Below are 72,089 nucleotides of genomic sequence, written 5' to 3' on the forward strand. Positions count from 1 at the left end.
ATTGCAACCAGGTATTCCGTCACCTAACATGTTACCAGCAGGATGGCATATATTGATTGTAGACTTGAAGGACTGTTTTTTCACCATATCTTTACATCCTCAGGACACCATGAGGTTTGCCTTTTCTGTTCCTGTTATCAACAAAGCGGAAACAGCTCAGAGGTATGAATGGGTAGTTCTACCGCAGGGCATGAAAAATTCACCTACGTTATGTCAGCTTTATGTGGCATGGGCACTGAAACCATTGCGCCAGCTATGGCCACAGACTATCATCTATCATTATATGGATGATATTTTGTTATGTCAGACCGATCCTTTTTCAGAAGAAAGTCTCCACAAACTAACAACAACGTTGGCGGAGAAAGGTCTCGTGATTGCACCAGAAAAGATTCAACAAACTGATCCCTGGAAATACTTAGGATGGACAATTTCAGATGCTCAAATCCGGCCTCAAAAGGTGGAGCTACATACAGATTTGAAGAACCTGAAGGATGTACAAACACTTCTTGGAGATATTCAGTGGGTCCGTAACTGTGTCGGTATCTCGAACACCGAGATTGCCCCCCTCACCGAACTGCTGCGACGATCACACCCTGCTGACACCATACAACTGTCTGAGACTCAACAAAGCGCGTTGCGGTCAATCATCGCCAAATTACAAACTGCATGGTCATCACGACGCATTCGTGAACTACCTGTGTCTCTGCTTGTAATTAACAGTGAAAATATGGTTTTTGGTGTCATTTGTCAGTGGCAAAACAAAAAGGGGGAACTCCCCCAGGGCTATAACCAATGCCACTACAAATGCCACAATAAAGATGAAGCTTTTTGGGTGTTGGAATAACAGAAAATGAGGTAAAATCTATTGTTCAAGCATGTCCGAGGTGTGGGGCTCAGGGACCAGGCATTGGTATTGGTGTAAACCTGAAGGGTTTGGCAGCACTTGAGCTATGGCAGATGGATGTAACACATATTCCAGAGTTTGGGAGACAAAAATATGTACATGTCACAGTAGATACTTTCTCGAGGTTAATCTGGGCATCTGCAATGTCCGGAGAAAAGGCGCAACAAGTTTGTAAACATTTGTTGGCGTGTTTTGCCGTTATGGGGGTGCCAGAACAGATCAAAACAGATAATGGGCCAGCATATACCAGCCAAAAGTTTCGTGTATTTTTAACACGCTGGGGAGTGAAACATGTTACTGGTATACCACACTCCCCAACAGGTCAAGGGATCATCGAACGCACCCATAGAACCATAAAGGAATATTTAAGGAGACAGAAGGAGGTAGATACTGATCCAACATCGCAGTCGCATAAAGTGTTGTTTACTTTGAATTTTCTGTGTTTAACAGGGGACCGAGAAGAACCACCGGTTGTTGTACATCACCAGCAGTTGAAATTTAATAACAACACCATTATACCTCAGTTACAGGTGATTTATCAGGAACCTGCTACAGGGGAGTGGAAAGGACCGGTGCCAGTGATCCTTAGTGGCCGGGGATATATGTGCGTGGCCACCGACCAGGGACCACTTTGGGTGCCGAGCCGATCAGTAAAACCACACCTCCCCGAGAAATCGGATGGGTGATGGAACTGGTAAAAATGGTTCTTACAGGAGTTCTTGTGATTGCAGTTATATTGTTAATGTTACCATGTTTATTTTCTTGTTTGCAGAAAGCGTTAATGAAACTTGTGAATCAGGCGTGGCTTGCTCACAAACAAGAAGGGGGAATTGTAGAGGTTTGGTTGAGTAAGAAGGGGCACGATCCTGTGTCAGTCACTGAGCAGTCTGAGCAACCCAGGCTTTGAGCAAGGGTTAAGCCCAGAGCTAGTGACCTTGCACTCCCCTTGCACGGCGCAGAACAAAGAACCTCGTGGTGCCTGCTTCGCGGGAAGCAAAACTACGTCCGGGAGGGGGGGGGCGGTCACGGCTCTGAATATGTAAACCTATGGACCAATCACAAGTGCGATCGGGGAGCGTGATTAACATATGCATAGTCTATATAACCACTGCTTTCTTTGTTAATAAACGAGAAGCTTCCATACTCACATTGAGATCGCGTAGCTTATTCCAGACCGTCCCCCAGCACCCGCGAGCGCGCCTCCCCCGGTTTTCCCCGTACTACATCATAAGGGTATCATGATCTGCACACTCCAGCACCCATTTCCTAATAGATTCTTTTCCCCTTAGCACAGCTAAGTATGTGGTTTTTCAGTTTGTTCAGCTAAGCCCCTTCTGCTAACTACGTCACCCACTCCCTTCTGAGTGACTGTGTCTCCTTGCCTTTACCTGCAGCTGCTGGTGCCTGGAGACCCATCCAAAAGATGCCATGCCTCCCAACAAAGCTGCAGCCAGATATTTTATTGAGCTGTGAGCTAGAAAATTTTAGCTCCAGAAATGCCTGGTAAGGGCATGATAGTCATTAATAAAAAAGCACACAAGCTTGACAGGGGTCCATTAGTACGTCCTCGGCAAATATTTGCAGAAAATGGTATCTCTTTTTTGCACGCTACACACAACTGTGTCATGATAGAAGTTTTATCTGTCAATTGAATTTAAACAAGCCTATTACAAATCTTGTAATGCAGGGCCTAGTAAAACAAACACAGTTTTCCCTATACCACATTAAACAATTAAAAGACAAATATCATCTTTAGCTATGAATCCATACTGATCCCTCCAATATTGCTCAAAGTAAGACTTTGTCTGAGGTCTTTCCAGAGCTCAGCGGCTAATCAGATTCTCAAAGCCTCTGAAACACACACTTATATACTCTATGAATGCCAAATAATACTGCACTACCACTTTTAGGTGAGAATTTTAACGCAACCGAGAGCTATGAGTTGAGTGTTCGTTCCACACAGCTACTAACGTAACCCAGGAACAGTCAGAGTTTATTCTAGGTACCTTTTGCTTATATTCTAGTATGATTGTTGCATTGACAGATTGATTTTGTTGTTGTTTTTCTTTTGAACTCAAACTATTAATTTCTGCAGGCTCTTTTAATTAGTGTAATGCCTTTGAAAATAATAGAAAAATTTAGTCTCACCATGTTTGTCCATTTTTAATGGAGACCTTAAATTTCAAAAGGCCTTTCTTAACAGAACTACAGAACTGATCTAACCAGATTACGACAAGACGACATTTATTTCAGGAATAACTGAAATGTTTGACCTAGACAGACATTGTGGTACTGACAGTCTTTCCTTCTTCTTCTTTAATTCCCAGAGGAATTAATATATTATTTGCAAGATAACATAAGCTGCCAAAGTTAAGTTAAAGGAGAGTTTATATACTTTAAGGGAAAGTCTGATATTCTTAATCTAGCTAAAACTACTCTATGTTTGAATAAAGATCAAGAATTCACCTCTGAGGCAAGCTTGCTGCTGACCTTGGGGATATCCTGAACTTCCAGGGTGTAATATTCTGCAGGTTTAGAGTGAAATCAGAATGATTCAGTAACTGGCCAGCAAAGTCAAGAACAACAGTAACTCCATTTTTTTTTTTAAATAAAGCCTCCCATATACTATCCCCCCCACTCACAACCCAATATCAAATGATGTATTCCCGATTTAATTTAAAGACTATTAACTTGCAAAAAGCCCCTGGAAGTCATTTGTAACTGCATCTCCTATTCTCAGCTATCCCTTCTGTGGTGTGAAACTAATCTTAATTCTGACCAAGCAATAAATAACATGTTTATTATGTTGAAATCTGTTCAGTGATGATGATGTAAAGCTAAAAAGGAATGTGGAGCTTAAATTTCCCGTTTACAGTAACTACTTGCTAGATACAGAAACAGTTATGCTGATGACCACATGTCTTTTAATATGTTCCCAAAGGTTGTTGGAAAGAGTTATTTAAAAGGCTTCCAACTGTATCAAATTGTGCTGAGCTAGTTTCAGCATGTTACCTTAACTTCCTCTTAAAGGCAAAAAGAATAACTCTGAGAACTCCCAAATGTGTCATGAGACTCAGGAATCCTGCACTACTAACCTGTAAGTTTCTGCTGGAGGGTCCTCACAGCCAAATGCCAAGTTCAGACTGGAGCTTAAGGTTTTTTTTTTTGTGAGAATGATCTGCAGAAAAACTTAGTGAAAGATTCTCTGAGAAAAAAAATCAGGAGTGGTGAGCCTGACAGGCTCACCCTTGTGCACCTTCTTAAGCAGTTTGGTGGTAATATATCTGTGATCCGAGAGCTGCTTCCCACAGATTAGTACAAGATTAACCATGATGCTGTGCTCCCTGCTCTGGAGCTCCTCTATTCTCACACATGATGTGTCACATCAGAAAGTCCTCAACACACTGAGACCTCACGTACTGATCTGGCCAGGCTACGTAGCATGCCTGTTGACGTCCATGGAAGACTCACTGTGGGAAGATCATGTACGTAGATAGAGAGAACCAGAGCTAATCTCTCCTCCAAACAGCAGTACCACATGGCTTTGGCTTTCAGAGGCAACACGACATCTCTGTTTCACCTTCCTTGACTTCTTTTTAACTGAGCAGACAGCAATAGCTAAGCAACTATCCACATCAGAGCTTGGGTTAATGCTCTCCAAACTCAGCACATCTGGGATAGTGTAAAAAGCATTGCTTACCAGCACGTCATCAATGGACTGCCAGGTAGATATTCTGGAGCTTGGGAAAGGTCAGAGCCAGCCCTGTAGGAGTTTGTAACCTCAGTTTTGGGAAAAAGTCATCATTTGGCATAGTCAGTGTAGGTTCCTCAGAGTATACTGCCTGCTGAAATCTTAAATTGTCTCCAACTCAGTTCAAATTGCAATTTTAAAAACCTTATAAATTGGCTAACCTTTGATGATTTTCCACAGGGATAACAAAATGTGTACACCTGACCCCAAACCACCTTCAAATCTTGTTTTCAAAAAGTCATGAGGGGACATGAAAGTACCTACACTTTAAGACAGGTAGAAGACTGAATTAACATAGTTAATCCCTCTCTTGAAACAACTAAAGCATTTAAGCAAAATTCTCACCAAGTAGGGAAAAATGCTCTGATCTTGTGGCAGACTAAGCATAAGAAATGTTAACCCAAACAAGTAAAATTTGTAAACCTATGACCAACTGAAAATGCTCATATTATAAAATACTTGGCAACTTTAATAATAGGTGGTGTTATCAGCCCTACCTGCAGTAATGTATATTATATGCAAGTACAAAAGGTATATTTACATACCCTAGTGAAAACAGGAAGGTTTTTTTAATACCTTCCATTACCATAACAAATTATTTTCTCAAAACTGTCAGTTCATTAGAGAAAGTAGTAGGAGACAATTTAAAGATTACTGTAATAGCACCCACTATAATATTACTTACTGGCACCATACAATAGATTATACATTATTCAAATCTACTCTAACTCTGTTCTCCATCTGGACATGATCTGTATATGCTGCAAGCATTGTACTCATGCAGTACTGGTAGGAAGACTGTAATACCATAGGAAGTGACCCAAAAAGGATGACAAGTCTATTAACAAGATCTTTCATTCTGTTGTAATCATGGTCTGTACCTTTTCCAGTTGCTGTTTTGATTGTGGAAACGTGTCAACAATGTTACTTAATGAAAGATTCTCTCAGAGAAAACTTTTGGAGTGATGAGCCCTGCTGGCTGCTTACTGGAATTCGCAAAGAGCACCCTGAGACCTCTCCAAACTGAAAATGCTTTTTTAAATATGAACTAGGATAATGAGACATAACAAGACTGACTATCTTAGTACAAATCAGGAGAAAAAGAGGCATAAAAGATGCATCAATTTCAGAAGTTAAAAATAATTCAGAAGATTCTGTTGGAGATTGCAGCTTTGTGGCAAACTGTGGATGAGGTAGCCATGTCTTTGTAAATTATGGGCATTGCATGCAAACAATGGCTTCATTTATTGGTCTGCTGTATGTGTGCTTACAGTGCTTGTAATTGAGGATGATTATGGTTAATGATTGTAGTAATGTGTACTTTCAAACCAGCAGGACAATGTAATTTGTGTCAAACCTATTCAGTATCTCTTCAGGCATTTTGCCTAGTTTAATCTTAACTCAGCACTTGCTGTAGAGGAAACCTCTGGAAGCTTCACAGCTGGCTCAAATATGAGATTTCATGGTACTTTCACACTGCACTCAAAAGAAATGAAATCTTCCACAGCCTTCATGTCATCTGGACAGCTCTTAGCCTGTCATACTTTAATATGACAAGGCCAAGATCTCTAGTAGAGGAAACAGTTGTATGTACGAGGTAGAAAGAAAGCAGAACATCTGTCTGTGAACAGTTGACAGCATATTCACATGCAAAATTAAGTTCCCGGAGAACGGATTAAGTTTCTAATATTTCTGGAATAACGAAACAAGGCCCATAGACAAGTATTCTTTTCAAGAGGCAGGACTAACCTGTCAGGGCACTTTATTTCATGTCTTTAAGCAAAAGAATTTCCTCAGCTTACGCTTTTAATAAGGGCACAGCATATGGGCAATTCTAGAAGCTCTTAACTCTGGGTTACAGATGAAGAACTGAGAAATTAGAGGTCTAAGAACACAAAAACAAGCAAAGCTGAAAAAGGACTTGAACTTAGCTGAGGTCATAACTGGGTTTCTTTGGAACTCCTTAAATATAGGATTATGCCTTTTTGTTTCCTGGATTTTTTTTCACTTATGTCTACTATTTTTTTACTTGGTGACGCCAGTCAATAATCTTCATGTACAATGAAGACAATTAATATGACTCTATCAGATTGCCCAATTTGATCCGACATACTATGTATTTTCATACAGACATGTATTTATTGAAATGTTGGCTTTTATTCTATAATGTTCTCTGAGTATTCTGCCAGACTTAACAAATTGCTTATTGATTTCGTAATTACCTGGTGTCTGTGACGGCTTCAGTTTTTTTGTCTTCTTTGTTATGCTTGGTCGGCATGACTTGTGCTCTTTTGTGCTGGCCTTGTGGGGTTGTCAAGAGTTTTAGGTACGAAAAAGCATGCATGAAACTATTTTTTAGCTTGTACCACTTTCATAAATCTTCCAGGGGCTCCAGGTTGCTGGGATCTCTAGATTGTAGAGTAGAATGGTGCATATTCACCTAATACTTTCTCTCTATATAAGAACTACAATTTCTATTCTTTTTTGGTGCCCACTGTGAGACTGTGTGGGGAGATTTCAGTAAATGACTCTCCTTCTCATGTCAGCTGTACCTCACTTCTACCACTGAAACTACAATTCATTGTCTGCAATTGTCCTGCTGTCCCACCCCTAGGGGAAAAGGCAAAATGCTCCCAAAAGTCCATACTTCATATTTCAAATTTCAATGAGTAGAATATTCACAGGAACCTTTTCCTTCTATTGAAACTTCAAGATGACCGTAAAAGGAAAGAAAAACCTAAACCTTGAAATAAAATGATAAACCTATTACCATGGGAGTGCACAGCATAAACATAAGCATCTGATGTAGGTCTTTCACAAACAGCTTGCTGTCTTGTCAAAGGGAGATGAATGAAATCTCATTAAGACTCTAAACTCCTCATGCATTTTCATAGTTGCAGCTGAAGCTTTCAAGGGTTCCATTTCAAAAGGGAAACCAGTCAGAACTGCTTACATACAAAAATATACAATGATCCTACAGCCCAGGAGGAGCTCTGATTTTGAGCAGTGCTATTGTATTGCAATCCAATATCAGGAAATGCTTTTCATTCACTAGATTCTAATGTAAATAGCTGCATTTCTTATCTGGGAAAGAAACAGCATTTCTAGTCCAAATACAAAGTTATGCTGTTATTGAAAAATATTAGGAGGGTTTGAGGAGAAAGAGGAACATCTGCTTTTACAGGTCAGAGGCCATAAGTTGTGGGGACTATTAGTTGTAAGCTATCAGACTGGAACTAGAGGTGGAGTAAATTAATTTCTCTCCATTGATTTCAGCAAATCTAGGAAACTTCAATAAAGTTATGTTAATGCATTTTAGGTGTACTTTAGATGCCTATATTATAAAAGGAGATAGGTATTGAATTTATAAACTCACACTGGAATTCTCTCTTTTATGGAAATTCGCATTACAACAAGGAAACTGCAGAAAGATGATTGAGCAATTAGATAGAACTCAGGAAAATTTCAAAATGTTGAGCAAACCTCATGTTGCAAGATCAGAAAATAAACCTGACTGTGCCGGCATTTCTTCAAGAGCTGAAACGCACAAAGGTGTAATGCCATATGACTATGAATTCTGATCACCACTAAATTTAAGAGTGAAAATATACTGGATACCTCTTGGTTTCTTTTTCTTGGACAACTTTGCAACTTGTTGAATACAAGCAAACAAACCCACACAAATTTGCTAAACTAAAACCTGTTACTTTTTTTGGCTTGTCATTGTGGTTACACTTTGCCTCCCATAATGTGTCAAAACTTGTACTTTGAAAAAGAAGTGATGACTCATGAAAACTACTGACTGATTTGCATCATAAAAATTGAAATCCAGATGAAGAAACCAGTTTACTGGTCATTACATAACTAAACTGCAGCTCCGTCAGAACTTTTCCAAGTACAATCAAAATCAACATATTTCTGCTCTTAGATGAAACTTAAAACGCTTCATTTTCTGGCACTTGAACAAGAAAACCTGAATAAAGCAATATCCCAATATATTACAGGGAAAGCAGACAAGAAGATAAATAAATTGGTGTAATGTTTTCCATTGAAAACGATGTTTGTGAAAAATTTTAATACAGTACTAGCAAAAAAGATGATAAGATAATACATGCAAAGCATCCTAAAATGTCTTTTAATGATTCCAGCCACCTTCTTTCACTAAGTTTTGAGGCCACAAGTAATTTCAGTCATTCACTTTTATGACTGAGTAATTTCACAGAGCAACCATTTCAATCAACCTTCAAGTTATGAAAAGTATCTACTCAGCAACTGTTCGATTGTAAAGTGTTGACACACTGCTGGCAGTAGGTACATTTGCTGACTTTTTATTTTGTAAATATGATATGTGAGTATGTATAAACTTCTTTAAGAAACCAGGGTTGTGCTTACAACTTCTTACTGTTTCTGGAACTTCAGAAAAAAAAAGAAGACTGAAGGTTATGTTATTGTTTTCATAATTTTCCATGTATCAGCAGATGACATGTAATACAAAATCAGGTTACTTGATGCTCTATTCTGATTTTGTGTTCAAGTGGAGCAATATTTTGTGCATCGACATAAACAATCCTTGATTTACCTTCATACAGCAGCTTCTATTACTAAAATCAGTTGTAATAAATTGTGGTTCACAAAAAAGTGCATACTGCAAACCAAACTTCACACAGCTCTACAGATGAGCCATTTATAGCAAGAAAAATGGATGATTTATTTAGGTAGGTAGGATATTCAAAAATTTAGGCAATGTTTTTAGGAGCTACTGTTTATTAGGGTAGGTATTAGAACAGATATTATTTATTTAATGTAAAAGCTATTTTCCTTTCTCATTCATGACATTATCATCTGAAAGCAGATTATTGACTAGGTTTTATTTGTGCAAACTAGTATATACCTTCCCTTTGTGGCCTCCAACACACTGCTTCACTCTTGGAATTTAATTGAAATTTGCTTCTTTATGGGCCAGCCTTTTTCAGTTTTGTGCAGTGTTAGCAGAGTTAGGATTTTATAACTGCTTGAACCAGACTGACTATATGAAAAGCAATTTCAGGCCATTAGAGAAGATAATGATCTCAGTAAAGGGACTAAGAGCAAGCTGAGCCTTTGGGTTTTGCAGCTTTAAAAATGCAAGATCATCCACTTGTGCCTGTTTTGAATAGGATTTAATTTCTCATTTTACAAGTAGCAGTGTTTGAATTCCAAGGATATTCATCTAATGTGCTTCAGCTGTTGGCCTTTAACTAGGGTTTATCATGGCCATGTGTACAGCACAAGTACATTAGGGATCATGAAATAATTGAAGTAAGTCAGGGAACAAATCCAAGAACGAATTAAATAGAAATTGTGTGATTTAGAGGTCATCTGTAATTTCTACACATTTAAGAAAAAAAAAAAAACAAACAAAAATTTGGCATATTTCACATTTTTAACCATTCCTTTGGAACTACAAAACTTCAAAGTTTTGTTACTTGAGTTCCTTCTCTTCTCTCTTATTTCAGGGTGGTGTTTTTCCAGCACAATATAAAGATGGTATCGCACCACTGCAGAGTATCAAATTCTAAAGACTTTTAGCAGAATGACAGTGAAACTCTGAGGCAGTTGTGTTATTGTTACAGAGGGCACATGGTGTTTCATGTAGAGTCAGCATTTCCTCCTCTACAAAAGAAAAGTTCCTGGGAAGAAGATCTTCCTTAGGTATTCTCTGTTTTTACAAGCCTGAGATAGCATCTACATTACAATAATCTCATTAAATATAGAATAAGACTAAACAGCAGACACATTTCTCTATTAGCATATTTTTATCTTTTTTTTTTTCCCAAAGCCAGCTGGTAACCTTTCATTGCCTGACATCTACTACAGGGGCAAACTGTAGAGAGTTGCTCTCTAATTGACACTGAATCCAGATCTCTGTGTGTTCTTCATATTGTTTCAATAGGTAGGGATCAGAAGAGAAGACATTTTCCTGATACCACAAGCTGCTTTATGAAAGTGACTGTTAGTAGGGGTTCTGATTTTAATCTGTACTGGAGGCGGTCACGTCATAAATGCAAATTACAATAATTTCTGCACTTTTTTTTTCTTTCTCATATCCATAGCACTTTCTCTCAACCTAAGAACAACCTTTGTGGTTCTTTTTTAAGAACTTTACTTGACTGGAATTGCAGAGTAAATTTCTATTTTATGCAGGACTTGCCCCAGATGAAATGTGTAACATACTGTAAAATTATCTAAATGTATGTGTATGTGCATATGTGTCTATGCATGTATTCAGAAGTACCACAGTTTCCAGGGCTGTGGAGCATTTCAGGGGACTAGGTCTCCAGCCTTATATAAACTCTTTTTTTTTTGAACATTTGCAAAACACATAATAAGTGGAAAGAATAAATAAAGCCTGGAAGTAACCGATGTGCAAATAATTTGAAGTATTTATTGCTTCCATGCCTAGAATGGATTCTTTTTGTCCTTTTTGTCTGTTCTTTATTTGAGTAAAAAAATCATCAGAATACTGGGGAAATTCCTCTTACGTATAAAATATCTTTCCACATAACAAAAATGTTATAGCAACTGTTATTTTTTGGTATATATTGATATAGATTTCTTAAGCAGAAAATAACAGATGGATGATTGGGAGGTGTTTGGACTCTGGCAATCTACTACTGATGCAGAGGTCTTCTGATGTCACTTGATGATCCCCATGTCCTCACAAATCTCAAAAGCATCACCTACTATGTAGAAATTATTCAGTTTTGCTTCCACTTAAAAAGAGTTGGATAAAAGTCAATATTATTGTTCTTCTGCAGGTCTTTGAATACAAGTGTGGTGCAATTCCTTTGTAATATACTCTTAATAAACAATTTGACCGTTAGAAGACTTTGTCTGTCCATCTTCTGATGTGTCTGACTCCTTGTTACTACTTGAAAGCATAATGGCAATGTAACCTATGAAAACTTACCTGTGTGGAAAAAACAGGAGACATACCTACAATAATTTAATGGCCTGTTATAATATGTCTTTTTATGAATCACATATATGTATTCTTTCTGTTTCCCATTTAATCTTTTAATGTTATGTATTAATGATGTTATCAATTCCTTGAGATGAAGGCTGTATTTTGTTTTGTCTTTATACAGTCCTTAGCAAAACAGGCTATTTGTTTAAGGCCCCTAGACACAATAGTAGTGGTAAATAATTCTTGTCATTATCTGCTGTCTCTTTGAAGTATAAGAAAACTTATACATATGATTTTCTTTGTTTATTCCAAATAAAAAGTTCAATACTATAGTAAATGGTACATGCCTAGTAAAGAGCCTAAATTTATAATAATATTATTCATTACAACAAAATTATCAAGAGTTTTTGTCACTGATATTTAAAGATCATTGTTCAGAACCCGTAATGTAGAATGAGATGCAATGACCTGTATGGGTTGCAAATGCACCTGTATATGAATGTTTTATATCATCCATAGATATAGCTATTTGATGAGTGAGTACCTGCCATTAAAACTCAAATATATTTATGGACAGTGGTGTCTGCAGGTTTGTCATGTAGATTAGGCATTCTGCCAGTATTTTGTTAATACTTAATTGGGTTTTTTTTAGGTTTATGGATTTTCTTTTTGATTAATATAGTGTTATATGTTCAGGTATTCCAGACAAATGAGATTCATGTGAGTGTTTTTTTTTACTGTCAACAGTTCTTTCCAAAAATGAAAACTATAATGTCATATGCAAAACTTAAAAACTATGTTTTTCTGAGTAAAATTTTCTGTTTGTTTTTTAAAGAAAACCTGATATACTGTGCTTTTTATATGACCATTGTTTCAGTATAATCACTGGCACATATGTAAGTTTTTGCAAAATCCATATTTACAAAATTATGGATCGGTTTCACTTACAATTCATTGTTTAATTTCTAAAGATATTTCATCAAGCATAGCCATTAGTGCTTCATTGTGAAAACAGGAAATTGTGACCAATATCTCCAGAAAACAAATTTCTATTGGGAAATATGCACTTAAGAGATGAAAAATAAAACATAAAAATGAAGTTCATATAAGTGGATGTGTAGCTCACATGAATCAGCCAATCTTAACAGATTGAGTTTGATGCATAATATCACTCAATAGTTCATTAGTTTGCCCAGCTTTTGAGTTTAATATGAATACACAGTCTTAGGTCTATTCACCTTAAATTATTTTTCAGTATGTCTATAGTGTTTAGATTTATGTAAAAATACATTTTTACTTTGCATTTCTTTCTCCCCCAAATATTTTTTTGACAAGGTTGTCTTGAGATGCATTTCCTAGAAGAATTTTTTCCTCCAGCCAACTTTCTCTGAAGAGTTATTTCTCAAAAGATGTTTTTTATTCTTTGACTCAGTAGTAAGCTGAATGTCATCACAGGATTTTTTTTTCCCTGCTGCTACAGTCCTGTAACAATCCCCTGTTGATAAATCAATTCAACTACTAGCTCAGGGTCTTGTGGTGCAACTAGTACTTGCTTAACTAATACTAGAAGAAAGATGGGCTGTGCATATGTTGCAAGTGGATTTAACCTTCAGGAAAATAAAACTCAGTTTTTACTTGGCAAGGATCTTGTTCCAGATCTTCCTTTACTTAGTCCAAAAGTTAGTACCAGAAACCAGCTGCACATGTGAGGTACAAACCAAATGGTTGATTGAAGCTGCACCTTGTGTTTCATCCAGGAGATTTTTAGCAGCTTGACCTTTCTAGGAGTAAGAAATTACGTAGCTTTTGGTGGCTATCATGTTCTTCCCGAGTTCTCTGCCATACAGTCCTGATGTAAAGGGTTTTTTACCTTTGCAGGATGATTTTCATATGAATTTCTAGCATATGCTCATATATTGACACATTTTTTTACTTGATACAAATGTTAACTTTCACTGTATACAGGCCTGTTGTTTCTATTGAGAATTGGAAACATACACTCATGCTACCTTTGCAGTGTCTCTTCCAGGATTTTTCCCTCCAAGAGAAATATATATGAGCCAGGCAGAATGTACTGCCTTCTGCTGAACACCTGCTGGTTCCCACTGTGAAATCTCCCTGCGTCCCTCTGTAAATTATCAGGCTAGAGATCCTTGAAGGTGTTGTGGTACCTACACAGGAGACTGCAGCACCATGTGAGGGCTGTAACTCAGTCCCAAGAGCAGTATGGCTGCTGGCAGCAAGACAGGATGGCTGGGCATGTTGCTGCCACAAGTTTGTGCCACACATCTGCTACAGAGTGGCAAAAAACCCTCTCCTCTCTCTCTGTCTTTTTGCTCTTGAAATGCTTCTACCTTTCCTTGTCCCATACTCAAAACTTGCTCTTTCATCATACCCAAAACTTTGGGTGGATTCTTCTATCTACGTGACTGCAAAGCATATGACTACATCTGAACTCTTTATTCAGCCTCTCTTTGTAGTTGGGGAGAAAAGCAGACATTTCTAGAGAAGAAATTGTTTTACCCAAAGGTTAGTGTCTAGAATGGGTCAGATGAACCATGCTTACAAGAGTTTCTGTCTCTATTCATTATAAGCACGTTTGGACAGCATGCTCTAAGCAAAGATGTCTCCATTGACAATTTAGATGAACCTAAATTTCGACAAAATCAATTCCACTATATAACCCTAATTTTCTCTACTTAACTATGAAACGTATATTTCCTAATGTGCTGCTTTTTGTACTTTCCAGTCCCCATAAACACTACCCAAATAGTAAGAACATGCTCCCATTCTCACTTTATAAAAGCCTTTAAAAGTTGTCTTCGAGAAGGAGATATGTGATACCGAAAATAAAGACACAGTCCCTTCTCGCCTTGCACGTAGATCTTATGTTTAGTAGCAATTATTTGTCAGCTGTAGGAACAATAAACCTCAAAGGCAGAAAACTGATAGCTTCAGAGTAAGATCAGACTTCAGCTTGATTTGAATAAAGATTAGATTTCTTGTATCTGAAGTCTTTTGTTTGCACGTAAAGTATTTGTGTTGCAGAAGAAACGCCCGTTTTACTCAGCAATATACTTAGTCACTAATTCATAGCAAGACTTGACTCTTTAAATACTTACATTCTCTACTTTTTATACACTGTGTTTTCTGTTGTTAATGCCTCTTTATATTTATATTTCTGCCTATTAGTAAGTGTTCTCAGTTGTGTAGTGGTTGCACGTATTTTTTACTTTCCAAAATAGAACATCAGTGGAAATTACTATGGTTTGCATAATCTGAAAGGAAATTTCAATTTTAATAAAATAAATTATAAATAAGAGCCTTTAAATGAGTACTTAATTGTTTAGTGGAACCACCCGGTATTATGATCTGTCACAGTAGTGACAGTAGTGAACTTTCAGCTTTTGGTGGTGGAAGAAGTGTTAAAGCCAGGAGACAGTGGATGAATCAGCTACCAAAATACCAGTTTGACAGCCTTTCAAAACATTAAAAGAAGTGGTTTCTTCTCTAAGAAAAAAGAAACCATGACATTTTCCTGATCTTTGTTTCCCACCATTTTGTTTTGCATATATATTCAGTCACTGAATTCTTATGTGTTACTTAAGTGAGAAGCATTAGAGCAGACCCTAGGTTGAGTAAACAGAAAATATTAATTGCAGTATTGGGGGAATATAATTATTTAGTCTTCTGTACAAGCAGCCTTACTGGAAAACATTTCTCTCTTTGTGTATTCCACACAAGCAGATGACTCAGGGGTAGTATTTTTTTAAAAAATGTAGGTATTGTATAAAACTAGTCTGAATTTGTGGTATTTTGAAGTGCCAGATTATGGGTATTCTTGAAAAATGTCAAAGCCATTTCAAAGCAGATTGTAGATTCTTAGGCCTAGATTCTTAAGAGATAAGTGATACCTCTGTAGGTAAATTAGGTATCAAGAAATTATCAAAATTTCTAATTAGCTTCCTTCTGTCTCCATACAGGACCTACAGCTCTGTGGGCCAGCATAAATAATATTATGCAATGGCTCATACAGTTTGACGGGTAGCAAACTGTCATAACATTTGAGTAAAAATTTGTTTTCTTTTTTCTAGTGTCTTGTGTTTGCACAAAAATCATTGGTGTTTCAGAAGAAATATCCATTTTATTCTCTAATTCACTTTACTGCTATGCCTGTATATTGAGTGAGACCAGATATTTCTGAGGTGCTCTGAGTACAGTTGCCTCATGACTTGAGACATTCCAAAGCAATAGTGTATTTTGGAGGTAAGAAATAGGCTGATATCTACATTTTGTGTCACAAGCTGGAATCTACATCTCACCTAACGTCCAGAGTACCTGGTTATTCAGGTTTTTGTTAGTCCTAGTTCTGAGATTTTCTTTCTCTTCAAAACCATCATCCATGACTGTATCTGAGTCCTACTGAATAAGAAATTTATGTTTCAGTGAGATCCATCTTGTAAAACTCTGAACAAAATTACATAAACTGGAAACAATGTATTAATGGTGCAGGGAGGTTAGCTTCTAGGAGAAACTAGTTTAATGACCTACCATCCTACAAAGGTACATTGCTACCCTTTCATCCTCCATTTTTTTTCTTGTAACACACAGTTTTTATTGAAAATCTGATATTATACAGTGACCAAATAAAACTATTACAATAAAGAATGTATCTGTTGCTTCCAACTAGTTTTCCTTTTTAGAGGTTGATTCCATTGAAGTAAATTTAGCTTTTTAAAATATAATTGTCAAAGTGCATGTCAATCCTTCCTTCTGTCGGAAAGATGGAATAAATTTTTTTAAAAATTAATGTTTTTCTACTTGGAATGATTTTGCTTTATTTTGTAAATAATTTTGTACCCATTTTATCGTGCTGAAACAGTACCTCAGCTATGAGATACCCTAGTTACAATTTCATTTCTTGGACTGCAAAGCTTTCTTCACTGCTTTTAATGAAAAACTTGCAGCTTTAGTAGAAGTTGAGCTTAGCAGAATGTCAAGGCCAAACCATCCATTAGGATTTTTCAGCTGTCCATACTTTATCTTACTCTGACTTTTTTTTTTAATTTAATAAACTGTTCTAAGAACCAATATAAAGATAGTAAAAAAAGTAACTAAATTGGAATACATTCTAATTTTCTGATCATGTGATCGTAGGTACAACAGAAACTTATTGTGGAAGAAAAAGCAGTAAAATACAACAAAACCTTATTAATTTATACTAGCAGAGTCATCACATTATCAAGTGCATGACTAAACAACAAATAAGCAAGCTAAAGACTCACAGAAATGCTAAATGTTCTTGAAAAGCTAAAGTACCTTTATAGTGTGAGACCTCATAATTATATTCCGTGTGAAGTGGAGATAATATAGATTTTAGATACTTTTCTACTTATTTATAATGCACGTGCTGCCACAGAATACCTTATCCATGGAAAAATATTAAGTATATAAATCATATCAGCCTATTCCTTTCTGTCTCTCAGGCTCTCTGACAGCACTGGATTGAAGCACTGCTTGTTAGCTTGCTTGTTTGCTCTACTTTCTACCCCATTTTCTTCCTTTACTGTTTTTCTTCTGTTCTAGGAAACTTAGGCCAAATGTCTATTTTCACACAGCCTCCAGCTGAGAAGGATCTGCCTATTTTGGTGTTTGTTTTTTTTTTTTTTTGTAATTTATTCTGAACATCCTGTGTTTATTTTTTACTGGCAGTTTCACTCTCTCAGGAGACTGCAGATGTGATAAGAGGGTGTTGATTTAAAGGCATGAGAGTGTGTGAGTAAAAATCCCAGTGATTTTTTTTTGCCATTTCCAAGATAACCAAATTTTAAGTATGTGTCAGTATTCCATAAGAATTCCATTCCATAACACTCAGACTTGATGATGAATATATCATAAAATCATACTTCAGCAACCCCTCTTCTTAATATGCTCCCTCCTCTGGCAGGAGAATGAAAATTGCTCCATTATTACATTTGAGAAAGTTATCAAAGTTAAGAGCATCTGCCTAATACACAAGACCATCCATCATTCTAAGGAGAATACAAGGGCTAAAGTTTTCAGTCCATCCATAGGAAGAGGCAAGTTTTCCATATGTTACTGCACGGATATCCAGGAGCTGAGCAATCAAAAGCAGGATTGCAAGGCTACAGAAATTACAGTGCCAAGTGACCTCTATGCTAACTAGACAGTGAAGAAAAAATAGATTAAGGTGTCCTTACTACAATATATGACTCTTATTTAGCTTGAAATTCTGTTCAATGGTGAAAGAGTTAAGTCACAGATTTCTGAAAAGCAGTATTTCTGTTAGCTCAATTACTAGTTTGCAGTAAGTTCTGCCATCTAGTTTTGTAGTTTATGGAATGGTTGCTGCAGATATGAATATCCAGTAGGAAAATATTAGTATGTATTCACAATTATTACCTCACATAATGATTTTTAACACTACACAACTTCCCATTCATCATATGAATTAGGAGTTCATGTAGAATAAAAGAATATTATGAAAATTACTGTGTTTGTTCAAGGCTCATTTTTCAATTGTACTGTTTAGCTCACAGAAAGGATTGTCAGAAGCATTTTAAATGAAGGTTGCATACCTAAATAATTAATAGAAGATTAACAGAAATTGCTTCTATTCCTTATGAATTATTGATCTTTATTTATTTTGAAATATTTAAAATACAGTTATCCAGAAATCTAGGTGCTTTCAAAGGTCATTTTGCTAACAAAATTTATTTACAGGGTATCTTGTGTCATTTCCTACATCATCCTGAACAGAAACTTTTCTGATCTCCCTCTTATCACTGGAGTAAGTCCCTTTTCCCATTTCCTCCATTTCCATTTCCTTTCATTGGCACTTCATCCCATTGAAAGAAATGAGAAATCTGAATGGAAGGACACTAAAATCTGAACCTAGGAGAGCAAGTTCAAAGTGAAGAACTGAAAAAGGTTTCCTTCCATTTCTAAATTACCGCTAAACTTCAAAGACTCTTAGCCCATGTTTCTGCTGCTGTGTATTAAACTGAGAGAGAAAATGCCAAACTTATTGAAGATAACTTTATTATAGAGAGTATTATATGATGTATTACTTAAAGTATTACTTCTACAGTTGATTTATTTTATTTCCCATAATGGTGTTGGTGACCCAAGTTTTCTGTCCCTTACTCCACTCTACATTGACTACTGGAGAGGTCACCCTTGCTGAAAGAAGCAGATCTTGTGGTGTCCATGGAAGATACCCCCATATAGGCTATTCTACACACAGGGAATATGACACGTTCTCATGGGGCATCATAGGAGTGGACAGACTGTGAATTAATAGGAATTGACTTAGAAGGCATTTTTTTATTCATTAGTGTGATTTGTATGAGCTTCTTGGAAAAGGCTGAGAGACAAAGCCATGGAAACAAACAAAAATTCAGCATTTCCTCAGCTCCCAGGATTCTTTAAATTTTATCATGACCTCGTCAGATAAAGAGGTGATACATTCAGTGTCCTGGTTCTGGCCTGGAATACAGGGCAGTTGGGATTTTTTTCTTCCTCCGTCAATAACAACCACTCTTTGACCTTGGGCAAGTTGTTCTTTGGGTGTGTGCCTTCGTTGAGACCAACAGCATGAGGTTCAACAAGAACAAGTGCCGGGTCTTACACTTCGGCCACAACAACCCCATGCAGCTCTACAGGATGGGGGAAGAGTGGTTAGAAAGCGGCCCGGTGGAAAGAGACCTGGGGGTGCTGATTGACAGCCGGCTAAACATGAGCCAGCAGTGTGCCCAGGTGGCCAAGAAGGCCAATGGCATCCTGGCCTCTATTAAGAATAGTGTAGTCAGCCGGTCTAGGGAAGTGATCGTCCCTCTCTACTCGTCACTGGTGAGGCCGCATCTTGAGTACTGTGTTCAGTTCTGGGCCCCGCACTTCAAGAAAGATGTTGAGGTGTTGGAGCGAGTCCAGAGGAGGGCGACCAAGCTGGTGAAGGGTCTGGAGGGTCTGACCTGCGAGGAACGGCTGAGGGAGCTGGGGTTGTTTAGGCTGGAGAAGAGGAGGCTCAGAGGTGACCTTATTGCAGTCTACAACTACCTGAAGGGAGGTTGTAGTGAAGTGGGATTTGGCCTCTTCTCCCAGGCAACTAGCAATAGGACAAGAGGGCACAGCCTCAAGCTTCGCCAGGGGAGGTTCAGGCTGGACATCAGGAAGAATTTCTTTACAGAAAGGGTTATTAGACATTGGAATGGGCTGCCCAGGGAGGTGGTGGAGTCACCATCTCTGGATGTGTTTAAGAAAAGACTGGACATGGCACTTAGTGCCATGGTCTAGTTGACAGGGTGGTGTAAGGGCAACGGTTGGACTTGATGATCCCTGAGGTCTCTTCCAACCTGGTTGATTCTGTGATTCTGTGATTCTGTTTCACCTTCTACTCTGTGTGCGTTACACTCCTCTAGAGACCGTATATTATCTTAGAGATGTACAGTGCCTAACACAAGAGAAAAAATGAATAATGAAATGTCTGTAGAATGATACATTTCTGGCTTGTCTGATCTAGAATTAATAAACAGGAGCAGACTTTAAAAAACAAACAAAAAATCTCAGCCATTTTGATCCATTCAGAAGGACGTTGGATTGGGAGAAAATTTTAGGCATTAGAGGAATACAAGCAAACTTATGGCATTTTTGTCCAGTTAAAAGCTTTCTTTCCTGCCCTCTTTTGCACACACAAGAAAAATTGTACATGAACCCAAGATATAAAAATAGCCAGTTTCTGTCTTTGATTGAGGGAGAAAGACAGAAGCTAGATTTATTGGCTGTCTAGAGACCTTATGTTCAGTTTTCTCTTGTCACATTCACACCAATTAAATGTGAGAGTTTATATGTTGTCCTATCTGTAAAGATGACAGCCAGATCCTTGTCTGGCTCATTTAATTGTCTCTGTGGGAGAAGTTCCCCCGCTCTTGTATAGCAAACAGTATTTCGTATACCTACTGTAAAACCCTGCTTGCCTGAATATTTTCAAGACAAAAAAAATGTTCAGAAAAGGTGATATTTAAGAGAAGATTGTATTCCTTTCTCTCAAGCTAGCACAAGATTTTAAATGGAATTTAGAAACACGTTATTAAGTTGAAGGCGAAACACTATATATAATACCTGCTGTACCTATAAAGACATACATCACAAGTAGAGTGTTCAGGCCAGGTGTTGTTCCTAGCATGCACAATTAAGCTACTGTTGCTACCTGGAATGCTCAATCAGGAACTAAAGGTCCAGTGAAGTCATCATCCTCCACAATGAAGCGTAAAAAACCAGGCAAAATCTTCCAGGTGAAGTAGCTGATTCTCTCTCTTATTTTTTTTTTTCTCCCAGTATCATTGCCAGACTTCACTCTTCTGTTGCACCTTCTTTAAATATTTCTTTTATTCAGGTCTGGGGTATTAACCAACTACAACACAAAGCTCAGACAAGACAGATATTTAGTCCATTTCCATATACATGAAAGCCTACAGGGGCTTTTTGATCTTTTTTTTTTAACAGGATTTAGTCAATAATAAGAAAATCAGGTGATGAATTTTAAGCATGAACATTGTTAAGTAATTTGCCAGAATTTTTTTACCAGTAAAACCGATGAAACTCAGAAACTGTTCTTCGTTGTAAAACAGGATTCATAAGAATCAAGGGAATCTGAGAACTAGAAAACTCTCTAGAAGTTAGAGGGTAAATGTAAAAATATTTGGCAAATTATATAAAACAAGTGAACTTCACATGACAAATTTCCTAAACTATCTTAAAATTTTACCTGTCTACAGAATGTTAGATCAGTCTTTCTTAAATTAAAAAGTATCGTTGATTAAACTCAGTGTTGAACTTCAGGTGGTGTGTATTCTAATTTTTTGTAATGATTCCATCTTTGTTGCTGATTTTCTCTTTCATAATTGTAAATCCTTTGTTATTTTGTGACTCCAACTGTGAACAAAACTGACCTAACAACCTGTTACTTGGTTACAAGCTGTTATAAAATAAAAAGATTTATATTTGATAATATTTCAAATGGAAATTTTTAAGAAACACTGATGTCCTAATAGTGTTAATGAAATGAGAGTGTATTTCCAATATAATTGGAGTCATATACAGCAGCTGTTGAAAGGGATATATTTTCACTAGGATGTGTGTTCTATGAGACACATGATGATATCTTTACATACATTAACTGGAACTATATTCAATTACTGTTGCCACCAGCTTCATAAGTACTGTTGAAAATAGGTAAAGATATCAGAATCTATTCCAAAACAAAAGCATAATGTGACTATTTCATTATTGCTCTGTTAATGAGAAATTGCATTTCATCTTTTTTGTTGTTGTTTCAATGGAAGATGAGTGATATTCTGTGCTTTAAAATCACAACTTCTGTGTTTAAAAACATGTGGGGTTTTTTTTTTCAGCTTAACCAGCAATGTTTTATTGCAAGTTATTATTTTTAGCATTTCTTCTAGATTAAAACTTTCCCCACTACTTGTTTACATGTCTGATACATAGAATAAGGTCTACTTTTACTTTCCAAATCCTTTCTGCTTTATTGAAGCAGAGAAGGAGGACATCATCTCCAAATGCTGAGTCATCTTTTTGCCAGTTGCAGCCGTTGAGATCTGCTTGAAGTTAAAATGGATCTGTTCATTTTCTGACTGCCATTCAGTACAGTTCAGTGAACTGTCATGCTGAAAAACAAGTAGAGAGCTCCTGGAGCAATGCATTACATTTGCATCTTAGATTACTTTGAACATATTCATTTTAGCTCATTCTTTGAAGTAATTTTCCACCAAATCAGCATTCCTCCAGCAGGCAACTTACACCTTTCTGGCACTTCCCACTTGTGTCTATAAGGCAGGTTTTCGTTCAGATCATGAGCTAGTTCAGGAGGTAGACTTTACCTTACAGTTTTATCCCAGGTTTTATTGGCAGCTGTGATATAGCATAATGATACAATAAATATTATTTTTAACTGGAGGCATCCTGTTACCAGTAACTTCCCCCACTAACGGGCGGGATGAGTTAAGAAAAGACAGTATTCAATTTCTTGCTTTTTCAGTGGCTTCCCTAGTTTATAAAAATTCATACTTAGGTTCTCCGAAGGACCATGGTTCCATGGTAGGCTTCTGTTATTTCACTGACAGAATATAATTTAAAGAATAGTGGCTACAACAAAGCAGTGTGGGTTTTTAATGGTCATTAACTAGTAACATATGCTTATTTGAAAAAAGGAAAAAATGCCAAGTGACCTACATATCCCCTGGAATGACATTGCCTTTAGGTCCTGAAAACCCTCCTCTGAGTTTTGGGGGTATTACTTTTTTTTTCTGCACTAGAAATATACAGGGCTCTACCAGCAAGATACAATATGTTGCAATAACTATCTATGTTACTGACTGTATTGTCATAGTCAATGATGCATTCCTGATTTATTCCCTTACTGCAGTGAATAGTCATCTCCTTTTTGAAACTGGCAACTACAAATGTACAAAACTTTTTAATAAAACATAAAATTCAGGAGAAATTGACCAATTTTCAATTTCTAGGACCAAAGCAAAAGCTGTGTCTTATTCAATGTAAAATACTTTGAAAGTAAAGGGCTTGTCATAATTTCAGCTGTTTTAGGTCTATATTCTAAATTGCTCAAGGTAAAAAATTCAAATTCAGTCTTTCTTATCATGTTGTTTTTGAAAGACAAAAATTGTTGGACACCCTAAAACACTGACTTAATCTAACAGCTCATAGGTCCAGGGATAATCTGTACTGGCCAATATTGATAAATAAAAGGAAGAGAGGACCAGAAGACTGTGGACAAAATCAGTCAATCTAGAGTTTAGACTTTAATGATAAACAAAGTAATGTAGGAGACTGGACTATTCTTTAAACCCTTTGACAACCCACAATTTGACTGATTTGGAAAGAATTAATGCAGAAGAAGATGTGGGCTGTGCCCTGTGCCAGCTACATGACAGTTTCTTCCTCCCATTGTCTCCTCGCGTCACAACAGTTGTCCCCAACTATCATGAGCCTCCACCACCCCGATATTTAGAAATAAGGTGAAAGGGAACCAAGGGATTATAATACTTCTACTCGTCTTGGTTAAATCTGCAATGTTATTCTTTACAACATGACTGGAATTACTACTTGTTCTTTTTTGTTGTTTTTCTAATTTACACACATTCTAATTTCTCTTTTTCGTTCTCCATTCAGTTGTTCCTTTCCTATCTGTTTTCTGCTTTCTGTTTGAAAACAGCCTGACTTTACCAGCCAAGACAGATTTTTTCAGTACTGCTGTGAGCCTGTTACCAAAAAAGAAGTTGAAAGCTATGCCTTAAATGTTATGATATTGACACAAATTTGCCAGATCTTGGAGTAGCTGATAAAACTGCATGCTATGCCTGTTTTTTTTTCCTAGCAGAAACCATGTAGGTAAGAATCAAGAACAAAGATGAAGCTGTTCCTCCTTCCCCCCCAGCCCCTATTCCTTTTTTTTTCCCCACCCTTTTTCTCTTTTGTCCTTGGTTTCTTTGTTTGTTTTCGGGAAACAAGACTGAATTCCAATAAGAACAACTGCTCACGCCTTTCTCAATAAATTTCTCTTTCTTTCCAAGAAAGGATAGCAATTACTGACATTAACACTATCTATAAGACTGTCAAACAGAGTAAGGATTTTTTATAAAAATGTACCAGTGAATGGAAAAGGAGGGAGTGAAATCTCTGCTTAATACTTTACATTTCAGTGTAAATGGCTTTAATAATTTTTTTGTTGTATTCCTTATAAGTAGTTTAAAAATTTTTTTTTTTGTTGGGGTGAAGCAGACTGAGGTCTCTGTATAAAAAACATCAGAGTTAACTCCTTAGTATTGCACAGTGGCATTGTCATATTAAGAACCTTGTCTTTCTCAGACTACTTATTCCATGAGATTTTATCTGTTACAGTCCCAACTTGGATAAAGAATTTTGCTGATTTTGTTTTGACATTTAGATTTTTGAGTTTCAGGTTGTGATGTGAAAATCAGGTGAAATGAACACATGAGACCTGAAATAGGAGAGGAGGCTCATTTGAATCTCTCTAAACAAAAAAAATTGTGTTTCATTTCTCTGCACGAATGTTTTACCAAGGGTGTGAAAAAAACCTGAAATTACATTAAATCATTTTTACGTATGATTTTAAAGCTAGCTGGGTATAAATTCAACACAGGTCTCCAAATTAAATGATAATAGAATGAAACTAGAAGGCTGGACTTCCCTTCAGAATCCATATTAATACCTGCAAGCATTCAGAGTCATGACCAGGTTCAGTCTGTTATGAAAGACAAAACACGACTTCAGTGCATCCAATGAATGTGCTTTGTAAACACGCATTATTAAGCTGATGTGCAACCCAAAGTATAGGTATGACTTCAATAAAAAACACGAAGAAATAAAATAAAAATAATTCAGTGTCAGAAAAGATTCTCAATACAGATTCCTTTTTCCCAGGCATATATCAACTAGTGATTTTCATAATGAAGTATGTTTCCAAATATTTCATTGGACATTAAACAGAAATGGACACTAAACATTAAATTGAAACAATATCTGAGTTGCTGTCTTACTATATGATAAAGTTAGTGGAATAGATTTTCAAATATGATATAAGGTTGTTATTGCAATTCAGAGGTGGCTGTAGAAAAATCTAAAGATGACTGGCAGAGAGCTTTTTTCTGAACAAGTTTTCTGGCACAAGTTTTAGCATCCTGAAGGATATTAAAATTTATTTTCAGGCATCAAATGGAGTTAGAACAGAAGGATATGCTATCCATAATTCCTTACTCCTGCTTTTTGGGCAAAGATCAAGGAGGTGGTAAATATTGCTGTCACTAGAGAAGGTTGTTAGCCAGAATGGCATTTTATTAAGCAAATGGATAAGCTACTTCCAGTTCATACCTGGGCATTGTGTTTGAGCACAGTGGCTGACATGTACCAAATCTTTCTCAAGGGATTTTTCTAATGTTTTACCTGTATGATGATCACTTGCCCCTGCTTGTACTTGAACAGCCTGGCCCTGTCTGCTCTATTAGTATGAGTCTATCCAGACTGACAACAAAACTAAGTGACTTGTAATATGACCAAACAAGAAGCAAAACTAACTTTCATGTACTTTCAGACTGAAGATAAATGATTATTCGAATCAGGTACTGAAAAATAAAATTTACATTTATTAACAAAAGTTAGAAAAAGAATATAAAATGTTGACATTGTAAGAAGTAAAACATGAACGTTGAGGGCAGAAGCAACCATCTCACAACCTGAAGACTGTGCAGCCACTGAACAAGGCTCCTCTTCTGAAGGAAAACAATAGAAAAATCTGCCTCAGATAAGGATGTTGGCACAGATAACAGCTAGCATAGAGCTATTACTTATTCTCTCCTTTGTCTTTGACAGTAAAAATGCCACTAGGATTATACAGAGAATCTAACCTAGAAGAATGAATTTGTTCTGTCCCACAGACATTTTTCTGTTAAGAGGCCCATGATATTACCAGCCAACCCGCTATGACATTTAACTTATTTCAAGGGAGATGGGCGAACATTTACTGTATATGGCATTTCCTTGCCTATATGGCAATTTTTATTCTGAGGTTAAGTGAATACACCATTCTGTATCAACAAGAAAAAAACCCAGATTTTTAAATTAACAGCCATAATCCTTAAAATAAAATGCTGAAGCAATCACAAGAATAAAAAAAATGTAATTTCTCAGAAGCTTAGAATAGGAAACAAAAAATAAACATCTTGGATATAAAATGACATGGAAGTCATGTAAATTATTAGCCTGGATTTAATAGCTAATAATAGGAACTAAAGTAGGACTTTGTAAATTTTTTAGTAGGGCTTTCATGCCTAGTTTACCTTCTTTTTTAACAGAAGCTGAATAAGTTCCATGTATTTTTGTCAATGTTCTTTTATAATGTTCTTCCATAAAAGGATTATTTTTATAGATATATATGCTTTAGTTCCCCATGTAATCCTCACACTCTTCCTAATTCCTAAATAAAGTTTCTAATCTGTTCTAGGGACAATTATTGTGCTGCCAATGGAATTTTCTGGTGACAACAATAAGGGGGCTAATTAAGAAACTCTCTGAAAAAGCTGTGTTTTTTAGAAAATTATTTTTACATGGTGAATCATGTTTGATTTTGGTCTCTGGTGGCCTAAGAATAAAAGATATTTAATAAGCTTGATTATATGTTTATTGACAGGTCTCTACTATATTTAAACAATCAATGACTTGTCCTTTAAGAACTCTAGTGGGGATATTATTATTGTAATTGTGATTTGTATCCTGGTAGTATTTTTGTTCCTATAACTACGTACTCTAATAATATATATAGTAAAATGCAAATGCTATTCTCTTACGCTTGATAGATAAAATACGTAACGAAGAGAAGGATGTCATATAAGCAAAGCCACACAGAAGATACACAGAAAAAGAAGTAAAAGCATTGTTTTCCTAGAGGGAGGGTATTGTAGGCAAAGAAAGTTCTCAGGTGCTTGAGACAGGGCAAGTTTCATGCCTGTACAAACTTCAGCTGTGGATACAGAAAGGATTATTTCATCAGACTGTAGAGCGTAACTTACCTAGAGCTTGACAACAATTCTCTCAAAGTTTTGAGTGAGAGTTTACATTCTAAAACAGAAAAAACATCCCAAATACTTCTCACATTTCACTTCTAAAAGCAAAGGAAACAAAACACTCAAAGAGAAACACTTGGAATTGATAACGGAGCAATGTCAGAATCAAAGCAGGCAGTAGTCTTGCATCTTCTACATATCAGTTATTCCACGGGGATAAGCATTTGTTGAAATGTAGAAGTTGTGGTTAGAATTCAGAAATGCTTCTTAGATGTACAGGTGAGAGGCCAAACCTTGGTACAAATTTGAATATCATCAAAGAACTTCAGAATCTAGCAGCTCACTCCAGCGCAAGGGAAGGAACAAAGCAGAAATCTTACCTTTAGCTCCATTTTGCCATTTATGCTTTCTTTGCACTTGTTGGATAGGTGTTGCAAAAGTCATTTTAGCAACCAAATGTCTCTGAAGAAATCAGGCAGGATCAAAAGGGCAAGTCCTTTGAAAATTTTTGGAATAAAGGAATATGGGGATGAAGATATGATTTTCCTTGTCTTTCACGAAGTTTCCCTGTTGTCCTCAGGGAAGCTTTAAAAGGGAAAGTATACTCTCCAAGTGACTATATAGACAGGGTGTAGCCATACAGAAAGAGTTTTTGTCTCCTGCTCATATGTCATGTCAAAGTTACCGCTGCCATTTATGATCCCATCACCTATTTTTAGTCTCCCCTTACCTACTCCTCGAATACTTATTCTCAAATCAGCAATATATCTCATAAAAACTTTGTGAGGACACAGGGAATAAAATTCAGAACTAAGCAAAAACCCCTTACAGGTTTCTCCCCAGAGGGTATTTTCTGTGAGAATTGCATCAGATCATCTTGACTCAAGGGGCAAGAAATGATCACTTCCAAATGACACAAGGAAGACAAATGCAATATCACTTGCTCAACTTCAGAGGGCTTTACAGCAAGAGGCCAGTGCTCTACAACCCATTGCATTTACCATCCAAAGCTGACTCAGGTAACTACATTGTCCACCTGCACCACAAGCAGTACAAAGAAGAAAGTTGTCCCTGCTGAAGGTGTCATGCAGGTTCTCTTGTTTTGGATAGCTTGTGCCATGGCCGACACAGTTGGAGAGGGTTCCCTGAGACAAAGTAGGTTTGAGGTGTGTTTCTCTCAAGGTAGTGGATGTCCCAGGGACACACTGGGGTTAAAGTCAGGTCAATACACCCGCAATTACTCCAGGGCTATGAAAGCTCAGTCCATATAAAATGCAAACAGAGATTTAAAGGTATGTCAAATTCACACATCAGGCAGATGTGCGTAGAATCAATCTACCACAAGAGCTTTAGATCAGAAAATTTAAAGGAAAGGATGTAGAAAAGCTCCCTAGAAGCATTTTATCACCTATAATGCTAAATTGGTAATACGCAGCATGGGTTAAACGGGACTTTTTCTGTGTTTAATTGAATAAAAGTGAATATAGTAATTTAACACCTGTGGAAGAAAATCACACGTAATTTAAATGATTTTTTATGGCTGTGCATAGTGCATACATTAGTTAAGCCCTGAAAACTAGTGCAAGACAGGAACAAAACAGCCACCCAGACAACAGCACAGTAAGGCAAGGATTTGTGATAGGTGATTGAAATATGTGGTCCTACAGAAGTTAACAGAAAACTCATACCAGTTTCCAATGGACTAAATATTCACATAGACATAAAATGTAGCCATGTAACCAAATGGGTTAAATATTCATGTAGCCAAACAATTCCTACAACTCTTTCATATGGTATATTTGTAATATGTTCTCAGATTTTCAGATACGATACCTTACACTTCAGAGACAGACTAGATTAGCATCTGAATTTAGATTGATATTTGTTTTTGTAAAAAAAAATTAGTTCTTTTCATCAGGAAACATAAAAAATCATTGTCAGGATTTAACTTTTTATTTGCTTTTGGTTTCTATAAATATAACTAAAATTCTCCCCCTGTCCCTGTCCCAGCTCATGACCTTCTACAGACAGGGAAATCTGTTCTATAGGATTTTAGTCTCCAGTCTGAATTTTTAACTGAAGAATAATACTCTAGCTTATGCTAGCCAGCTAATAATGAAGATAGGGAATTTTTATTCATCTAAGAACATTTCCTTTCCAAATTTAAATGTGTTGGTTCAACTCATTCTAAAATGGAGAGATAAGACATTCAGAATTGGATTTATCTCCCAAAGCCATTCACAAAACAAGTGTCAAGAGATAAATGTCACATCTAAGATTTTGACTTTTGCCCACCTCCTGTTCCTCAAACATTTGCTCAGAAGAAATAGAATTCAGATTTTCATAATCCTTCAGGGACTTCTCAGCCTTATGGAAAGGGCAATATATTTTAAGCCACTTAGAAGTGTGTTGACAGTGAAATCAGATTGTACCAAGAAAGGTGCCTGCTTTGAAAATTCACACTTTCAAGAAGCTGTTTAAACACGTTCATTTCAATTTCTTTCTTTGGATATGTGGCATTCTCCTAATTCTCTATTCATTTTCAAAAAATCTCTATTGAACAATAGTTTTGGACAGTCTTGTCTCAGTATTCACTCTCCAGCAGCTTGTAAATTTGATATACACCAGAGGAGGATGATCATATTTCACTCTCTGCAGAAGGATAACTTCCAACACTCTTTTCCAGGATTTGTTATACCCTAACAGAACAGTATAAATAACTGAACCTATATTGTTTGGATTTTTTCTTTTCTTCTTTTATTCTCACAAATGCAAGGCAGTTTATGATTACAAAATGACAGCCAAACTGTTTTCTTTCTCAAGAATCCTTTCATTCATCTTTCTCTCATGAATGCAGTGTGCCCGTTTCTGGGGAAGGACAAATTTCTTATACAACAGAATCTGCATTTTTCTTTTAAGCCCACTTCATTGTGGTAATAACTGACTTATAATGAACTACAATCACCCTTTTATGGCAGGGAGTGCAAATACTTAACCACCATATATCCACAAGAGAATCTATATGATATATTTACAAATGCTGTTATCAGTGAAAGAAAGACATGCTCCCAAGCAGCTTTTCATCACCATTTGGTTTTATGCACAATACTGTCGAAAACGTGTGGTTATGCTTTTTCTTTCTTTCTTTTTTTTTCTTTTTTTTTTTTAAGATGAGAGATTTATTGGTCCAAATTTTTAGATAATACCTAATGCCAGATCTTCAGCTGTCTTCCATAAACTGGTGTATATGCTGGAGTCGCAGCTGTATTTCTACATAAAAAATACATACAGCTGCACTGTTCCTGGAAAGGGAAGAAGGGGAAGGTACTTTAGCTTATAATAGCAATTAGAAACTTCCTTTCTCAACCTTCAGTAAATTCCACACAGAAATACATGTGATTATTCTCTGCAGGAAGTTCTAAACCAGGTGACTGATAAACCAGCGGGATGTACCCGGGAGGGGATTACTCTGTTCTCACCTTATTCCTTCTATTGCTTCCCCAAGACCCTGCTAGTGTTCATGAATGAAAATTGCCTGCTGTGGAAGACAGAATATATGGCTGGGCTCAGTAAAAGTTCATACTGTATTAATATTTTCACATTAGATACAAATTTAGTTCTTAAATATGTGTATTTATATGTGTGAACCATATCAATATTGTTACTACTTTGTGTACTTCTTCCAATTATGTAAGTTAAATACAGCAGTAAATGATATTAAAGCGTTTTGCACTTATTTTGTTCCTCTCCTGTTCCTGTACAAATGCTTCAGAAATACATGATAATTAAGTCTTAAATGTAGTTAAGTATGAGTTTCATATTTGGGATTCAAAATACCATGAGAAATATAAATTTCCATCTGATCTAATGTACAATAGATGACCCATTAAAAAAGCTCTTCTACCAAGTTTCAATAGTACTTTCTTAAAAAAAAAGGAAAGATTCTATCACCTATTTCACGATACATGTTTGCCAAAGCAGCTGTGATTTTTAGATCATTTTACTTAACATTTATATCATCCATATAAACAAATGAGTTTAGAGAGTTCTGTAATAATAATAATGATTTCCCTCAGCAAATTATAACCCATTGCATGGGGATATGGGCAGTAACAGGGCCTTACTTCGCAAGCCTGGGAACCCCTTCTCAGCCTCACCTCACCTAAAGCACTAAGACTTCTTTCTCTGTAGCCTAACTAGTAACTTAAATTTTAAGATGTTATCTATATAATATTCCTCCTGCAACCATATCATGCCTGCATTGCATTTGGAGCATATGGGTTCGGAAATTATGCATCCAGTATAACTACAACAAAGAAAAGATTAAAAAAAAGTTGAAGTAAAGCAGTGACAGCAATCAGTTAAATAAAAAAAGCTCAGAGTATCCTACCTTTTTTTCTCCCATTGTTCTTATGTTTATGGATGGGTTTTTTTCACTCACGTCATTGTGGGTATTTTCTTTTCCCAAGAAGTACCTTTTATTTCACATAACTGTAATAAAGACACGTTTCAGTTTGTCTCACAGATATTCTGAGCGCACACATATTAAATACCTGTCCATGCAATGTTTCACCATTTTACATTTGCTTGCCAAGTGGTGATTTGATTTATAACTTTATTGATGCATCTATTCCTTGAACTGTAAAAGTCATTGTACCATTCTTTTAATTATCTTCTCAAGAATCAGCAGTACATTATTTGCAGCATTATTAGCTTCATCAAATGCTTACTTAGTGATGAAGGGCAAAAAAACTCATGCAGGAAACAAGAGATGATCTAATGTCTGTGACCTCTAAACCTAAGCACCTGGCATGAACTGATGGGAAAGTGAAAAGGAAAAAATAAAAGGTTATCAACTGCAGTCTTACAGTTCAGGTGCTTTTAACTGATTTACACCGTTTATGAGTACATCCACTGAAGTCATCCTGAAGTCAGTGAACTTGGAGTGTAAGCTCTGTTAAGAAATATTCAAGTTCTCTTTTGTGTTTGCAGGTGTTTCTGGGGCCTCAATAACAATCACTGTGAAAGCCTCATAATCTAGCATAATTAGCAACAAATGTGGACACATTTTCTTCAGTGTTACTACAACGCCTTCTTTTCATATCACTTTCGCACTTACAAGGACGTACAGCTGACAACTGAGCTTTGGAAACCATCTCCTAATTTAGAGAAAAAAAATCTACGACACAATCTATGTAAATGGGTGGTGTAACCTGGTTTACCTACACCAGGGATCAAGGATGTATCCAAGTAGCACAAATGGTTAAGACAGTCCTAGATTTCAAGATAAGATTGATGAGGACTTTATAGACAAAAATACTATGACTAAGCAGATTAAAGATACTACTCCATTTCAGGGTTGGGTCAAAAAATAGCAAGTTTCAGTGCTGTGAAGCACAGTAAGTTATTATTCTAACAGCACATGCTCTCTAGAACTGTAAACCAATTTCCTTTATCATTGCAGCAGATAGTAGTTTGTACTAGTACTAACTTCTTCAGTACTAGTAGACACCTTTTATGAATCTCTGAGTCTTCACAGAGCCCTCCAGTAACTAATCTCAGCTTCTATTTCACTATTACCTACCTGAGTGTACCTTTCCCATATCCTTCATTATCTTTCTTATACAAAAAAACCAACTCTATTACTCGGTTATACTACTTCCTGGATGCTCAGGTTTAAAGCTGAGGCTATTAGTCTTGACAAGACAAAGTTAACTGGAAATACACTGTAAACCTGTGAGCTTCCACATAAAAGAAAAAACACCCCAACAAACAGTTAGTCAATATTTTCCTAATCAATTATCACAGACATCTCCAGTCTCAATTACATGGAAAAGTGTAATGATTTGGGACATTGCTGAAAGATAACTGTGTGGCAAATGTTATCTTTTAAAGCCTATCACTCTGCCAGTTATTTTCTTTTAGGTTTGTAGAGGGAAAACATAGAATAAAACAACTGTGTACAGGGTTCAAATATGCGATTGCTGTCCACTGCCTAAAACCAAAATGGAAAAGTCAGTTGCAAGTGCTTCCAGCCCATCCAGGACGAACAAAAACAACAGTTTCATGTTCTTTCAAAGAGCTACGCTCGTGTGGAGGGTTACCTGACTTACACTGAGGCATCTTTCCAGTCTAAAACCTTTTAAAAAGCAGTTTATTTGTAGTTTGCCCATATTTCCTCTTTCACTGAAGCTGGAGGTTTCCTGACAGGTGGGTTTCATACTGTGATTCCTTGGAGCTGCTCAGGAGCCCCATGTCCATGAGTAGGGTTTCCTGCAGCTCAAAGCGCTGGCTGCCCACAGTTCTAGCAGACTGTGAAATCCAATTAATTACACTCTGCATCTCATATTGCAGTAGCACTTAGAGAGCGGCTGCTCTGGTGTGAGGCAGAACAGTTTGTGTCCTAAAAAAGACTATTTCTGGATTTCATAGTTTTTCAGGGTCTATAAGACAAGCATGTCTCCTATCTCTGATACGCTCCACAAATGGCAATGTTTTACATTTACATCTTTCTCTCCAAAACAGACACTCTTTTTTGAGGCTGTTACCTCAAAAAGGTAAGAATTACAGTTAAGTTTTATCTGCCTTAAAGCTATATATAACAGTAACTAAACATTCAGTGTGGGCAGTGCACAGAGCTCAGAGAATCTCTTACCGTAATGAGACCCCAGGCTTTCCCTGCTTCAAATGTGTCAGCTTTTCAGAGAGGAATGGAAAGCTCCTTTGTTTTGCTGACACTCAGACTGTATCTGTTATTGACTTTTCTCCATTGTTGATAATACAAATGCTCCTCCTGCTTCATCTGCTTCTTTATTTCCAAGGGACCCTGCAAATCACGAGTGGTGTGTTCCAACAGAGATTAGATCACTTGCTTGCTCATGTCTTCTCACTTTTGGCTTCTAAGTTATTTTTGCAATTTACACATTCATCAGCTAATGTGCTTACCTCAGACAGCCAGACACTGCAATTTCTCCCTTGCTCCAATGTAACAGCCCTGTAAGCTAGTGATAATTTCATCACCTTTTCCATTTTTCTTCCATAAATATGACAAAGAAACTCTACATGACTGCCTAGTATTTCTTTGTGAAATACTGTTTCATTAACTAAACCCCACAATGTTAACATACCCAAAAATTGATGATAAAAATAGTATTATTTTCTATTCTACTTTGATTCTCTTAAACTAACATTCTCTGTGCACTCCTCAAATACTGCTTAATGTAGTAATACTACAGTGGGATCCCAATTTCAAACCATGTAGATTTGTTGTAATCCTTTTGATAGGCCCATTGCAGTTTTTGTCAAGAGCATATCCATGTCTGAAGTTTACACAATAAAACAGAAGCCATGCAGGTGGCTGGCATCTCAAAGCCAAACATTAAGCTGTTCTTTGTTCCTGTTGAGCTTTCTAGGAAGAATCTGTCGAGGTTCACCTGTCCCATGGAATGGACAATCACCTATTTTTAATGAAAGTATGTGGGCGACAGGCAAAAACAAGACTCTGCAAATAGCACCTTCTGTTTAGTCCCCCTCTGCAGTACATTGAAGACTGCAGTTTCTCACAGTGGTTGTGAGGGTCCCACCAAAATGATGCCACCTTGCTATAGCTAGGGCTCATCCCTGCAGTCCTCCTCTTCCTATCCATGATGACAAAGTACATTTGGCTATGACAAGGAATCAAAGGAGCTGCAATGAAATCCGTTTAAGAAGTCTATTGTGCAAAGAGTCTTTTCTATTTAATGTTTAAACTTCTAATTCCAATTAAGCTTACCACAATAGGACTGTAAATCTGGCTTTGTGCCTCTTTATAAGAAGAATTACCTCTGCTGCTATTTGCAACAGTCCTTCATTTATACCCACATCCTGGCTGGGACTGTCAGCTGATCCAAACCACTGTCATGGACCAGGAGAAGGATACCAAGTTTACCTTATGGCTTCAGACTTGCTCTTTCCCATATATTTGACATGGATTAGCAAATGACAATTGCCATGTGTATTTAAAAGACTCTTAAAACTCATATGAGTAAATATAAGGTGTCAATAGACCACAGTGAATGAGAGGGTGGCCTCACATTACATATTCCTGTGACACAGGAAGAGTTATAGTACAGTGATTAATTCCATCATGAAGAAAAGGCTTGCAAAACCTGGCTTATAGCCTCTGCTGCCAATGCAATTGAAGGAAATGGAAAAGAGAGAGTATGTCTTACTGTTCATACATGAGACTTCCTAAAAGAAAGAAAATAACCTTTCAGAGCAAACAGAGCCATAGCAGAGAACAAGTCTAATAAGATGCCCTGTTATTCACATATACTATTGCTCAGTGAAATTAGGGCAAAATAATTTTTTTTGAAACAGCTTCTAATATCATGATCTAAACCAGTCTAATTTCTATTGTGAGACAGGTTTGCTGAAAGCTTCAGGGAAGGAAAGTATAAGCTATTCAAAAAAATGTCTTGTTTTTCAGTTACACTTCTTTTAACTCTGCAAGCTAAATAGGAAGATCAAAATAATGTCATTCTGCATACCTTTTGTCTTTGTTACGGTCACAGATAGCCAACCATCAGAGAAAGAATTTGTGTCTCCAGTACCCTGAGTTTATACTGCTTTACATCAGGGTGACTTCAGAGCTTTCAGAAGAATTAACCTTGATTCACAGCAACATAACACAGAAAAGATTCATTCACAGGGTGAAAAGGCAGATGAGTTCTACATATATAACAATTTCAGAAGAAAGCTGTTTAGAAATACATAGGCTGAAATTTATTTTCACAAAACCAGGAAAGATGGCTAGGGATTAAAATGGTAGTGTCAATCTAAACAATTTCTAAGACAAAAAAAAAGGTCAAAATTCAATATAATGCTCATTTTGGCTCAGAAAAAACTCTTCTGAGAACAGTCCCAGAGGATTAGAATGGAGCATAGCAGAGTGTGTTGGATGGTGGCAGTGCTTCAGGACATGCATTTTGGCTCTGCATTACCTGTCAAATTCTGTATGCTTTGGGCCCCACGGCTATTCCTCCCCACTGCGCCCTCAGTCCCTCATAAAAAAGGGAGCCATCCCATTTCTTACTCATACTCCCTCTATTTTTTTGTGTTTAATCTATTATCAGAATTTTCTTTCTGTTTCTTTGTAATCTGTTTCTGAGGAAAACTTCATCCTCAGTTTAAGTAACTCCTGCAGTCTGCATGGCTATTATTATTTTTACAAGTACTATTTGGACATCTACTTTTCTGTATGAAAATTGCACTTTGCTTGAATGCAGAGTGTTAAATCAAATGCTTTTAAAGAAGGAAATACTAGGAGATAGAACAATTACAAGAGATAATGTACTTTTGTACGGATCACCCAGGATCCTTGGGACACAAAGGGAAGCTTTTAAGTGGAAAATACAACAGGCTTCGCTCTCACTAGGATGTTGGACTTTATTCTTTCCAAATAGATCTTGGCTGAAAGGATATACTAAGGATTTCAAGATGCCAGTTTAAGTAGGAAGGAAGGAAATTAGGGCAGCTGACTGGATGTGAAAAGCAACAAATGAGTGACAGTAAGTGGTGTGCACCTCCAGCGTCAGAGACAGAGAGAACTACATTGAATGATGTCTACTAAAGCTTCCAAGAAATATTATGGCATTACGGATGTGAAAATGAGTGTCTGCCTGATTTGGTTTTTTTTTTTGTAATTGAAGGGACAAATGCCTCATGGAGCTATGTTTTGCTCAGTTTTGGGGGGTGAGGGATAGGAAAAAGAGTACGATTCCATCAATGATGAATTTCATGATTGCTGCATGTTGCTGATGCTTTGTAAATCACAAGAATACTACTGGAAGCATTAATTTTGTTTAAGCACCAGTATCTAGTCCAGTTTCAGATACTGTAATGTACAGTAATGTTGTTACCTGTAAAAGACTTGTGGACTTGTAGAAGCATGTGCAGCCAAACACCGTTAGATAGCCATTTTAGCAGTTCAGTTTTGCTGAACATTTTTAAAACTTGGTTGTATTTTAAAGAGAATTATTTTCTAAGAAGCAAGAACTGCTTTTACCATTCCAGCTAAGTGCACACAGACGAACTTTTCTTGGCTCTTGCCTTAACATCCATCTGCAACATGTGTTACACTGTTCAAAGTCAATAGATTGCTTTTAACAAGTTCTGCTTATGTGGAATAATGCGTATGAACATTTACTGACACGTTGCTTGGTAGGTCCAGAGCTTTTTAGATTCAGTTTACCATGAATAAGTGGCCTTTACTTCCATCAGTATGGCTTAGTTAGCATCAAAATCCTTCAAAGGACTGATCTTCAGCTCCCACCTTGTGCTGACACCTTTACTTCACTGTAAGATACAGTTCTGTCCCTGTTCATGGTGATTTCATTCTATGCTGTTGTTTCTTCTGCCTCTTCTTTGTGAAAGCAAGCAATGGCTCAGACTTTTTCTAAATACTTCTGGTTCCTTTTACTTTGCTGTCTTGAGTTTCTTGCCTTCAGACATCTAATTTTTGTCACTTAAAATAGCTTGTATTTTGACTCTGCATGATGGGACTCTGAATATTCAGAGCCAAATATGCTTACCTGTGAATATTAGTCTTTGGTACATGCTTCTTTTGGATTAGCGGGCTTCCAAATTTTTATTCAAATTTAGTAGCAAATTTTCCATTTTCTTCCTTCTGGAGTGCAGCTAAATCTGGGTTGTCCAACATATCTAGTCCTATACTGGATGCCCTCTAATCCCTGGAAGAGATTATGGGAGCATCCAGTGTTAAATCATTGCTAGAATTTCTGTTTTGTATGTGGATTGTCACACTGATCATTCTTTTCATCTTCTGTTAACTGTCAATACCGAATTTCCTCGTTTCAGAGTATTTCCTCAATGGCTGATATTCGCATCATTGCATGGTTTGTAATTGCCATGATTTTGGAGGAAGAATGGGTCATAATTCTCATTGACTCTGTCAAGTACATTCCATATTCAATAAGACATGTGTGATGTCTACAACCATTTTAGACTTCATATGGCATCCCACATGGTATTTCAGAGGGATAGAATGGCTCTCACAGGTCTGTGTCATAACTACCAAACCTGCATGGGTGTCATAAGGAACATCTGACAAGGATGTCCCTGGTGGCACTAGTTACCTATGCCTGAGCAAACAAATCCTACCCCAAATATAATATGTAGAATCATGGGGTTGTAACTGTATAGTAACTTCAACTGCTGATCACACACCTTCATTTTACACCAGGAAGTATTTCCAGACTGTTTCATGTAGTCCCAGACACAGTGACTTGTGTTTGAAAAGACCAGATCACATGTACGGATAACTAAAAGTCAAAAGGTGATAAAGGTGGGTGGGCAGTAGAGGAAGTTATTTCTGTGATGATAGTTTTGGGTTTCAGGTTGCACAGAGAAAGCCAAAAATGACTCCAGGTCTGAAGATTCATTTGTTCTAACCTTTACAAGAAAAAATGAGTGTTTTTCTGTCGGTTTAACTGCCTGTTGTGGTTTAAACCCAGGCGGCAACTAAACACCACACAGCTGTTGTCTCATTCCTCCATGCCAGGACAGGGGAGAGAATTGGAAGGGTAAAAGTGAGGAAACTCATGGGCTGAGATAAAGACAGTTTAATAGGTAAAGCAAAAGCTGCATGCACAAGCAAAGCAAAACAAGGAATTCATTCACTGCCTCCCATCGGCAGGCAGGTGTTCAGCCATCTCCAGGAAAGCAGGGCTCCATCATGCATAACAGTTACTTGGGAAGACAAATAATATCACTCTGAATGTGCCCCCTTTCTTCTTCCCCCAGATTTGTATGCTGAGCATGATGTCATATGGTATGGAAGATCCCTTTGGTCAGTCGGGGTCAGCTGTCCCAGCTGTGTTCCCTCCCAACTTCTTCTGCACCCCCAGCCTGCTTGTTGGTGGGGTGGTGTGAGAAGCAGAAAAGGCCTTGACTTTGTGTAAGCACTGATCAGCAATAATGAAAACGTCTCTACATTATCAACACTGTTTTCAGCACAAATCCAAAACATAGCCCCATACCACCACAAAGAAACTTAACTCTGTTGCAGCCAAAACCAACACACTGCCTATACTGAATCAGACCAGATGATGATTAATGTTGGCAAAAGGGTCCAAGGATGGAAGCAGCAGTGCCAGTTTATGTGGGTTTAAACTGTTATGAAACTACAGCCAAGAGAAATGTTTACAGTTAAGGCTACTCAAACTGTTCAGTGTAGCCATTTTTTCTTTTGTTTGGCTCGTTTTTTAACAAGGATAGCATTCACATAGTAAGGCAAAAAGAGCATGTTTTGTGTTTGACAGAAAGGTAATACAGAATGTGTATTATATGTGTATTTTGTTGACAGTTTAGTCTCTGTAGTTTCTCAGTTCTTTCAGAAGCTGAGATAATGCTTCCTGAATATATGAGATATAATACTTCTTGTATAAGGGGGAAAAAGAATGTGAACAGATCAGGGCTATAGAGGTGGAAGAGCAGTTATATGTAACAAAAGTATGAAATCTGGTAGGAAAAGAATTAAATTATTTCCATTCATCATAGTGCTTTTCGGTATAGAAAGAGAGTACTTTTACTTTATAATATTACACATGTATATGTACATTGTGAAATGCATTGGTTATACTGTGATTGTAATAAATTTCAAGCAGTGAGCGTTAAAAATTTTCATTGATACATCGTCATAGGTATAACCATGTGCATATACATGCTATAAGCAAATTTATGAAAACTATTCTAAACTCTTCTGTGTCACAGTGATAGGTAATATATATGTAATTTAATAAACTGCTGGAATATTTTTCTGTTTAACATATATATGTGTAATTTAATAGGAGCTTGAACAGCACAATCCTAACAGGAAATAATATACCAGAAAAGAATACAATAAGCAGATTTGAAAAGTCAGTATAATTCTATTAATTAATTAGATAAAAATAATGTAATGCCATTTATTCCTTTTTTTTTTTTAACTGGTGTCATATGCTGATAATATTTCTTATTTTGTCACATTAAAGATCTGTCAATGTTTTATCTTCTCTTAAAAATGATAAATTTCTTAAAATATTTAACTGTATTTTTCTTAATGGAAACTGGATTTTGAATTTGTAAGACTGTGTTGATAAACTACTTCACAATGATAAAGTACTAAGTTTTCAAAATTTAGCACATGTAAACAGTAAGCTGATATTGGGCAGTTATCTCAGAAATCAAACCAACTGATGATGAATTTCAAGCTGATATACCTAAGTTGTTATCAAATTAGATCATTTGAAGTTGTTATCAAATTAGATCATTTGATAATGAAGGGCTAGAAGGCTCTAGTCTGAGTTCAGTGTCTGTTGCTGTGCTAGATGTTGCACAAATGACACTAAAAGAACAGCTAAACTTTATAGGACTCCCCCTTTAGTCTATTGTGAAACACAGTAATTGGATAAGAACTTTTAGAGGAGGATTTAGAAAGTCACGTACACTTGTCATTGAATGCATGGATGAAATAGTAGCCATTAAATCATTGCAAGTTACAGGCTGAAACCTGGATCAAAGTAAATGAAGACTTAAACCAATCTAAACTCATCTCCGATTCTGCTTCTTTGTCAAGCACAGCAAAGGTAAGGTGGAGCATAAAGTTCAGACATCCAATGGATGTGTTCAAACAAGTAAGTTGAGCTGCTTCCTTGTCCAGAGGCTTCTTCCACTCCACTCCACTCCACTCCACTCCACTCCACTCCACTCCACTCCACTCCACTCCACTCCACTCCACGCCGCCTCCAATTGCTGTAGGACTGTAAATCACCACAAGAACTTTTCTCTTTCAGAGGAACGAAAGAGACAAGGTGTAGCATTCACTGCAATGCTTGAGGGTTAATGCAGGCATGTACTCTTATTTTTTTCTGGGCAGCTTCCTTTTGGCTGTATGAAAATGTAAGCTTAAGGTCAGATTCCATATTGTCAGCAGAGCAAAGTGTGTTTTGCAACAGATGTCTGCAGCAAGATAATGGACCAGGGGACTGTCACTTTTTTCAGGACTTTTTTTTTTTTTTTTTTAACTTATCAAAAGTGCATGCCTGTGCAATATGATTCCTCTCAGTTGTGCTATTCATTTTGTTCCAAATAATTAAGTTCCAGTGTTTTATCTGAGTATCATTTTTAATATAACAGTAAGATTTAAAGCATGTTCTTTGATATAATTTGACAAATGTCTTTTGTTTTAATTTTTAATGGCTATCTGTAAGGAAATGTGAATACTATCATCTTTTTTCTTGTTACATGGATCTATGAATTCCAACTCAATCATTAGGATTTTCCTCATTTTTAGAGGTATGAGTGATACTACTTGAATAGAAAAAGATTATTGGCTTTTGCTTTTTTATTAAGCTATTGTATTCATATCTTACAAACGGTATTAAAATGGAGGTAAAAAAATGGAAACCCACTGAAGAAGTAACTTGCTATTTTTGTCTAAGCAGATCACACTTTTTCAAGCCTCTTGAGGCTCAGAAAAACATATTGGGAATTAAAGTGAGAATAAAGAGAAGTCTTACTAAACTAGTTTCAAATCATAGAATAAGTTAGAACAGAAAACATTAGTATCTCACCACATACAACTTTCTTTTCCTATGAACCAACTCATTTTTGCACTTCTAGGTGAACTTTTCATTCTGTTTGAGAATTGGTCTCCTTTTTGTTCATTGTTTTACATCAGTGTAGTTCTTGCGTGTGCATGTGCATATGTATACAGGCAAAAACACAATGTATAGGATGATGGGATGTTCATTTCTCCTAGTTTCTTTGCAGTGTTTTACTGAAAATGTACTAGAGGTATATAAGCCAGAGGGTATGACTGTGAGCTTGTCCTCATACAAAGAAAAATTGCTTTCTGAGTAGCAGCAAATTGCTCTGAATCTGAATGTCACCTGTCTTTTTCTGGAACGTGTGCTGCTTCCTGCTGCTTCAAAATACTGCATATTCAAGCTGCTAGCTATGAAGTTAAGCAAGAAGTGAAGTTTTTATTCTCACTGTCCTTTTGCAGCTTTGTATGTGATGTCAATTGCATTCAGTGATACTTTATTAGCATGAGAAGATACAAAGAAGCATTGCTGAGGGGTAAAAGAGACAGACTGCTCAGGTATCTCTTACAGGGAGATAACAACTCCCCACACAGAGTTTCACATAGCGTCTGTGGCTTTATCTTCCATGTCTGTCTATCATAACTATCCATTGCTGTTCCTGTGGCAGGTTTTGGACAACAAAAAGCAAATCTCTTAAGTGTATATTAGATGTGCAGCCTATAAGGAGGCTTGCTCAGAAAGATGATGCATCCAGCTCTAAAACAAACACTGAACCATAACCATTGCATATCAACAGTGCAGAATTTCTGAGGCAAAACAGTATGGATAGATCATGAGCTGGTGTAAAGCAAACAGATTGGTAAAAGAAGCCTGTAAAAACTCTAGATGAAATTTTGGAAATGAGATTTAACTGTTATCCATTTTTAGGTAACAGTTATATCAACCTACGCTCTTTCAGTTATATTTAAACATTGAGTATCTAGAGGGTCATGGAAGGACATGGTAAATTGGGACATTCTTATGACATATATATACATACACATTTTTTTTTAAGGGGATAGATTTTCCTCCTAGCTTTAATGAAACTTCCATTTTTCCAGATGTAACTCCTTACAGACACTATTTGCAATTCTTATGCAGGTTCTCAAGCTCAGTTCCAGATTGCGCCAAGAAGCACAAGTACAAAATTGGGTCCTCCACTTATCAGCTCTAAACCCAAAAATATAGTGATTGAAACTTATTCTCATAATTTTTATCCAACATATGTAAGGTGTAATCTCTCTTAATAGATACAAAATATGGTCATTTAAATTTAAATATTTAGTGTGGAGAAAAGGAGGCTCAGGGGAGACCTTATCACTCTCTACAACTCCTGAAAGGAGGTTGTAGTGAGGCGGGTATTAGTCTCTTCTCACAGGTAACAAGTGATAAGATGAGAGGAAACAGCCTCAAGTTGTGCCAGGGGAGATTTAGATTGGATATTAGGAAATGTTTCTTCACTGAAAGGGTTATCAAGCACTGGAACAGGCTGCCCGGGGAAGTGGTTGAGTCACCATCCCTGAGCGTATTTAGAAGACAAGCAGATGTGGTACTTAAGGATATGGTTTAGTCGTGGACTCGGCAGTGCTAGGTTAATGGTTGGACTTGGTGATCTTAAAGGTCCTTTCCAAGCAAAATGATTCTATGATTCTATGATTTTTTTCCTATATACTTTTAGTCAACGGACTTTTCGAACATTTAATGCAAAAATTAAAGAGGAAACTTTACATTTTCTTTCAATCTGCCACTTCAGCTTTTTCCAGTTTCACTCCTTTAAAAGAAAAAAAAAAAAAGTAATTTTAATATTTACAGCTGAAATTTCTGGATCTGCTGCTTTTTTTTCCTGCATCTCAGTTAGGTGGTTTGTCCTGACTGTGATAGCTCTGTAGCATGTTACTGAAATATTACAGCAATAATTCTGTACCATTATGCCAAATGTTACAGCAACATCCTGCAGTTTTGCACTCTGAATATGGGAAGAATTCGGGTTTGTTTACTTTAATAACCAGATAATGAGTCTGAGCTGCACAGATCAAAGTGAACTGCTAAGAGAGAGGCAGTTACGAGCCAAAACTAATAACAAGCTCCAGCTCGAGAAGAGGGATCTATTCACTTTAATGCAGTGAGAGAGGGGATAAGTGTTGAGAAGAGAAAAAAAGATGTGCCCCACCAATATTTCAAATAATGTAGGCCAAACACTACAGCTTTGCCTGTCCACTGTTTGGCAGCCCTTTGTACTTTGCAAGAAATTACTTCCGTTCTTTATTAAAGCAGTCAGAATCTCATACTGTTCACACTACTTTTATGGAGTTGGATCTTCATTTGGAGACTTACATAGGCCCAAATTGTCTCTCTGCATGTTAGCTCATAAATGAAGAACCTCCTACTGGAACAGCTACATAGTGATAAAACAGGCATACTGAAGACTTTGGAGTCTTCCGTTACCAGAAAAGTGACTGATATACCATTAAATATCAGGGATCTTTCAAGGGAAAAGTGTCTTTTTGGACAATATGAAAAGGAGCCTGAGAACAGAATATTTCACACTAAAAGTTTATTTTTTTCTCCCATTTGTTCACCTTGATATTGTTAACCATACTGTCCTAGAGCCATCCATTGCTGAATGGGAACATAAGCCAACTTTCAGCTATTTGATGTTCCCCACAGTGAAGTCAAATAGCATCATTGAATCAGGTCACTCTGGAGAAGTAATGTGAGAGTGAAATTCGCCTAATTTGTTCTCATCTTTTTGTCTAGGTACTTCCAGTGGAAGTGGAATGGAGGAAAATGAATACAAAATCTTGCTCTCAGTTCACACCAGACTTTTGTTACTTATGCTTTTGAAGGTATTTTATGTTTGAGATTGCATACTGCTAAGAACTTCCATGTGATAGGCAGCTCCATAACTGACTGCAAACAAGGCTTGCATTAGAGTTCCGATGGCATTCCATGCTGCCCATGCACCCAAGTAGTAGAGTGAATACTTAAAGTCATCATTTTAGTTTGTATTTCAAACCTTGGCGGGGGGGGGGACGGGGAGGGGGAGTTGCAATCAGGTGTGTATTGGTGCCTTCACAATCATATTTTTTTTCATGCTACTTTTTACATGGAAAATTCCCAGGCCAAATTCACAAGGCTGTCACTTTTTTCTCTTCCCAACCATTTTTTTTTGTGCATTACATAATCCAGGGAATAATTAACAGATAAGTGTCACATTAATATGCAATTCTCCCAGTATCATTAAGTTCATATAGATTAAGAAACACACGAAGTAATTTGTGACTTGCAAAACACTTGTAAATAAAAAGCAATCTATAGAAACAATAGGAAAAGTATATAGAAGGAGAAAGTTATGAAAATATGCTTTTTGCATGCATATAATGTTTGTTTTCCTATTTCCTAAAATTAATATGAAATTAAGCCTACAGCTGAATGTAATATCTTATAAAGAATTTTGGTTTAAACATTCCTGTGTCTGCTTGACAGTAGGCTGTAAGCAGTGTGGACAGTAAGAATTTCCCCTTCTCCTGTATAATTGTTCACCATCTTTTTGTTAATTTTTGGAACGTTTTTACCCCGATTTTTATATACACCAAACAGGAAAACCCTTCTCTCCTTCTGCATTCTAATTTTACTCTCATTTATAGTGTCCAATAAGATTTAACTAAATTAATTATCAATATATAGAAACATAAAATACAGCTTAATGGAAATGTCAAAAAGTACAGGCCACTGATATTTCACATGATGTATTTGGAAATTAAAATTCTATCGCAGTCCCAATTCTCAGGATGAAAGTTGTAGTAAAAACAGAAAATAGCATAAAATCTATTCTTCATGGTACAGATTGTATTGGAAAAAGGAAATTGTGAAGACTTAATTTTTGGTCCTCACTCAAGATAACAATCTCACAGTCATTTCTGGATGAAATTAAATAAAGGTGCTCCTTAGCTTTTATTTGCAGCACTGATCTGAATTGTCTCTTTTTCCAAGCAGTTTTATGGTAAGCACATTTATTATTTAAGGAAAATCCACAAGGAACATTTTTATGGCACCAGAACAGAAATAATACCGTAACAATAAAGATCAAAGATTGATGCAATTGTGAGTACAAGTAACAGCTGCCTTGTGTGGCTGTTATCTCCTCGAGGGAATTCTTTAGAATAGCTTTCATTTTACAAAATACGTTTGTTTCAGTGCTATAGTATACCAGTAGGGAACTGTATTCTGGTGGGTTTTTTGTTCGGTTGTTTTTTTCTGCCCCAAGAAAAAATCCTCATTTAAAATTGGTGCAACTGGTTTCATGAACTTTGAGGCTTCTCTGAACTTCAAAGAAATCAAAAATCACACAGAAGCCATTGGTATGTGTATGTAGTTTAAAGGTATTTTGGCTATCTGTCTAAACTGTTTTTAAAACAGCAGATGCCAGTAGCTCTGATGTTGTTTATGGACGTTAATCCTTTTCATGTAGAACAGCCAGGGAACACATCTGTGTCACACATTAACTTCTGGCCAGTGCTGTTCAGTCACTCTGCCTCTTTTGTGGAAGCATCAGATCAGAGATGAAGCCAAAGCAATTTACATCAGTTGCATATCCTGCCCAAAGGCCCACAGTGACAAACAGTTTGTCCTCAAGATGGGGAAGGTTTTAGTCCATACACGATGTAAGTATGTGCTTGCGTATGTATATATGTATACATCTGTAATATTATATATTATTTAGTATATATTAATCCATATATCTCTCTATATATGGATTAATATAATACATATATTTGTACATGGTGAAAGCATGATACCTGAGGGAATGCTGGAACACTCTCCAGTTTTCCTGAGCATGACTTGACCTAAGTTCAATCAATATACCTTGCTATTGGTTTAATATTCATGAGGACCACATTTATATTTCATTTGTCAGCAGAGGTAAAACAATGGTGGTAAAAAGGTGACTGAGTTTTTAATAAGAATTTCAAAACCAAGAAGAATCTGGGACAATGCCATATTTTTCTCCTTTTTCCTTCCCCACTATTAAGTCCTTATTTCAGTGCTACCAAAACCAACCAAAACCAAAAAAGCTTGTATTTTTTCCTAATTCAATATTGCCAACAGGAAAAAAAAAAAGGAAAAAAATTTGGATTTATATTAGTGGATGTAAGAAAAGGTTGGTTTAGAAAGGCAGAAGGGAGAACAGAAGTGATAACTTTACTTATATCCAGATGATAGAGGCTGGGAAATAGAATGGTTTATTGTGACACTGATATTTTAGGTTGATGATGATAGAGAAAGGGATATTCATAGCAATGACAAAAGAAAAAAGGGAAATAAGTTCTGATATTGCTATGGTGGGTACTGAGATTTATCTACTGAGAAATCTAGAAGTAGTAATGCTGCATGGACATACAGGTTTCTCCAAGCTGTCAAGTAATGCTGCTTGATACTTTGTACTGCAAGGCTTCCAAGAAACCGCTATAAATATTTCACATTTGCGCTGTTCATTACTTTCATTGCTTCAGCTCACATTTCTGTGAGATAAAAGAGGTGATAGTGTATGACATCGCTCTAACTGTGATTTATATTGCCAATAGATCTTGCATTTTTTTGTTTGTTTTCTTCACTCTATATACAAAGAAACAAAGGCTCATAGCCTCTCTTGGCAAGACACTTAAATAACTTTTCTGAGCTAAAATGTATTCTTTATGTGCAATCATTTTCCTGAGCTTCATTCTTCCACGTTAGTATTGAAATACATTTGCCCTTTGTCATGAATAGTCTTAATATCTTAACCATCATTTTTTATTACTGAATTGGATGAAACAGTAAACAGCACATTAATTAAAATGTTCACACCCTATTTAATGTGAGGTGTTACAAATGACAAGGAGGCCAAAGAGATAAATCAAACAGGGTCAGAGGCACAAAGTTCAGTCTGAAAAAGATGACTTCATACATTACAGGGGGAAAAAAAATGGAATATAGGCTTCTAATGGAGAGTGAAGTATTTGGAAGGACTTTATCCCCAAATTTACAGAAGACTGGGGACGAACATGCAATGTGATAAGGTGGAGAAAGAAAGAAAAAGACTAAAGCAATCAAATGTCATAATATAAAAAGTGGGGGAAAGTAAACATTTTTCTTCACTGTAGGTAAAACTGCACCCAACTCTGAGAAGGATTTGGGATATGAGCGATAAAAATGATTAAAGCAATGGGAAGGCCAACTTATGAGGAAATATTAAAAGACATAAACAACTCAGTCAAATGACATTAGAAAGGGGAGACGGTCACCTTCTATAAGAATTTCAAAGGTGTATACAATGGGCCAAAAGGATTTTTCCCTATAGTCCACCAGGGTGTGTTACCTGAAACAGAGGCATGTAATAAGTCACAATAATATCAAAAGAAATATTGGAATCTAATTATTTAAAGGCCCAAGAAAAATGTATTGTCATGAGAAATCTATCAGGACAATGTAGTACAGGTAGAAAGAAATCTTAGAAAATAACAATGCAAGTTAACAGCAAAAGAGGAGAGAGTATCAGACACTCAGTGGAAAAAAATGTCAGCTACAATGTAAATTAGTACATCAAGAGCATAAAGAGAACACAGATACATCAGCATCAGAGTAATGCAGACAAGCAGTAAGAAACAACAGAAAAAAATAAATACATAAAATTCAATCACAGGAGCCACGGGAAACAGACAAACAAATGCAATTGTGCTTAGAAGTTAATTGTCATCAGCCATACAGCCACCGGTCCTCCTTACCCTTTTAGCAATGTGAACCTACCTGCCTACCAAACGGAGACACACCCACTTAAAAGTAGGCTATGTACATGTGACAACAGCTACTTTCTTCTAAGTCTAGAATGGATTATAGGCAGCATCCCCTGTTTATTCTGTATGTTGCTCTTCCACAGACTCTAGAAGATGTTAGACCAATGACACCAAAGGGCATTGCTGCAGGGTCATGTTTATTACATGAGAAATAACCAAGTAAAAAAGCTCCCCAAATTAGGAATGAGATTTGACCAGATTCTTTTTTGCTGGCAGATTAATTGGCTGATAAATTAATGCAACCTCTTTGCACTCTATATGTTGCTTATAGCCAGAGCGATTTAAACAAGAATGCCTAATCATTTCATGGAGTCTGAACAGCAACCTCTTTCGTTACTGCACACTTAACTTCCAGTGGTGTAGAGTGATTGATACTCATAGGCATTCATCAAGAGTGTTCTGAAAGCCCTGAGAACTGAGCTGTCATGATGCCCTGGACTTATCAGCGCTACATCCTTTCTCAGGAGCAAACCACAATCCACACACTTTGACATTCTGTATAGCTAGTGTCCATATAAAAGAAAAATATATCTGTGATAGTTTGTCTCCATTTCACACTAATTTATGATTCAGAGTTGACAACTATCTCACAACCAGCTGGAAACTGACATTTCCCAAAACTATTTTAAAATGAATTTACATTTTTAGTTAAAAAATTACCATATTCTCTCAAGTATATTCAAGAAAAACTATTTTCTATCTGAGTCCTGTGACATCTGACATGTCATCAGTATGAGTCAGACAGTCTTACGGTGTCAGACACATCTCTTCTTTGCTTTCAATGGAGATATGCCCATTTACAGCATTTAATGATGTAGTTCAATGTGCATTAAGTTCAGCCTCTAGAACTGTCAGAACGGAAGGTCTCTGATTTGTGCAACTATTGCTGTGAATCTGCCCTTCTAATTTCTCACTCAGAAGAAGTTGGTCTGGAAGCAATAACAACGTCAAAATGCAGTAAAATGGCTGAGGTTCTAATTTTCTTTCTGTGCCAGAAATTGTGTGTGAAAAAAAAATCTCTGAACAAAAGGCCAAGAGTATTGGAATTGTTTATCTTGAAAAGAGATAATGTGATTATAAGTTATAAAGAAAAAGCTGTTCTAGAGAAAGAATATTAAGATAGTGTTCTCACTGTCCCATTCCATCCTAACTAAGGGATGTCTAGAAAGATGGTACATCTAACATTAACAAACAGTTTTCTTAGAAAAAGTATAAAATAACAGTAGAAATAATTAACACAGGGTTCACTGAAACATCTTTGGAAACACATATTTATGCAATACCTTCTTTGAGTAAGACTCAAGTCAGGTTCTGACTTTTGAGATCAAGGTGGCATGAACAAGGGCTGAGATAATTGTCACTAACCCTTCAGGGCACTGAAGACTGGAAATTATTGTCAAGCATTTTGACACACTAAACAGAACACCTGGGTGATAAAATAGATGATGAAGTTCAATTTTAATAAATATAAAACCTGACTGTGGAGAAAAACAATTCTAACTTTACATATACAGTAAGGGGATCTGAAACAGTTGCTAATATTCAGTAGGGAAGTTCAGGGTTTATAAAAAACAGCTCCATGAAAGCACTGGCTGAATGAGTAGTTGAGGTAAAAGCAGAGTATCAAATGTTGGGAATTCCTACCGAACTAGGAGAGAACGAACTAGAAAACATAAATCTTCACACATCTTCAGTGTTTAGGGCAGGTCTGGTCTCCCTAATTCAAGAAGGATACAGAGAAAAAAAAGGGTTTAGAGAAGGATGTCAAAGGTAAATCAGTGTTATGGCTTGGCTTCCGTACAAGAAGAGACTGCTGAACAGACTAGGATCTTTTAATTTAAAAGATAGATAGCTAAGGGTGAACATCATAGGGATCTATACAACCATGAGAAGGCATGTAAAAATGGTTGTTGACTGTTTGTTATCCAGGAAGCTTCAGATGTAATCATCACTGCATGACAAGTTTAAAATAAAAAACGTGCCACGATTTCACCCGACACTCCAACTCTGAAATTCAATGCCACAGGCTACTGTGAACACTAAGAGCTTAAAGCAGTCTAGGAAGGAATTAGAGACATTTATGGTACAAATATCCATTGCAGGTGGTGAAATGCAAGGTTATCTGTCACCTATGGAAGAGCATATCAAGGAAGCATGATTGCTGCGGTCACTTTCAGAGACATAACACTAGGTTAACTGAACCTTTGATGTGAACCAGCCTGAACACCTTTATCCTACCTTAATAACAGGCACATTATCCCACAAGCTTCATCAGCTTGCCTCACATCACTGGGCACTGTTAAGGGACATCAGCATTTTCATGTATGTGAAAAGGTCCCCCAGTTGGTTTGGTTCACATCCCATGGAGATATTTGAGCACACAAGCTGTATTACTTTCCACTTAAACTAACTGAGATCTGTGCTCCAGGAGCTCATGGAACACGTTGCAGCTGCTGACAGGTGTCCAGTACATGAGACTGGGCTAGAACCTGTCTCTAGTAACCCTCCCAAACCTGCAGGCTTTGGGTCCTCGGTGCCACTGTTTCAATCTACAAATGCGCCACGCTGCTTGCTGATGAAGACAGCACTGATGGATATTGGACAGCCTGGAGCCTGTAGGTGTTCTATCATGTTCCTGTGTTCTTCAGAAATATTTCTCATCATATTGACTATGATGATATTTCTCCCGCAGATCCTCAAGTGGGATGCGTGGTATCCCACATCTTGAACAATAGTGGGGAGAAGAAAGACAGCATGTTTTCAGTATATTTAGGAAGGTATATTTTCACTTTGTTCTTTGATCTCCTTTCTTTTGTTTCCTTCTATCCTCTTTGTTCTTCCATCCACTCTGTAGTGGTAGTACAAAAACAGGAGAGTTTGTGGTGTAACCTCATAGACCCTATGGTTATGGATGATTTCAAATTTCTACAGCTAATCTTTATAGAACAAGTAGCAAAGTTGTTTACTGTTGAGTATAAAACCATACCAAAAGACCAAACTTAAATAGAGTATCTATCTGTCTTGTTGCTGCATTTTCTTGGATGTACAGAATCTCACAGAGCTATGCAGGACTTCCTTCTCAGCAATGCAATCGTACTAAAGAAAAAAGAATATTCTTATATCGCAGACTGGTTCATTGTGTGCTTCAGAGGTACAATTAATTATATAAAAAGACTATTCAACTTCTTCCTATACTGACAGCTTCAGATCTTTGTTTAATTGAATAAGCTTGTCTAAGCTTTGAATGCATTGACAAAGAAAATCACAGCCACAGGGATTCAAAATACCTTTAGAGTGATACCAACACTAGCAAATATGAGCTTGGAAGAACAAAGAAATGAAAACTGACCTTTTCTCTAGAGACATCATATACATTTACAGTGTAAACTGAAGGAAGTATTTTTCCTTAATGTTATTGTCATTTTTTTGGCGTCAGTATTAGGAACTCAATATGACTTCAACTAGCCTCTTTGGGCTGGAGGTGTAACATCATAAATCTTTGTAACGACAGTTATCAAAACAGATCTGCTTGCATATCTCTAAGCATTGCCCTTAGCAACCTGAGTGAAAATGTTTATTTACATTATATCTTTGTGACAGACACTGGAGAAGGGAATTATGAGACAACATACATGAAAAGAGAAAGGTCTATATTTTAAACTTACAGGCAAACCCATAAAGATGTGGAAGAAATTTGAATCTTCTACACAGAATGCAAAGTAAGTTCTAATATATTCATGTACATTTGCATTTTGGATTTAAACTAAAGAGCTTATTTTGAAAAAAAAAATCTGTGAAGATTAATCTATTCACTGACAAAAATATATATTTACTTTTAGTTTGTGGTAAAGCTCCTTGTTAGATTTTAGCCAGCATTTCTCTCTGGTTGAGATATAAGAGCAAATAACACTGAACTTTTTAATGCAAGCATATGAAATTCAAGGGTTCTCTTGATACAAGTTACATTTACAAAAGATCAGATCATGTGGATTGGATGACTTTTAGGAAGCACAGGGAATTAGTACATCACTCATTTAGAGTATGCGTAGAAGCATAGATTGAAACCTATTTCAAATCCAAAATGAAAATAAGCAAAATACTGTGGTCTCATTCTACCTTCCCACCAAGCAGGTAAAAAAAATATATTTCTGCTCTCCACTCATCAGCTATTGCACACAGAATTGCATACTTCCAATAGCAAAAATACACAGCCTGGCTACTAGCTTTACTCTCACTCATGCTCTGTAAAGCAGATCGCTGTAGTTGCTTAAGATATTACCACTGCTCTGCTGCCTGTTTCATGCATTTGCTGGAGGTTAAACCCTCATAGCAGAGCTGGCAAAAGGGAGTCTGTGAGCATGTTTTATCTGCTTCATTCTGGCATACCAGCACAAACTACCATTGCTGGCAGCTTAGGTGATTACACTAGACTGTGACTGCAGTGCTTCAAGTATGCTTTTCTTCTCCTTTCCTGCCGGGGTCATAAGTTACTGTCTTAAATCACCATAGCAAGATTCACGACAGTGTGTCTGTGTGCTACCATTGGTTGTATTTCTCAAAGAATTTTTCTGTTACAGAATACCATGCCATAAAAATCAAACCAGTCTGCAAACACGAATTTTGACAAACATACTATGGAAAATAAGTAACTTATCAGTCAGATCTACTTTATTTTCTTCCAGTTCACTTGTGGTGCTTTTTAACAGACCAGTCTCCCAATATCAACATTGAGGGCTTTCAGTCAAGTGGACTGGAGCTCCAGTTGGGAAAACCTGATGCTCTGTTTTCCTTGAAGAATTTTGCAGTCCTAAGGAAAAGGAAAATGCAAAAAAATCCCCATAAAAAAAAATTACATTTCTCTGAATATCTCTAGTAAGCCTGAACCATAAAATTAGCTACACTCAATAAAGAGCAATGTACTTTAAAAGTTTTCTCACTGTAGAGCAGTTAACATCAACATCTCAGTCTCCTGCATGGCTTTTTTTGAACTTCTGTATGCAGATTCCATAAACGAAATATTTTCTCTTTCCCGAGAAAAAAAACCCACAAATATCCTGGTTATTAACCAGCTTGAGTTTTGCTCCAATAAAATAAAAAACTTCTACAGTGAATGTCTTCTACAGATACTACTCTATTCCTAAAAAAAAAAAAGAAAAGAAAGAAAAAAAAGAAATCCTGGATCTGTAAATCTGACTGTGCTATCTGATCCCAATTGAGTGGCTGCACAATTAATCTGGGGTTCAGATTATCTTTCTCTTCCAAATTAGAGGTAGTAAAGAACAATATTCTTAATTTCAGTGCTTTGAAAGCGGGAAAGAACTATATTCTGCACACATACACACAAAAGCTGCTCAGCAAGGAAGACACATGATCCAGTGATCTAATCCCTGCAACTGCTAAAACTCAACACAGGAGACAGAAAAAGTTATTTACAATTCAGAAATTAATCTTAAATCATGTAGGCCCTTGACATACAATTATGTCCAATCTTGTAACTCTGGTCTGTATGATTAAAGTAGGTGATGTAAAAGATTATCAATGATCTGATCATCTAAAAGACAGATCCTGCTCCCAGTTAGCTTCAGCCTAAGGAACAACTTCTCTTATAACCCTCAGCACTTCAGAATACCCTGTTTCTGCCTGGATATATGAGAAACATTGATTTTAGTACTGATGACCACAGTTTATCCTTTGTGAAGGCATTCCAAGGTTTAATAAGTTGTTTTCAATGCACTTTGTGGGTAAGCACTAAACAGTGTAGCTTATAGCAGCCCAAACATTGTAAGGAAGTATGTAATCAAGCTATTAAATAAAACAGCAGTTTTATATTTGAAAGCAAATCATTAAAATGATTGTTGGTGCAAAATATTCTATAAGCTCTAATATTTTAAACCTCCAATGTTTCCAGTTCTTTTTGTTTAATGAAGTGTATTTATGCTTTTTGCCATTTGGGGAAAGATTGCTAGGCAATATCATAGAGCAAATTTATTTAGTCTAGAAACTCTGATACATTGAAGTTTTGTTAATAGCTCTGTTTTCATCTCCCAAAAGACAGTTGGAAAGGTAATTATAACATGCAAATTAGTTTCAATTGGGATGCAAATTAAAAATTATATATTGATGTACAATATCTAATATTGCAACCTATGCTTAGTATTTCTTCAGGTAGACTGAATTCTAACTGAGACTTTACTCTCTGATTTATGTGGCTTAGTCTAATTTCTCCAAAGTATATTTTTTTATGTTCCACCTTTCACTTCTATGTAGATTTCCTTCTTCAGACCCACAGTTTCAAAATTTTCTTAGTTCACATGTTGAAGATGTTTTCATTAAGAAAGAAACTCTCAGTCTTGGGCTGTTCTTTAAACCTTTGTCTTTGATGAAATGGTTGTTGCAGCCTTTATAGTCTCTCTAATTAATGTAAAAACCCCAAATCAAAACACAAGTCAGTCAGATTAAAACATTTGCAGTACATTTTAATTATAGTCTTTGTAAGGCTTTTCCTTATGACTACTTTCAATCCTCCTTTTATGAAAGATTAAGAAACAAGGACACAAGGCACTGCCAGAGAGAGAGAAGAACACCTGACCCAATAAGCCATTCTCTTTAAGTCTATATCTCACACCCATTTTCTTGCTTAGTAACTATATCCTTTGATTCCCTTCCTGCTCAGACATGCAGAGTTCTCTCTTAAACTCATTTGAGCTATTTGCTTTGATGGTTTTACTTGGCAACTGCACTAAGTGAAATTCTCTGCTTGAACTCTTTGTGTGCTATATCTCTCTGTATTTAAATTTTGGTCTCTAAATTCTGAATTATTCATACTGTGAACATTTTGTCCTACCTTTGCTATCATTCACCTCTCATAATTTAGACATCATTTAGGTGCCCTCAAGAGTTTCCCATTTGTCTTAATTTGAAAAAAAATAAATTTAAAATAGTCTGAAAATCTCATTTCATTCCTTCATTCCAATTGCTTATAACAGATGCTCTTAACCTAAAACTCAGATCAACATGGTAGAAAAACTTACTTAATTAAAGCTGTTTACTGAAGAAAATAATTATGTTTCAAATTGATTTTGGAATGAAATTCTTTACTTTGACTTCCAAGCTCATAGCATCATCAATCTACCCAGATATTCTACAGTTGTTTAGCCTGAAATACTTATCAACCTATTATTTTCAGTATATCTCTCATGTTTTTGGCCTCATCTACCTATACAGTTAGGCAGTTGTTGTTAAACTGAACCTTAGTGCTGGGTTACATCACCGGTGGTAGGGTGAAGGATCAGATTAAAAAAGAAAAAAAAACCAACCAGAAAAAAACACGAAACATGAGTGCACTTTAAAAAAGTTTTTGCAGGATAAAAAGTAGAGTTTAAGTCAAATTTGGCTTCTAAGCTCTCAGCTTTTGTAGTCTTCAAATTATTTTAATATCTGGCAATTTTGCCTCAGTTATGCAATGCAGGTATAGCTAGTGCTTAAGCCTAAAAGGCTGTGCCTGTATGACAAGAGGCGAGAGCAAAGCGAAGGTGTCATCATCCCAATGCAGCGCCACACCGCAGCTGTGAGGAGCACTGTGGGATTCATTACTGTGGGTGTGCACATAAACCCAAAGAGCATCTCTTCTTTATCCAGTAAGTTATAAGGACACAGCTCAGCGCTCACTAAGAGAAGTCAGACATGTGGGAAAGACAGAGTTTTTGGAGGGAAAACCAAATTTCTGCTCATCTTACCAAAAGTGTTGTAGAGAGGGCAAACAGCAGTCTAACCCTCAGGATATTCATCAGTTTGTGGGGGAGGTCTTTGTTGTGGTCCTGGTTTACAGAACAGTATCAATGTTTTATTCAAGGTATTTTCCAAGTAAAATCAGTATGTTGCAAGACAGAAAGGAATTGAGCTAGTTTATTCCATGGTCTAGTAGAATATTGCAGTTATTAAGCTATTAAGTAGAAAAGGACCAGTTGTGTTTTCAGAGGCAGAAATTATTCCTGTTGTGAGCACCTAAGGAAAGCTCATGCTACTACCTGCCTTCAGTTCAGGATTTCTGGACTAAGGATCCAAAGTAGATTTCCTAACAGCTCCAGGGAGCACTTAAAGGGTTGGATTATTAGATTGATCACATCCCTGTTGTTTCCCTATAGGTCAGCACTTCTCAGTAACCTACTTGTGCCTAACCTTAAGCACCTGAGGTGTGCAAGCTAGCTGAATAGTCATCCTAGGTATCTCACATATCCAGTGGAAAGAAATAGGCAGCTCCTGTGGAAGATTCAAATTATCAAACACATGACTTAACACCATTCACCCTGCAGGTGCCTATTGCTACAACTTAGCTCCAGAAACTAAGAATTCCTGCATCCATATGACTTGTTCACGTATGCCTCTATAACCAGAAAAAGCAAGTAAACATCATCTTCCTTGTAACCCCTTCCCTACTTTCGCTTTCATGGAAATAAAATATGAATGTGCAAAAGCAGCAGCTCTCTCTCTGGAATGCTGGACCATTCCCATATGCTGAATTAGGAGGCTCAGGAATGTTAAAAAATGTGTGTTTGTAGCGGATTGGCCCTGGCCAGTAGCCAAGCACCACACAGCCGCTCACTCACTCCCTCCCCACAGTGGGATAGGGAAGAAAATAGGAATAACAAGAGCAAGAAAACTTGTGGGTCAAAACAAAGACAGGGAAATCACTCATCAGTTATGGTTGCAGACAAGACAAGCTTAACTTGGGGAATTCAACTTAATTTAAGACAGTTAATTACTGACTTGAGTATTGGGAAACAAAAAAGAAAAACATTTAAACATTTAGGAGAAACACTGTTGCTTCCCCTTTCCCAAGCTCAACCCAATGCAGTTTTGTTTGCATTCAGCTTATCTATAGGAACCACTGTCCGGATCATCAGGCTTTTAGGTACTGCGTTTGGGAATAAGTGCTGCAGCCCCTAATTCTTGCAACCCAAGAGGTAAGCTGGATCTCCTCCTCATAGGTTCAGTAGTAGGCTGTGGCATACCATTGGTATACAGCATCAAATGAAAAACTGTACCCTAAAAAAACAAATACAGTGACCTTCCACTGGACATATTAGGCTGAAATATTGGCTTCAATTTGACTTTCTGTGTTTGCTTTCTCCTATAATCATGATTTTGATTTGCCTCTGTTTTGTTGCTTTGGATCATTTTTAAAGTGTTCTGTGTATCACTTAAATAGTAACCTTTGCATTGTTATTCTACCACACTGACCTCTAATATAATTTCCCCGCTTTTGGATTGATAGTAACTAGAAAAATATGCAAATATCCTATAATCTCTTTACTCGGCACTGGGGTTTGTTTTGCTCTAATATATTTTTTAAATTTTTAATTGTTTTGGTTGGTTCTTATGATCAGCTTCCTGATCACCAAACATTATTTTAATCAAAATTTCTATGGGGTATATAACATTCCTTAAAGATGAGAGTTTTTCTTATTAATTCAGAATATTTAGTGGCTAACAGAGGTGTTTTATCTTCATAGCTCCTGGCACAAAGGAAATAATACATTCAGAGGTGCAGAAAGCATGGATAGTTTTACTGCATCACCCATACTTGTTTGATTATTTTTTTTTCCCCAACCACATCTATTGGTCTAATAAAAGTAGTTAGTAATTCTTCTCTGTAATGGAATCAAATTGTGGTACTCAATGATACAGACAGAGAATAATGGCAAAGTGTTTGGCTGTCACAAGAGACCACATTGGTGCTTTCCCAAAACCAGACATTAAACTGGTGAGGGGAAAGATTAATCCTCTCAAAACCCAGCTTCATCATTCAATAATCTCTGTACTGATGGGAGCAAAAGAAGGCATAGGCAGAGCCGACTCCTGTGTTTGGGAAGGAGCTGTTCACTTCAGCAGCTTGGGGAATATAGACAGTTTGAGGAGGACAATGCTCTCCCCATCTCTCATCCCAGTGTCTGCCCATATTCATGAAGAGTATTCTTCGTGATCATGACTGGAGGGAGAACTTTGCCTCTTAGTTTTTTCTTCCTGCTTGGCTGCCATCTCTCAGCAAGGAAACTTCTTTTCACCATACTTCTGACACAGTTAACTTGCTTTGCTGAGGTCTGGGCTAGGTGGACAGAAAGTTAATCATTGGGTTTACTCAGCAGCCCCCCAAACTGTAACAAAACTGTAAACTTTGAAAGAACTTGTGTGGACTCCATCAAGGCAATCAAATACTAAAATGTTTTACCCAGCTCCTTTGGCACTCAGTTCAAAGCCTGATTTCAAAAATGAGTAATAAAATACACAATGGGATCTGCCCTGACATGACTGTAACCATCGCTGTCGACGGTGGGCTAAGATATGGAGCATCTGTGTAACCTTGGATCAGACTTCTGTGAAAACAGCTAAGTTGTGGAAAAAAGCTGCACATCCTCTGCTCTTTGGCTTAGGTATCACATTTAAGCTTTGGTCCTGAGTCTGCCACATGTTGTAGGTTACTGGTTACTGTCACCAGATGTCCTCCACTCCTCTTGTTTGGGCACTGTGGGACTGCATCCTTTGCCATTGAGGGCACTGCCCTGCTGTCTTTGCTGGTTCCCGGCTTGCTTCCTGTTGTAGAGCAGCCTACTCATGCTTCTACCTTCCCTTGCACACAAGGTGATTTCAATAACGCACATCCCTGCAACAAATTGGTTGTGTATCGTTTCCTGTTGTTTCATTGTCTCTTTTTGTTAGAAAAAGAATTAAATGAAAACTTTTTTTTTCCACAGTGAGAGTTTTTGTTGTTTTTATTATTTAAAGGAATCCCCAAAAAACTGGCTCTTGGCATTTTCAATGGTATTTAAGTGCCAGGCAGATGTGGGACTCCAACCAAGTACATTGCTTCCCATTTCTTTATTTTATCCAACCCCTACTGTGCTGTGCAGTTGAGCTGGAGGGCCCAAATGCCACTGCTGCTCTAAATACCTCTGTAAAATGCAAGACTGAGGGAACTGTTACAGCTGTGCCAGCTCCTCTCATTGTTTCAGGGACATTGCTATCTCCAGGACCAGTGGCTTTTGGATTGCACCCTGCTGTTCTCTGCACTGATTGTTACTGCTCACGGGTTAGGCAGCACTGAAAAGAAAACTGTAGTTTGGAGGGTTGCTAAGTGATTTTTAACTTCCACCCCCCGACAATAATTTTTGGCCCTCTTCACTTCTGTTTGTAGAATGTTTCACACTTTAAAAAATAAGTGTATTCTTTCTCAAAGTAAACCAAGAGAAGTAATATTTCTGCTCTTGTGAACAAAATAACAGTCCTGAAAAACCTAAGCTTGATTCAAATTCCCCTATATTTTTCCCCTTTAATGTTTTCACATACCTCAGTACAAGAACCACATTATTGCTTCTATAAAAATAGAACTCATAATACCTCAGACTATTTTGCTTGTAATTTCTCCCATTCAGTAATTTACCTATATTCCAACACATAAATGCTTATCTTCAACATTTCTAAATAAAAAATTAACAACAAAGGCACCATCAATTTTATTGGAATTATGGGGATCAGCAGTGCAATTTGCAGCCTTTTCTAATCATTTGCATGATAGATTTGAATAACTAGGAAAATTTGCAGTTAATCTGATAAAGGAAAATACAATTCATTTTATTTGTAAAACTATTTATAAATCACCTATTCAGGGAACATAAATAATGCCATGTAATTTAGAGGACAAATTATATAGTATAAATAATGAATATTCTAAATGATCAGCTCAGGAAAGAATCGTGAGTTAAAATTTATTGACACAAGTTACAGAACTGTAAATAGAAAAATATATTTCCAAAATTCATAATCTGTACCCAGATAATTTGCAAAGTGAAGAATGTTAAATTGTACAGATTCTATTATTCTGAACATAGGAATAACTTATATACATGACCATTCAGCTGATTGATTGACTCTGCCTGTGGAAAATAGATTTTTCTTTTGTCATCCGTTTGGTAGTTTCTTACAAATCATGAAAGAAATAGTAAGACTTCTCTGAGCTAGCTCAGATAATTGATGCATCTTGACTACCTCATATCAGTTCAGTCTTGTTGATGCCCTGAATCTCCTCAGTTATCTCAAACAGCTGCCTTTGTTAACACCAAAATACAAGGAACTGCCAGAAAATAGTGTCCCAAGAAACTAGATTCCATGCGGTTTGAATTTATTGTGTAAAACCAAAAAGAATCAGTAGTGTTTTGAATGTTTACGCTGCCGTGTAATACTTGTTTGTGAGTATTTAAGAACTGATGGACAAAGCAGACTGTATTGTGCTATGTGATTTATGACCACTAGACTAAAGAGAGTCCCAGCCTCTTACAATTTCTAATCTAAGTAATTTAAGTAAAAGAATCTGTAATTCTAGTTTGCATAATGACAATTAGGGTTAATGTAATGTAAAACAAATTGTCTGAGGTTTCACATTTTTTCTAATGTTTATTTTTAAAAGTCTACCTACCTTTGTGTCTTGTCACAGCCTTTTTTTCAGAAATACTCAAAGAAATGCAAGACAAGCCTTGTTCCAGGCAACACTATATTTCTTATTCATGGGACTGGCCAAGAAAAAAGTGTGAAGTTGAGCTGCACAACAGCCTTTTGGTTTGCAAAGTTCACATAAATATTTTCTCAAAACAAGTTGTTACAGCTGAGAGGGTACACACCAAGTCATATTGAAATCCAAACAAATATTTACAAAAACTGCATGACACATAGCTATTAAGCAAATATTTACATAACCCCCCTGACTCAATAATTTCTGTGTAATTCAGCTTTCAATTTTCTGTGGCGTAGGAAGATAATTCAAGGCTATGCCATGAAGAAGGCCTTTGTTTCGTTACTTTGGTCTATTCGAAGCCATAATGAAAATCCCACGATGAAATGTATTCTCAAGAGCATTATTGACTGAAAAAAGACCCGGATAACTTCAGCTAAATGTTTCGTTATGGAGACAGATCACTAACATTATCTTCATCTGAACCGCTGCATCACGCATTTTGAGGATGAACGATCGTGTCTTTTCTTTTCATTTGTTTTCAGACCAATGTAAGGGACTGAAATATTAAAAACAAGGCAGTTTTTAGATCACAGATGTAATTTCTTATGCAGTGTATAGGCTTTCATCTCCAGAATGAAGTGACTACACTGAACTGCTTTCTCTGGATTCCCTCTCCAGACTGAGATTTGGCGAGTTCCAGACTGCTACAGCTATTGGAGCTTATCTTTTACCTTTCAACACAAATTGTATTTTCTCACACTCAAGAAATGTTTTCTTATCAAGCTGTATTTCAAGCCAAAAGAGAAAAAAAAATAAGAAAATATTGCTTGTGTCTTATGGGAAAAACAGGTAAAGTGACTGATTAAGAATTATTCTTTCTTTCCTATATTTTTTGAACTGGTAAAAAGCTAAAACATGAGCACTGAAGTTAAGACTGAGTATGAACTCACTTGAAGACAACCCCTTAAGGAACAACGAGAAGTAGCCTTGATGGCATCAACATCCTCCAAAAAAATCGCTTGACCTGCTCCAGTCGTGATTTTAGAATCCAATTTAGGTATATATTGGAAAGATCTATCTCAAGCTGTGGCTGTAGTGTATTATTTTCTGAAATTCCAATATACTGATAAAATAAAAGTGATAAGAAAAGTACACAATGGTTTTTAATGTACAGTTTTTCTTAGATCATTGTCAAAGCTTGCCAGTTTAATAGTGTAGATAGACTAACTACAGTACATGGGTGTGCAGCGAGGTGATTGGTTTTACTTACTGCAAAACTAAAAGGACTTTTTGCAATATCTTTTTAAAGGTTGAAAGAAACAGTAGGTCTTTTATTCAAAATCCTTTCACATTCAGAGATATAATCTGATGACAATGCAGAAATGAAACACGAGAGGATACACTTTGGAGTTTAATGTCATAGGCGCTTCTAATGCCCCTGACTCTCAAGACAATATCAAGCTGTTGAAAAACGTGACAGGTAGTTTAATCCCACTTAATGAATACAGCACCATTTGCTTCTCAAATGCGAAACATATAAATACAGTGGCAGTTAAGATAAATTCTAAGTCTCACTTTGCACACCTGAAGTCCAGCTTACTCTGGACTTTAACTTAGAAATGTTTTGGGGTTTTTTTTCCTTCCTTGTTTTGATTTTCAGGAGAGAGTCTGATGTGATTGTTTGGTGGCTGAAGTTGACACAATCCATTTTTCTTTAAGTTACTGACAGTGTTTTCCTCAAATGAGTTCTTCACTTAGCCTCTCCTATTACTTAAAAGCTCCAAACAATTAATGTTTAATAAGATTATATCCTGATTTAACTGATCTTTAATTTTAATTTCTTGCTTATGCTAAGTAGGAGTTTCTCTGATTTTCATATAAATTACTTTTCTCTTTATTGCCAGCATGCTCCGTTAGTGTAAAAGAATGATTTTGTCATCTTTATAATTATTTTTAAATAGCTTCTTTCTAAGATTTGCTCCAAATGTGGTGGATAGTAACATTATAATTCCCAGAAAAGAGTTTGGAAGTTGTGCTTTGACTTCTTATATCATCATGTAAAAGAAGGTTGATCTTAATTCTGTCAATTTAGACATTAAATGGAAATTCTAGTGTGGATTCTTCAATTTGATCTTCAGTACATTTTTAGTTTCCAAAATACTCTTGTCTTTTCAGTGCTGCAAAATTGTTGTGTTGGTTATTCAGAAGATATGATTAGAACAGTTATGAAAAAGCTGGTTTCCCTTAGGAAAAATGAAGTTTAAATGCCTCAATATCATTAAAAGAACAAGGTCAATTTCTCTAAATTCTGTGTGGTATGAAATTTCCCTTAGTTTCCCCACTCCAGATATGCCTTTCTAGAAAAAGACATGTACTTTCATATATTAGCTTTTAGGCCAAAATTATATTTTCATGTTAAGTCCATGCTTATGTGAATTTCAGAAAATATGGAAGTGATATGCCTTCTTGCAGCTATTCCACTTACAAATCCCAAATTGGATTATATATCAAAAGGGCTCTCAAAAGTCAAGTTTTCAAAGTGCCAAGTCTATATATCTGAGGGTACAAAATTGCATTCATCAAATCTAAAAGCCAATATTGAAAATTTAGCCTTCTGTTTTTAAACCTGAAACCTGTCCTGGTTTTTAGTCAATAGCAATACTATTTGGTCTTAGCGGCTTTTCACTTGGAAGAATAATAAATGTTAAAACATCTTTAACCCATATGATTAAGGAATAACAATTCAAAACCATTAGACTCTATTCCTTTTACATCAAGATATTTCAGAAGGCTGGAAAAAAAGAAAACACAGGATCATGATCATACATATCAATGTATGAGTAAACATGCAAATGTTTGTGTCTCATGTTTCTTTTTAAGGGTCTAGACCTTGAGATACACCCAGTCATTATGGAACACCAGTCACAGGAATTGGAGTACAAGTAGACTGTCAGAATCTGACCCGTGCTGTTCTTCTTTAAAAGAGTTGGAGGGTAACAAAGGAATCATGGATTTGCAGAACAGTCAGCCTGGCCTTAATTTCTGTGAAAACAAAGCAAAGAGAAACAAAACAAAGCAAAACAATCCCATCCTCTAAAAATCTTGACTAGGTAATACATTTATAAACAGCTAGAGTATAACCAGGAGTGGAGTAAAAGACAACACACATTTGTAAAGAACAAAACACTTCAAATCACCCTAATTTCTTTTTATCACAGGTTAAGAGACCTTTTGGAGTGAAGGAACAACAGACGTGCTATTTTTTGACTTTCCAGACATTTCACGCTGTTTTTCTAACAGTATTATAAACAAGGAAATGTGATTTAGATAGAAATTCTATAATGTAAATACAGAAGCAGTTGTAAAATTATATTCAAAGAATATGGACGTGTAGTTATCACTATATGTTCTGTGTAGTCATAGAATTCAAAGTCATTTAGTTATCAGTATTGTATGATCAACAGTATGTCATGTCCCAGTCACGCTCTGAAGGTAGTGGGACTTGTCACTGTTTCCATTAAAATTTGTAATAGACTTGGTACTTGCAAAGTTTACTATTGCTACCGAGGTGAGAGGGCTACCAACCAATCCAGAGGAAAAGAATAGATTTATGCACGACCCTAAGAATTTTCAGAAATTAACTAAAAGGTTGTTATTCAGGAAGTACCAAGTAGTAAAAGTAGTGAGCTGCAGGAGTAGAGTGGTGAATGGTGGTCTATGCAGCAAGTCTCCAGAGGAGTATTTGTGCATTACAGCAGACCTTAGACTGGATGGGAATTAACAATGACATGCAGCGGTGGAGTAGGAAGTGTCAGCCTTGAGGGCATAAACATGAGTCTCATTTTTAAAATCTGTGAAATAATTTATTTCCTTTGGTTTTAGTGGCTTTTGCTAGAGCAGTATGAGCTTTTTAGCAAGCTGCATTTCAGGAAAAAAATGATGATCAGAAGTCTAGAAAATTACTTGTAAGAAAGGAGTGAAAGAAATGGGATTATCTACTTGGGAAGGTAATATGAAAAAGGTATTCAGATATGTAAAGATGAAGGGGATAAATTATTCTTCAGGTCCACTACGTACAGGACAATAAGATACTCTTACAGAACAAGAAGAAAGAATCCACTTGCAGACTAGGAGAAAAGAAAAGGACAAAAATAACTGATTACTGAGACAGAATGCCTAGGAATGCCTCCCACTTGGGAGGAATAGAAGTCTGTTGTCAGAGGATGTAGGGAGGCAACTAGGAAAGCTAAGGCCTCCTTGGAATTAAACCTTGCAAGAGAGGTCAAGGACAACAGAAAGGGCTTCTTCAAATACATTGCAGGTAAAGCCAACACTAGAGGCAATGTAGGCCCACTGATGAATGAGGTGGGGGCCCTGGAGACAGAGGATAAAAAGAAGGCGGAGTTACTGAATGCCTTCTTTGCCTCTGTCTATACTGCTGGAGGCTGTCCTGAGGAGCCCCGGACCCCTGAGGCCCCAGAAGAAGTCAGGATAGAGGAGGAGTCTGTCTTGGTTGATGAGGGCTGGGTCAGGGACCAATTAAGCAACCTGGACGTCCATAAATCCATGGGCCTTGATGGGATGCACCCGCGGGTGCTGAGGGAGCTGGCGGAAGTCATTGCTAGGCCACTCTCCATCATCTTTGCTAAGTCGTGGGCAACGGGAGAGGTGCCTGAGGACTGGAGGAAAGCGAATGTCACTCCAGTCTTCAAAAAGGGCAAGAAGGAGAACCCGGGTAACTATAGACCGGTCAGCCTCACCTCCATCCCCGGAAAGGTGATGGAACAACTTGTCCTTGGTGCTGTCTCTAGGCACATCAAGGATAGGGGGACCATTAGGGGCACTCAGCATGGCTTCACCAAGGGGAAGTCATGCTCAACCAACTTGATAGCCTTTTATGAGGATGTAACCCGGTGGATAGATGATGGTAAAGCTGTGGATGTGGTCTATCTTGATTTCAGTAAGGCGTTTGACACGGTCTCCCACAGCATCCTCGCAGCTAAACTGAGGAAGTGTGGTCTGGATGATCGGGTAGTGAGGTGGATTGTGAACTGGCTGAAGGAAAGAAGCCAGAGAGTAGTGGTCAATGGGACAGAGTCCAGTTGGAGGCCTGTGTCTAGCGGAGTCCCTCAAGGGTCGGTACTGGGACCAGTACTATTCAATATATTCATTAATGACTTGGATGAGGGAATAGAGTGCACTGTCAGCAAGTTCGCTGATGACGCCAAACTGGGAGGAGTGGCTGACACACCGGAAGGCTGCGCAGCCATTCAGAGAGACCTAGACAGACTGGAGAGTTGGGCGGGGAGAAATTTAATGAAATATAACAAGGGCAAGTGTAGAGTCCTGCATCTGGGCAAGAACAACCCCATGTACCAGTACAAGTTGGGGACAGAGCTGTTGGAGAGCAGCGTAGGGGAAAGGGACCTGGGGGTCCTAGTGGACAACAGGATGACCATGAGCCAGCAGTGTGCTGTCCTGGTTTGTCTTAAACCAGGCCGATTTTCCTTTCAGTGATTTTTACTTTCAGCTAAGTCTCCTCTAAGTAACTGCACTTTCTGAAACTAACTACATGTTTTGCAGACAGTGTCTGCTTCCAGGACTGATAACGCTCGAAGTTTGTAGTTATCGCTGAGGCACCGGTAGGGATGTTGTGCAGTAAGGCTCTTGCTGTACTTAGTCTTTGAGAAACCAAGGTCACTGCTAAATTCCTCACTGCTTATGAGTGAAGAGCCGAAGGGGGGTTGCAGCTGCAGGGGGAGCAGACAGGGCAGGTGACCCAAAATTGACCAACGAGGGTATTCCATCCCATACACGTCATTCTCGGTATAAAGCGGGGGGATCACGAGGGTCTCAGTCTCTTTTCTGCTATGGCCGGTGTCCAAGGAGGACTCCGACTGTTTTCCTGCTGCCCCCGATCCCGATCCGTGCATCCCTGAATCCAGCTCTCGACTGTCGCTAGGCCCAGCCTGGGCCTTCCCGGAGCCTGCCCTGCAGTGCCGGTGGTGACGTTGCCGACATCGGGGGAGCTCGATCTTGGTTTTGTATATATATTTGTATATATTTGATTATTCCAATATTATTATTATACTCTTTTTCATTATTATAGGTTTATTAAAACGGTTTTAACTTTCCAACCCGTAAGTCTCTCTCCCTTTCCCCTTTCCCTTTCCCTTCGGGTGCGGGGGGAGGGTTAACAGAGAGCGTCTGCCGTAGGTTTAATAGCCAGCCCAGCTTTAAACCGTGACAGATTTATTGGCGCCCCACTTGGGGCACGAGAGAAGCTCCAACAGGTTCCTGTGATAAGTCGAATCCCGGCTCCGGTGGGAGGAGACCCAGAGAGCTCAGCTGAGAGAGTATCAGATTTCTTCCTTTGAGATTTACGAGGGGTTGGAAATTAAAACAGATAGCGAAGATGGTAATGTCGTTTTCGAACGCTGTGTTATCTCATCTCTTTATAAAGCCTTTTACAGAGTTAAGTGTAATGATACCTTACTTGCCGTATGCGCTGTTTGTTACTGTTTATGTGCAGTTTATCACTGCTGGGCACTGGTCAATATGCATTGTTTTGTTATGGCGTTTCATACTGATTTATGTCGTGATAAACTGGGCTGTTACTATTCTGACTGCGGTAGCAGCGATTTTATCTGCAGACTCCGGGCGTCCTTTAGCTGATTGTGTTAATGATTACACTTCCAATTTTACTTCGGGAAATAGTACCTTCTCCTTTTCTGCCAAGCTGATTCCTCTAGATTTGGTGAAATTTGGATGGTGCTGTCTAGGTGGCATATTTTTATTTTCGGTTGTCCTGAGTGTGTTTCTGATGTGGGATAAGGTTAAATATCGGTGCAGGGACAGTTGTAGGTGTTATGCAGCCACCTCAGATCCTACAGCATGTGCTGCCGCTACAGCCACTAAATCCACTGAAACCTCGGCAGCCTGCACCACAGCTGCTACACCCCCCAAGATGGCCACTGCAGCTACTCAGATTCTAATGAGTCTCAGCACTCCCACGACAGCCACTGCATCTACTCAGACCCCAGCATCTAACGAATCTGTACCAATTGCTCCTGTAACCAGGAAGAAATACCAAAAGAAATCAGCTCGTGAAGAGGAGGATGATGACTCAGAGCCTTCTAAGGCAGAGCCATCACGTGACCCAGGTGAGGGCCCTTCTCAGTCAGAGTCAGGGCCTGACACAGAGGGGGGTTCCCTTGATTGTCATTTTAAAGCAGACCCATCACAGAAGAAAGGTCCTTCTAAAGCAGAACTATCACAGGAGGAGGACTCGGATGTAGAGATAACCTACCACTCCTTATCCCTGAAGGACCTGAGAAATATAAGGAAAGATTTCAGCTGTTATGATGGTGAGCCAATTATTACCTGGCTGATCCGATGCTGGGATAATGGGGCGGATAGCATGCAATTAGACGGCAGAGAAGCCAGACAGTTGGGATCCCTGTCCAGAGATGGTGGTATTGATAAGGCGCTTGCAAGAAAGTCAAACACTATCAGTCTCTGGAGGCGACTCCTGTCAGCTGTAAAAAGCAGGTATCCCTATAAAGATGATGTTATGAGCCACCTGAGCAAATGGACCACTATAGAAAAAGGTATTAACTACCTTAGAGAACTAGCTGTGCAAGAGATCATTTATAGACACCCACGGGAAATTGTAGATCCTGTAGATCCTGATGAAGTGGAATGCAACCGATCCATGTTCCGGAAGGTTGTGAAGAATGCTCCACCGACATATACCCATACATTGTCAATATTAGTCTGGGGAAAAGATGCTATGGCACGTTCTACTGTGGGTGAAATGGCTAACTGTATGCGACAGTATGAAGACAGTATTTCTTCCCCACTGCAGGCACGCATCTTGGCTGTGGAAAAACTGACTAAGGAAAACAAGGACTCATTTAAACAACTGTCAGACAAACTGTCCAGGATAGAGAATAAACTTGACTCTCTACCTACACAGGCCCGCGTTGCGGCTGTTAAGAGAAAACGCCCTCCTACAGGACCAGCTCAAAGGAAACGGAACACATCACGAGGTATCCTGTGGTTTGCCCTGCGTGGTTATGGGGAGGACATGAACAGATGGCATGGACAACCTACCAGTACCCTACAGGCACGAGTACGTGAGTTGCAAGCTAAAAGAAATACCAGAGCGAATTTTTCTAGGAGGATGGCTGCTCCAGTTACCAATGAGCAGGACCCCAGTCAGGGTAGATGGGCCTCAAATCCCTTTTTCCCAAGTGTGAATAGGAGAAATGAAGGTCCAGTCCCTGTGAGCAGCACGAATCCATTTCTTAATTAGGGGGGCCCTGCCTCCAGCCAGGTGGAGGAGAGGGACAACCGAGTTTATTGGACTGTGTGGATTCGATGGCCTGGCACATCAAAACCACAAAGGTATCGAGCCTTGGTAGACACTGGTGCACAGTGCACCCTAATGCCATCGAATCATAAAGGGACAGAACCTATCAGTATTTCAGGAGTAACAGGAGGATCTCAAGTGTTATCTGTATTGGAGGCCGAAGTGAGCCTAACTAAAAATGAATGGAAAAAGCACCCCATTGTGACTGGCCCAGATGCTCCGTGCATCCTTGGCATAGACTACCTCAAGAGAGGGTATTTTAAGGACCCAAAAGGGTATAGATGGGCCTTTGGTGTAGCAGCTGTAGAGACTGAGGACATTAAACAGCTGTCTACCTTGCCTGGCCTTTCAGAGGATCCTTCTGTTGTGGGGTTGCTGAAGGTTGAAGAACAACAGGTGTCAATTGCTACTACCACGGTGCACCGACGACAATATCGCACCAATCGAGACTCCCTGATCCCCATTCATAAACTGATTAGACAATTAGAAAATCAAGGAGTGATTAGTAAGACTCGCTCACCCTTTAATAGTCCTATATGGCCAGTGCGAAAGTCTGATGGAGAATGGAGATTAACTGTGGACTATCGTGGCCTAAATGAAGTGACGGCACCGCTGAGTGCTGCTGTGCCAGACATGCTAGAACTTCAATACGAACTGGAGTCAAAGGCAGCCAAGTGGTACGCCACCATAGACATTGCTAATGCATTTTTCTCTATTCCTTTGGCACCAAAGTGCAGGCCACAGTTTGCTTTTACCTGGAGAGGTATCCAGTACACCTGGAATCGACTGCCCCAGGGGTGGAAACACAGTCCTACTATTTGCCATGGACTGATCCAGACTGCACTAGAAAAGGGTGGAGCTCCAGAACATTTGCAATACATTGATGACATCATTGTGTAGGGTGATACAGCAGCAGAAGTTTTTGACAAAAGGGAGAAAATAATCCAAATTCTTCTGAAAGCTGGTTTTGCCATAAAAAGAGGCAAGGTCAAGGGACCTGCCCGGGAGGTCCAGTTTTTAGGGATTAAATGGCAAGATGGGCATCGCCAGATCCCAATAGGGGTGATCAACAAAATAACAGCTATGTCCCCACCAACTAACAAAAAGGAAACACAAGCCTTCTTAGGCGTTGTGGGTTTCTGGAGAATGCATATTCCAGATTACAGCCAGATTGTATGCCCTCTTTATCGGGTGACCAGAAAGAAGAATGATTTTCAGTGGGGCCCTGAACAACGACAGGCTTTTGAACAGATTAAACAAGAGATTGTGCATGCAGTAGCCCTTGGACCAGTCCGTACGGGACAAGATGTTAAAAATGTGCTCTACACCTCAGCTGGGAACAATGGTCCTCCCTGGAGCCTCTGGCAGAAAGTGCCAGGGGAGAGTCGAGGTCGACCCCTAGGATTTTGGAGTCGAGGATACAAGGGCTCCGAGGCCAATTACACCCCAACTGAAAAAGAGATACTGGCAGCATATGAAGGAGTTAGAGCTGCTTCAGAGGTAATTGGTACTGAAGCACAGCTTCTCCTGGCACCTCGATTACCAGTACTAGGCTGGATGTTCAAGGGTAAGGTTCCCACTACTCATCATGCAACTGATGCTACATGGAGTAAATGGATTGCATTAATTACACAGAGGGCTCGAATAGGAAACCCTAATCGCCCAGGAATCTTAGAAGTGATCATGGACTGGCCAGAAGGCAAAGACTTCGGAATGCCACCAGAAAAGGAGGTGACACGTGCTGAAGAAGCCCCACCATATAATGAACTACCAGAGGATGAGAAGCAGTATGTCCTGTTCACTGATGGATCCTGCCGTCTTGTAGGAAAGCATTGGAAGTGGAAAGCTGCTGTATGGAGTCCTATACGACGAGTCACAGAAGCCACAGAAGGACAAGGTGAATCAAGTCAATTTGCAGAGGTAAAAGCCATCCAGCTGGCTCTAGACATTGCTGAACGAGAAAAGTGGCCAAGGCTGTATCTTTATACTGACTCATGGATGGTGGCAAATGCCTTGTGGGGGTGGTTAAAGCAGTGGAAGCGAAGCAACTGGCAGCGTAAAGGTAAACCTATTTGGGCTGTTGAACTGTGGCAAGATATTGCTGCTCGGCTAGAGAAACTAGTCGTGAAGGTACGTCATGTAGATGCTCACGTACCTAAAAGTCGGGCAACTGAGGAACATCGAAACAACCAACAAGCAGATCAGGCTGCTAAAGTGTTCCAAATAGATTTGGACTGGGAACATAAAGGTGAACTATTTTTAGCTCGGTGGGCTCATGACACTTCAGGTCATCAAGGAAGAGATGCAACATACAGATGGGCTCGTGACCGAGGGGTGGACTTAACTATGGACTCTATTGCACAGGTTATCCATGATTGTGAAACATGCGCCGCAATTAAGCAAGCCAAACGGTTAAAACCTTTGTGGTATGGGGGGCGGTGGTTGAAATATAAATATGGGGAGGCCTGGAAAATTGACTATATCACACTCCCTCAAACCCGCCAGGGTAAACGTTAT

Source organism: Nyctibius grandis, chromosome 3 (genome assembly GCF_013368605.1).
Source record: "Nyctibius grandis isolate bNycGra1 chromosome 3, bNycGra1.pri, whole genome shotgun sequence".
Classification (NCBI taxonomy): Eukaryota; Metazoa; Chordata; class Aves; order Nyctibiiformes; family Nyctibiidae; genus Nyctibius; species Nyctibius grandis.